Here is a 72,089-nt window from a genome sequence, read left to right on the forward strand (position 1 = left end):
TGCATTTTTATCCCTTTCAGCCCCAGAGATTTTCCCTTTTTCACTCCCTGCCTTTCTGGGGCCATAACATTTTATTCACATAGCCATATGAGGACTTGTTTTTTGTAGGACAAGTTTCACTTTCTAATTTTACCATTTAATATTCTATACAATATAGTGGGGAGCTGGAAAAAATTTCAAATGAGATGAAATTGGATAAAAATAACACAATTCCAAAACAGTTGTATGGGTTTTGTTTTTACAGCATTTCCTATATGGTAAAACTGACCAGTGACTTTCATTCTCCAGGTTAGTACAATTACGGTGATACCACATGTGTTTAGTTTTACTTGCCTTATTATACTGGGAAAAAATAAACTGGAAAAAAATATATTTATTTTCTTTTTTTTTGCCATATTCTGACCCGTATAACTTTTTTGTAGTGATGTGTGGATAGAGCTGTGTGAAGGCTAATTTTTTGCAGGGTGGTCTGTACTTTTCATTGATTTTATTTTGGGGTATGTATGACTTTTTGATCACTTTTTATAAAAAAAAAATTGTGAGAGGAGAAGCAACCAAAAAATGGGGAATCAGCCATTTTGACTTTTTTTCCCATTTCGCTGTTTTTTAGTGTGGGATAAGTATTCTTATATTTTAATAGTACAATTTTTTTTTGCAAGTGATAATGCCCATGATGTGTATTGTTTTATTTTTTCTGTTTTTTCATTTTCATTTTGAGAAAAGGGGGATGATTCGAATTTTTATATTTTTACATTTTTTTATTTAAAAAACAAGCATTTATATTTATCCACTTTTTTTATAGTTACTATATATAATATATATAATTATAAATAGCAATCATCAGATTGCTTCTTTCTTCGACTGTTTTCCTATGGAGCCCTGCTTTGCTGCAGACATTAGCTGCAAGTGTCTGCTGTATGAAACAGCAGGCACTCAGTGGCTACGGCGCCTGTCACACTGCCATTTTATAGTCCCGGCCAACATGTATGGGGCTGGTTCAGAAGGGGTTAAATAAATGCAGTCTATGGGAGAAGCAATCTAATGATGTTAAAGTCCCCTAGATAAACTTAAGAAAAAGTGAAAAAAAAGATTTTAAAAATATAAAAAAAGTTATATTATATTTGCACTGCTCCCAAAAAGCCCATACTATTAAAATATAAATGTCCTACGGTGAACATGGTAATAGAAAATAATCAAAATGGCAAGTTTGATGTTTTTTTCTGCGCGTCACCTTTAAAAAAAGTGATTAAAAAGTCAAATACACTCCAAAATGGTATCAATAAAAGTACAGTTACAAGGGGGCAAAATATGGTGATGTAATGAAAAAAATAATAATTTCCAAAGTTTTTTTTTTTTGTAGAAAAACTATATAAATGTTGTACCGTAATTGTAGTGACCCAGAGAATGAAGGTAATAGGTGACTTTAACTGCCTAGAGAACACTGTAAAAACAAAACCCATAAAACTGTGGCAGAATGTGTTTTTTTTTCCAATTCCACCCCTTTTGGAACTTTTTTACAGCTTCCCAATACATTGTATACAATAGTAAATGATGCTATTAGAAAGTACAACTTGGTCCCCCAAAAAATCAAGCCCTCATATGGTTATATGAATATAAAAATTAGTGAGGGCTCTGGCCAAGGCTGAAAGGTTTAAGTATCATATTTTTTCAATTTATAAGACACGTTTTTTCCCCCAAAAAGGGGAGGGTGAATGACAATGCTTCTAATAAAGTGAATACTAATGAGCGCTTTCATTATGAAAGCGCTCATTAGTATGCAGGAGGCACGGGGAGCGGTGAGGGTAGTGCTGCTAGTGCTACCTGTACTCACCGCTACCTGATCTTTTGCAGGCGCCGCAAGGGTTGTGTGCATGAGGCCTAATGTAAAGACTGTTTTAAATGAATTGATCAGACGACTTTGTGATTAATTATAACATTGAGATGGCAGTATGTTTAAAGCAGTTTTCCAGAATTAGAATATTGATGATCTATGCTCAGGATAGGTCATCTGTATCTGATGGGTGGGATCACCTGGCACTCCTGGCGATCAGCTGTTTGAAGCGCTTGTGTGAGTGCTGCGGCTGGTGACCTCACAGCATAAGGGTCAATTCACATGTCCGTAAGTGTTTTGCGGATCCGCAAATTGCGGATCCGCAAAACACGGACACCTGCAATGTGCGATCCGCAATTTGCGGATCCGCACATTACAGACACTATAATAGAAAATGCCTTTTCTGGTCCACAATTGCGGACAAGAATAGGACATGTTCTATTTTTTCCAGGAATGAAATTGCGGATCCCGAAAAAACGGATGCGGATCCCGAAAAAACGGATGCGGATCCAGGAAATGTGGATTTGCATCCGTTCCAGCACCATTGAAAGTGAATGGGTCCGCAAATTGCGGAACGAATGCGGACCCAAATTACGGACGTGTCAATGGACCCTAAGAAACACAGTGCAGTAGTACATTTATAGTAGCTATACTTGGTATTGCAGTCCAGGCTCATTCACTTGAATAAAGCTGCACATAGGCCAGGTTACCGCAGAATGGCCGTCACTGGCCTAGGAAGAGGCTGCACCGGAGCGTCCTCTTTAAACAGCTAATTGGGGAGGTTCCCGGGAGTCAGACTCCCGTCAATCAGATATTGGTAACTTATACTGAGGATAGACCATGAATATTCTGCTCCTGGAAAACTACTTTAAAATGGGCAACAAGGTATAAGTAAAAAAGGGCCACAAGGCCCCTCTCCCTCAAATATGGCATGCCCTGTAGGTGACCTAGAGCTTATCAATGCACTACAAATAAAGGAACACATAAAATCAATGTTTGGGAGAAACTGACAAAGCAATAGTTATTTCCCCTTAAGCATTCAGCTTTTTTATCATTAGAGGAAGTATAGGGATCATGAGGTCAAAGAGCAATAAAAAGAGAAATACCATATATTAAAATAAAAAGGACCACTACCAATGAATGCAATTTCCCACACCATAGTGTTATATAGTGTACATGGAAGGGGTTAATTACACCCCAGTTAATTGTCTAGTCCTGGTTTATTGCATTCTTAAGTACTCAACCCTGGGAAGTTGTTAGAACACAAAGAGAAATTCCCAAGGAGACATAATAGCCTCAAATTTACAGTACTTAAAGGCTGAATGGAGCAGCGGGGAGCTGAGGCATCCTCTTGTTGATAAGGTAAGAGGACAAGAAGGTAATCTACAAGATCTTAAAAAAAATCATTTATAAATAGGGTCAGACCTCCTGCGGTCTTTACAGCCTTATCTTAAGCTATTCAAACGCTAAAAGGAGGATGATGGGGATTGATGAGAGCGCGTCTTGAGGGCAGACTCAGGTCATCTGACAAAACTGCTCCAGGGGATATATTACTTTACTTTAACCAAAGGGTGGAAGCAAAGCATTAGAAAAACGAGACGTCTATTTTGATTAGAAATGGCATGTCTAAAAATGAATATGTCTAGTTTTCTAATTATTCTTCTATATACTCCAGGCTAACCTTGGCTTGTCACCAGAGTGAATGCCACATTGCAGATAAAGCACACGCTGTGTGCCAACACCTTTCTATAGTGCAAACATGTTCTGTAGAGCCCATCAGCCATAATATTAAACCCAAGTGAGGTGAATAATGTTGACACAATGGTGGACCGCACAATATATACAGTCGTGTGCACGAGGCCTACAAGAAACATTATCGCTTTGGCTATCACTATAACCTAGATGTCCTTTTTTACATTTTGTGTGGAAATCCTCTTTAGGCCCCAGAGGTTCCTGTAAATTCAAATGGATTCAAGATTTATACCTAGTAATAACTTATATCCATCAGTTGTGCAATCCATTTAGATGAGTAGAAATAAAATTAGATTAATTATACCAATATACCAACTGATGGTTTATGAACTTAAAGAGGACCTGTCACCATGATAATGCAGTACAATCTGCTGATAGCATGTTATAGAGCAGGAAGAGCTGAGAAGATTGATATAGTTTTGTGGGAAAAGATTCACTAAAACGTTTAATTTATACATTTATATCTCTGCTCTTTCTGACTTCATTTGTACATGAGGAGGTGTTATTACTTATTAGTGATTGATATCATTCTCTGTGTAAGTATACAGAGATAGTCACTGATAGCTGTATATGGGGGAGGTGTTATCAGTAATTGATAGCATTCTGTGTGTAAGTGTGTATACATAGTCACTGATAGCTGTACACAGGAATGGTGTTATTAGCTATTGATAGCATTCTGTGTGTAACTGTGTATACATAGTGACTGATAGCTGTACACAGGGGAGGTGTTATCAGTGATTGATAGCAATTTATGCGTAAGTGTGTATACATAGATAGCTGTCAGTCACTGATAGATGCACACGGGGAGGTGTTATCAGTGATTGATAGCATTCTCTGCAAAAGTATGTATACATAGTCAATGATAGCTGTACACGGGGGAGGTATTATCAGTGACTGATAGCATTCTCTGTGTAAGTATGTATACATATGTAACATCCCAGAGTTATGCTACTAAACTCTTTTTCCCCGCTACTATTTGTTGGTAACAGGTGCCTTGTCATCTAATGTTATTTTACATAATACTCCTCACAAATGTGCATTTTCTAAGCCTGTTACTTGTATTTGCTGTAATTTTCATGCACACCAGCAGGTGGCAGCAATGTTTAGCAGGACCTTAGTTCAGTTTAGCATATCTAAACTGGAATAGTTTATTCCAGTTAACTCCCCCCTCTTTGAACAAAGTGGGCTCGCCCATGTCCTGTCTCATGGGGAGGAAAGGAAGTTATAGTTAGTGTGCCAGCCACCCCGGCTAGGGGAAGGCTGTGCTGGTAGGAGCTCCCAGTTCTAGGGATCCCAAACCAGGATCTCGTCTCGGTTGAGACCAAAGATCACCCTTCCCAGTCTGAGCCCTTCAGCCTCAACTGGTGACCAGCAAGCAGCCATCTCCAGAACTTCAGGACGAACCATTCCCTGTGAGCATAATTGTGAGTAACATCCAGAGACCAGGAGAAGCCAAATTCCTCCTCAGCTAGTCAGTCCCCAACACAGCAGAAGATAGACAGAGCAGAAGATATAGATTCCTGCCATATTCTCCAGGCATATGATAGAAGCAGAAGAGATAGTAATCCCTGCCATATATTGCCAATACCTTCTGGGACCCAAGACTAGTGCTGTATCTCATGTGGATTGATGCTGCCTCCAGTAAAGACAAGTTGAATTATATTCCAAGTCTGGATCTTATTCACTGATACCAAGTTCCTCAATTACTCCTACTAGCAACACTCATTTTATTGCAAGTGAGCCAGGATCCAGGAGTCCAGCCGTACCAAGGTAGGAGACACTGTTGACACCATTACCACTACCATACAGAGACATTACACCACTCTGGCATTCCTAACCTGGTACGTTAGTTGCAACACCTTAAAGGGCCCTGAGACTGTACCCTGCGCACGCTGCAATTGGCGTCACGAACAAAAAACTATAGACTTATATACCCATATCGGGACCCACTGCATATTTTGGCGTCCGCCTAACCGTACCACAGTCCTGCTCATTGCATTTTTGGCGTCACGAACAGGATCGAGCTGTGTGCCAACAGAACCGGATCCAATTGTGTGCCAACGGAACCGGATCCAATTGTGCGCTACAACAGAACCGGATCCAATTGTGTGCTTAACTGGATCAAATTGCATGTTTCACACTGCAAGTTCTGAGAATTGTACAAAAACCCTGAAAATTGACTTTATTGCTTTGTTGCTGTGCCAGAAAGCGCTAAACGTGCGCACCAGCACTCAAAGGGTTAATTTGCCATATTCGCAAAATGGGTCTGCTTCTTCATGCCCAGAAGCGGGAAAACTCAGGAACGCCCTCTCAAGAGCGCAAAGATGCCGAATACGCCCCTCTAGAAGCAGGAAATCTAAAGCCTGCCCACCAAGAACTTTGCAATGCGAGCCAAGGGAGTGCAGACTCCTCCCTCTGGGCTCCACCCTTACCTCCTGCATGCACCATGACGGAAACCAACATGGCCGCTGGACTCAAGCCCACTTCTGCGGAGGCGACGACTCCGACTAACAAGGCTCCGGAGAGGACAACTATGCTTGAACCCTCACCGCCTGGCCCAGTGACCGAAGCATCGGCACCTGAAGCCAGCGATGACTACCAGGAGGCATCGGAACCGGCCGCCCGGCCGCGACAACAGGTAGGAGCAGACGTGCTCCCTGAGGCCCAGGCCCGATCCGTAGCTGCCCCTGCACCGCTCCCTGTGGGTCCCGATACCCCAAACAGGCCTAGGCCTGATCCGCCAAGGACACTTACTGGTGCGGCGGAGTGCCAGAGTGGGACGCTTGAACCCGGAGGTCCCCATGGTGATCCCTGAACTCCCTGCTGCCTCAACTCTACAAGTGGCGCAAATAAATAACTTAGTAATGACTTTCAGTCTCAGAGTACAGGGGCACGTCTTACCCAGAGAGGTCCGTAAGGTGTCCCTTATCACGCCGCTTGACACAGCGGAGGCGGCCAAAGCTCCCACTCCGCTGCCCAGAGAGAGCGCTCCTTCCCTGCCATCACCACCACTGGCGATACTGTTGCCAGAGCCACAACAGCCAGGAGTTCTGAGTCCTTCTGCCCCGGCAGGAGTTCCCGATGTACAGCAGCTCACCGCAGCTTTGACCAGCCTTGCTACCCAGACAATACCAGAAACCACCACAAGAGGTCAGTGGAGCTCCATCACAGCAGCCAGCCTGAGCTACAATGTAACGGTTGCGTACACACACACACAGGGGGGGAGGGAAGTGACCATTGCGCTCCACCCTTACCCCTGGCCCTGCCTACTTGCCTCGCGAGTCCTAATGACAGGGGACAACTGGACGGCAATCCCTAACTTGGAATAAGTGCAGGGATGACAGACAGACAAACAACAGGACGTGAACGGACCGAGTCAATACCAGGAAAGCTACAAAGTACAAAGGATTAAGCAAAGAATGGTCAGGAGAAGCCGGGGTCAAATACCAGGAGAGCAGAGAAGTACAAGAGGAGTCCTAAGAGAGTAGTCAGGTGGGAGCCGAGGTCACAATACCAGGACGGATGCGCAGTACAGGAGGATCAGGCAAAAGGATGGTCAAGGAACAGGATCAGGTAAGAATTTAGCAGTCCAACAAATAGCCAGGAACCTAGAAATTAACAGGCAACCTGTAGCCAGCAGGCTGCCTGTATTTATAGTGGGGAGTGAGGGTCATGTGACGTGGCCAGCGTCACATGACTGACAGACCAACCAGTCGAGCACCGAGTGATCAGTTCGGCGCTCAAGGCAGACTAGAAGCAGGGAGCCAACCAGCTAGTAAAGCCGCCCTGGGAATGAGGTCAAACACAGAACCTCATTCCAAAAGCTAAGCAACAGTTCTGCGGGCAATGGGGGACCGAGTGCACCTTCGGAACCCCGTGACAGTACCCCCCCTTTTACGAGGGGCCACCGGACCCAAGACTTCAGGCGATGGCTTTTCAGGGTGTTCTAAATGAAATTTACGAACAAGTCTAGGAGCATGAACCTCCCTGGCAGGTACCCAAGATCTCTCTTCAGGTCCATACCCCTTCCAGTGAATCAGGTACTGCAAGGAATTACGCACCTTCCGGACATCCACTATTTTAGACACCACATACTCGACAGCATCATTAACAAGAACCGGCGGAGGCGAGGCTTTTGATGGTACTACCGGTTCAAAATATTTTTTAAGCAGAGATTTATGGAACACATTATGAATGTGGAATGACTCGGGCAGCTCCAACCTAAAAGATACCGGGTTAATCACTTCCGTGATCTTATATGGTCCAATAAAACGAGGAGCAAATTTTTTAGAAGTTACCTTGAGAGATAGATTCTTGGAGGACAACCATACTTTATCCCCAACCTGAAAGTTTACCCCCCTTGAACGTCTCCTATCGGCCTTGAGTTTTTGAGAACATTGAGCCTTTTCTAGGTTCGATTGAACCCGGGCCCAAACTGTGCACAGTTCGGAGGAGAGTTTATCCGCTTCAGGGTTAGAGGAGGAAACGGACGACCCAGAATGAAAACGGGGATGAAAACCATGGTTACAAAAGAAAGGGGAGACCCCAGCGGAAGAATTGACACGGTTATTCAAAGCAAATTCAGCCAATGGAAGAAATTTCACCCATAATTGCTGGTCATCAGCAACATACGACCTCAAGAATTGTTCGACAGACTGATTAAGGCGTTCAGTCTGCCCATTACTCTCAGGGTGGTAGGCAGAGGAAAAAGACAATGAAATTTTACATTTTTGACAGAAGGCCCTCCAGAAAATGCCTCCACTCCTCAAATGCCCATTTAATGGCCAGCAGCTCCCTATTCCCTATGTCGTAGTTTCTCTCCGTGGGAGAGAATTTCCTGGAGAAGAAGGCACATGGTCTCAGATTAGTGAGGCTAGCAGGACCTTGTGAAAGGACTGCTCCTGCGCAGTCCTCGGACGCATCCACCTCCACAATAAAAGGTTTCTCCTGATCAGGCTGGATCAGAATGGGAGCGCTACTGAATGCCTTTTTTAATTTTTCAAATGAAGAAATGGCCTCAGTAGACCAATTCTCCAAATCCGCCCCTTTCTTAGTAAGGTCGGTCAACGGTTTAGCAATTACGGAAAAATTCATAATAAATTTACGATAGTAATTGGCGAAACCTAAGAACAGTTGTAAGGCCTTTAAGGATGAAGGTCTTACCCATTCCTTAATTGCTAGTACCTTACCAGGATCCATCTTGAAGGCGTGAGGAGTCAGAACATGCCCTAGAAACAGAATCTCCTGCACACCAAAGACACATTTCTCTTGTTTAGCGGATAGCTGATTCTCCCTCAACACCTCTAATACTTGTCTAACATGAGACACATGGGATTCGAAGTCAGGAGAGAATATCAAAATGTCGTCAAGATAGACAATAACAAATTTACCTAAGAACTCCCTAAGAATGTCATTCATGAAGTTTTGGAACACAGCTGGGGCATTGCTGAGTCCAAAAGGCATCACCTGATATTCAAAGTGTCCTACCGGAGTATTGAACGCCGTCTTCCATTCGTCTCCCTCCTTGATTCGGATTAGATTGTATGCCCCTTTCAGGTCAATTTTGGAAAACCAGGTTGCCCCCAGGACCTGGTTAAATAAATCCGGAATCAATGGGAGGGAGTATCTATTCTGGACAGTGATTTTATTTAATCTCCGGTAATCGATACATGGCCTAAGACCACCATCTTTTTTCTTAACGAAGAAAAACCCCGCCCCCATAGGAGAGACAGAAGGTCTAATATGCCCTTTACCAAGGCTCTCCTTAATATAATCTTCCATGGCCTTGCGTTCGGGCATAGAAAGATTATAAATTCGTCCTTTAGGAAACTTGGCCTCCTCTACTAGCTCTATGGTACAATCATAAGGTCTATGGGGGGGTAGAACCTCCGGGGTTGGTGATGAGAATACATCAGAATATTCTCTAACAACAGAGGGTAAAGTATCAGACTTTACTGAGACCCCAGCCTGTACCACGGACAGGCACGAGTCACACTTAGGCCCCCATCTCACCAACTCCCCATTGGACCAATCTATAGTGGGGTTATGTAGTCGGAGCCAAGGCAACCCTAGTACCACCTCAGCAGGTAGGTTCTCCAGGACTAGAAGCGAACATCTCTCTGAGTGGCACACACCCACGGTTAGAGAAATCTCCGAGGTACATAAGCTCACCGTACCACCAATAAGAGGAGTAGCATCAATAGCCATGACATGGATAGGAGTTGGTAAGGCAAACATAGGAATACCCAATCTTACAGCATACTCAGAGTCAATAAAGCTAGCCGCTGAGCCAGAATCAATAAAGGCCTTACCCGGCCATTTATCTACTCCCAGAGAAATCGTAATGGGTACCGAAAGCTTACATTTAGAAAATTCAGGGTGTACCTGGTCTTTAGGTTGCCTTGCCTTAGGAGACTTGACAGAGAGGACCTTCTTAGGACACTGGTTGATCCAATGGTCAGAATCTCCACAGTAAAAGCATTCTCCACGTCTGCGGCGAAGATTCCCTCGGGTCATGCCAACCTGCATGGGTTCCTCGGTGGAGACCTCAGCATTGTCTCTGGGATAGGCCTCTGGATGGACCACCATCTGGGAAGAGAACTGTTGTTCCTGTCGTCTCTCTCTAACCCGTCGGTCAAGTCGGACAACAAGGGTCATCATCTCCTCTAAGGTCTCTGGAAGTTGATAACTGACCAGAAGATCCTTTAATTTATCAGACAGACCTGACCTGAACTGACTCTTCAGGGCTGGTTCGTTCCATCCTGGGGGGACACACCACCTTCTGAATTGGGTGGAATAATCCTCCGCTGGTAAATAGCCCTGAACCAGTGCCTTTAGAGCCGTCTCGGCTACTAGAGCCCTGTCTGGTTCATCATTGAGGGTACCTAGGGCCTGAAAGAACCCCTCCACAGAATATAAACAACTGGCGCCAGCAGGTAAAGAGAACGCCCAGTCCTGGGGATCACCCTGTAATCGGGAAATGATAATGCCCATGCGTTGACTCTCGGGCCCAGAGGACACGGGGCGCAAACGGAAGTAAAGTTTGCAACTCTCCTTAAAAGAGAGAAACTTCTTCCGGTCTCCAGAAAAGGTTTCTGGGAGCTTAATCTGGGGCTCAAAATGCGGACTGGAGGCCTGAGGAGTGGAAGAGCCTTGCCCTAACTCAAAAGAGCTGAGTTTTTCCCCTAACTCCTGCACCATCTGCATCAGATTAGAGACATAGTCAGTCAGGGTCACCAGAGGATTCATAATACAGTGGTTATTGGGCCTGTTAATCTGTAACGGTCGCGTACACACACACACACAGGGGGGGAGGGAAGTGACCACTGCGCTCCACCCTTACCCCTGGCCCTGCCTACTTGCCTCGCGAGTCCTAATGACAGGGGACAACTGGACGGCAATCCCTAACTTGGAATAAGTGCAGGGATGACAGACAGACAAACAACAGGACGTGAACGGACCGAGTCAATACCAGGAAAGCTACAAAGTACAAAGGATTAAGCAAAGAATGGTCAGGAGAAGCCGGGGTCAAATACCAGGAGAACAGAGAAGTACAAGAGGAGTCCTAAGAGAGTAGTCAGGTGGGAGCCGAGGTCACAATACCAGGACGGATGCGCAGTACAGGAGGATCAGGCAAAAGGATGGTCAAGGAACAGGATCAGGTAAGTATTCAGCAGTCCAACAAATATCCAGGAACCTAGAAATTAACAGGCAACCTGTAGCCAGCAGGCTGCCTGTATTTATAGTGGGGAGTGAGGGTCATGTGACGTGGCCAGCGTCACATGACCGACAGACCAACCAGTCGAGCACCGAGTGATCAGCTCGGTGCTCAAGGCAGACTAGGAGCAGGGAGCCACCCAGCTAGTAAAGCCGCCCTGGGAATGAGGTCAAACACAGAACCTCATTCCAAAAGCTAAGCAACAGTTCTGCGGGCAATGGGGGACCGAGTGCACCTTCGGAACCCCGTGACATACAAAATGCAGGAGCGCCCTCTTGTGTTCCTCAACAGTTCCTGCAGTGATGAAGAGGTCACCTGGCAGGATGATCTGGCCCAATGGAAAGCCCGCAGGTGGAGTAAATTACAGGACTTTCTAAAAAGAACAGAAGAACAGAAAAAGATACAGAGGATGTTTAGTGATGAAGCCTCCAAGTCTTCTTCTCAGCTGCCTGCTGAAGACAACACACCTGATATGACCCTATCAGAACTAGCAACGAATCCAGAGATTTTTGCTATGAAAGACCAAGGGTCCGTCCTTTATTGCTGTCCAGAAAACCTGTCACCTACAAGGAAAAAGCCAAGGCTTACAGAGGATTTTCCAGAGAAAGGTGATCCTGCAATTCTAAGTTCTGCAACAGAATGCCACCAGGAGATTGCAGATGAAGTTTCTGCTAGAGTTACAGCTGCCGAGAGCACCCAGCTTAAAGAAGAACTTTTGCATCCTCAAATATGGGACCCAGGAGAATGTTTTCTAGACTTTCCTGTGAGGAAAACTACCCACTATAGCAATTACCCCCTACCTTGTGTGGATTACAAGTGACTTTTGTTTATTTCCTGTGGATTACAAGTGACTTATGGACTTATTGTTCCTGTCCACAGTCAAGCACTTCAAGGAAAAAGACTCAAGCCATATTTGAGCGTATTATTGCATTGATATTCGCATAATGTTTTTGCACTAACTTCATTACATGTTTACAGGTTGAGCAACGTTCAAGTACTTGTGCCATTGTATGGACTCTTTTACAGATGCCGCAATGTGAATTTATGCACTGTTTGTGAAACTGCACTAACTTTTGCCTTTAGCCAGAGCAGTAGCACCTTACTTTTGTGTGTCTTGCCTTACAGCTCTGTTCTCTTTACACGGACTGCCTATCTGGACGCTTAATTCTAATGGCCTACACCTGGTGTTATATATCCTAGGTATTCAGGGTAGGGCCAAGTGGTAAGTCCCAGGCAGGTCCAGCAAGGGTAACCCCGCTGCTTCGGGAATGGTTAGTAGTCATAGACCCCTCCTTCCCGTTTGTTATATGTGCCAGGATTGGTAATGGGACTACTAAACCCCCCATCCTGGTGTGTCTTCCAGGAGTTTCATGGGATTATCATACCCTCCTCCTGTGACATTGCCAGAAGAGCATGGAGAGGATAAATACCTCCCCTTCTGAGCCTTTGCCTAAGGTATGGCACCTCAAACCTTAGACCCATAATTTAGCTACCCCTTAGTCACATTAGTGATCGTGCTTTAGGGCAAATTTCTCAGGCTTTGGTGCAGGAAAAGGTACAGGATAAAGCCACCCTTTCATTTGCGGGCATTCCATTACACAATGGTGGGATTACGGAGTAAAGACACCCCATGCTTTCTTTGGTGTTTAAAGGATCCAGAACACTACAAAGTCAGTCAGTAATGTTTGCTTAGTGCAGTATTAGGTTCACTGGTTATACCAAGAGAAGGAAACTGTGTGTTGTACACCTTACTCTAGCGGGCAGGAACCTGGGGAAAGCGGTTCTATGTTTGTCTTTGTATGTTTTTATATGTAATTCATGCAGCACTTTGTACTAAATTGGGTACCTCAGAGCTGATTCCTCTACCTTCCAAGTACAAGCCGAGGACTGCTTGATTCAAAGTAAGGGGGAATGTAACATCCCAGAGTTATGCTACTAAACTCTTTTTCCCCGCTACTATTTGTTGGTAACAGGTGCCTTGTCATCTAATGTGATTTTACATAATACTCCTCACAAATGTGCATTTTCTAAGCCTGTTACTTGTATTTGCTGTAATTTTCATGTACACCAGCAGGTGGCAGCAATGTTTAGCAGGACCTTAGTTCAGTTTAGCATATCTAAACTGGAATAGTTTATTCCAGTTTAGCTCCCCTCTCTTTGAGCAGAGTGGGCTCGCCCATGTCCTGTCTCATGGGGAGGAAAGGAAGTTATAGTTAGTGTGCCAGCCATCCCGGCTAGGTCAAGGCTGTGCTGGTAGGAGCTCCCAGTTCTAGGGATCCCAAACCAGGATCTCGTCTCGGTTGAGACCAAAGATCACCCTTCCCAGTCTGAGCCCTTCAGCCTCAACTGGTGACCAGCAAGCAGCCATCTCCAGAACTTCAGGACGAACCATTCCCTGTGAGCATAACTATGAGTAACATCCAGAGACCAGGAGAAGCCAAATTCCTCCTCAGCTAGTCAGTCCCCAACACAGCAGAAGATAGACAGAGCAGAAGATATAGATTCCTGCCATATTCTCCAGGCATATGATAGAAGCAGAAGATATTGTAATCCCTGCCATATATTGCCAATAACTGCTGGGACCCAAGACTAGTGCTGTATCTCATGTGGATTGATGCTGCCTCCAGTAAAGACAAGACTTATATACCCATATCCGGACCCACTGCAAATTTTGGCGTCCGCCTAACCTTACCACGGTCCTGCTCATTGCACATAGTCCCTGATAGCTGTACATGAGGAGGTGTTAACAGTGATTGATAGTATTCTCTGTGTAAGTATATGAAGACATACAGAAAATGGAAGACATACAAGACCACTGATAATCTCCCTCGATCTGGGGCTCCACGCAAGATCTCACACCATGGGGTCAAAATGATCACAAGAACGGTGAGCAAAAATCCCAGAACCACATGGGGGGACCTAGTGAATGACCTGCAGAGAGCTGGGACCAAAGTAACAAAGGCTACCATCAGTAACACACTACGCCGCTAGGGACTCAAATTCTGCAGTGCCAGACGTGTCCCCCTGCTTCAGCCAGTACATGTCCAGGCATGTCTAAAGTTTGCTAGAAAGCATTTGGAAAGCATTTGGATGATCCGGAAGAGGATTGGGAGAATGTCATATGGTCAGATGAAACCAAAGTAGAACTTTTTGGTAAAAACTCAACTCGTCGTGTTTGGAGGAGAAAGAATGCATCCAAAGAACACCATACCTACTGTGAAGCATGGGGGTGGAAACATTATGCTCTGGGACTGTTTTTCTGCAAAGGGACCAGGACGACTGATCCATGTAAAGGAAAGAATAAATGGGTCCATGTATAGTGAGATTTTGAGTGAAAACCTCCTTCTATCAGCAAGGGCATTGAATATGAAACGTGGCTGGGTCTTTCAGCATGACAATGATCCCAAATACACCACCCGGGCAACGAATGAGTGGCTTCGTAAGAAGCATTTCAAGGTTCTGGAGTGGCCTAGCCTGTCTCCAGATCTCAACCCCATAGAAAACCTTTGGAGGGAGTTGAAAGTCCGTGTTGCCCAGCGATAGCCCCAAAACATCACTGCTCTAGAGGAGATCTGCATAGAGAAATAGGCCAAAATACCATCAACAGTGTGTGAAAACGTTGTGAAGACTTACAGAAAACGTTTGACCTCTGTCATTGCCAACAAAGGGTATATAACAAAGTATTGAGATGAACTTTTGTTATTGACCAAATTCTTATTTCCCACCATAATTTGCTAATAAATTCTTTAAAAATCAGACAATGTGATTTTCTGGATTTTTTTTTTCTCATTATATCTCTCATAGTTTAGGTATACCTATGATGAGAATTACAGGCCTCTCTCATATTTTTAATTGGGAGAACTTGCACAATTGGTGGCTGACTAAATACTTTTTTGCCCCACTGTAGCTGTACATGGGGGAGGTGTTATCAGTGATCGATCACATTTTCTGCGTAAGTGTGTATACATAGTCATTAATAGCTGTATATGGGGGGAGGTGTTATCAGTAGAGTTGAGCGAACCCGAACTGTAAAGTTCGGGATCGTACCGAACTTTAGGGTTTTCGGCACCCGGACCCGAACCCGAACATTTACGTAAAAGTTCGGGTTCGGTGTTTGGCAATTTTTATGGCGCTTTTTGAAAGGTTGCACTGCAGCCAATCAACAAGCGTCATACTACTTGCCCCAAAAGGCCATCACAGCCATGCCTACTATTGGCATGGCTGTGATTAGCCAACTGCAGCTATTTAAGCTGGAGTCACATATCAAGTAGCGCCGCCCGTCACTCTGCTCGGATTAGTGTAGGGAGAGGCTGCAGCTGCTGTAAGAGAGAGATCAGGGAGAAATCTTATCAAGAACTGGTTTATGTACTGAGCGATCTACAGAAAAAGTGTTTTGTGGGTGCAGTGCACAATGTTTTTAAGCCTGCACTGAGCCAACTACTGCTGAAAACGAACTTTTTTTTCTTCAGTTAGTCAATATCAATACATGATCGGCAGCCATTTTATGCAACGATAGTGCACCAGCACAGGCTATCTGCATGTCTGCAAGTCCAGAAATACAGCTTTTTGGTTAGGGTGAAAAAACCCTCTAATATATTGCATATCTGGGATTACACGTGCATAAGTGACTGTCACATTTAGGCCATAAATACGGCTTTGGCATACTGGGGTGAAAAAAGCCTCTCATATACTGCACATCTGGGATTAAACAAGCATTAGTGACTGGCACATTTAGGACAGAAATACCGCTTTTTGGTTAGGGTGAAAAAACCCTCTAATATACTGCACATCTGGGATTAGTCAAGCATAAGTGACTGTCACATTTAGGACAGAAATACAGCTTTTTGGTTAGGGTGAAAAAAGCCTCTAATATATTGCACATCTGGGATTACACGTGCATAAGTGACTGTTACATTTAGGCCATAAATACGGCTTTGGCATACTGGGGTGAAAAAACCCTCTAATATACTGCACATCTGGGATTAGACAAGCATAAGTGACTGTCACATTTAGGCCATAAATACGGCTTTTTTGCATACTGGGGGGAAAAAAGCCTCTGATATACTGCACATCTGGGATAAGACGTACATAAGTGAGTGTCACATTTAGGCCACAAATACCGCTGTCGTATAGAGTTTAAAATAAAAAAAATTGAGTGCAATACCCTACATCAGGGTTTTTATTGGCGGTTAATTATTTTTAACAGACTTAACCACTTTTTACTTTGCTTTGTAAACGCTAACTATGAGGAAAACATCTAATAAGGGACGCGGTCGTGGTGTTGGTGTTGGTGGAGCCTCTGTTGCAGGGAGAGGACATTGCCGTTCTGCCACAGCTACACGTCCTACTAAACCTACTACCTCAGGTCTCAGTAGCCGCCAGAATCTACAGCAATATTTGGTCGGGCCTAATGCCGTTCTAAGGATGGTAAGACCTGAGCAAGTACAGGCGCTAGTCAATTGGGTGGCCGACAGTGGATCCAGCACGTTCACATTATCTCCCACCCAGTCTTCTGCAGAAAGCGCACAGGTGGCGCCTGAAACCCATGCCCATCAGTCTGTCACATCACCCCCGTGCATATCGGGGAACCTGTCTGAGCCTCAAGTCATGCAGCAGTCTCTTATGCTGTGTGAAGACTCTGCTGGCAGGGTTTCCCAAGGGCATCCACCTAGCCCTTCCCCAGGGGTGGAAGACATAGAATGCACTGACGCACAACCACTTATGTTTCCTGATGAGGACATGGGAATAGCACCTCAGCACGTCTCTGATGATGACGAAACACAGTTGCCAACTGCGTCTTTCTGCAGTGTACAGACCGAAAAGTAGGTCATGGAGGAAGACTGGGTGGAAGACAATGCAGGGGACGATGAGGTCCTAGACCCCACATGGAATGTAGGTCGTGCCACTGACTTTCAGAGTTCGGAGGAAGAGGCAGTGGTGAGACCGAGCCAACAGCATAGCAAAAGCTGGAGCAGGGTGCAAAAGCAGAGCAGCCGTCGCCAAAACAGTTTGTCTGCTACTGGCCACCGTCACCAGGGACCGAGCACACCAAAGGCAGATTCAAGGAGTTCCCTGGCATGGCACTTCTTCACACAATGTGCTGACGACAAGACCCGAGTGGTTTGCACGCTGTGCCATCAGAGCCTGAAGCGAGGCATTAACGTTCTGAACCTTAGCACAACCTGCATGACCAGGCATCTACATGCGAGACACGGGCTGTAGTGGAGTAAGCACCTTCAAAACCAAGAAAGGGCTCAGACCCCTCCTGCTCCCTCTTCTGCTGCTGCTTCGGCCTCTTCCTCCGCCTCTGGAGGAACGTTGGCACCTACCGCCCAGCAAACAGAGGATGTGCCACGAACAACACCACCTCCGTCAGCAAGCATCTCCACCATGTCACACGGAAGCGTTCAGCTCTCCATCTCACAAACCTTTGAGAGAAAGCGTAAATTCCCACCTAGCCACCCTCGATCCCTGGCCCTGAATGCCAGCATTTCTAATACTGCTGGCCTTTGAAATGCTGTCATTCAGGCTGGTGGAGACGGACAGCTTCAAACAGTTCATGTCGCTTGCTGTCCCACAGTACGTCGTTCCCAGCCGCCACTACTTCTCCAGGAGAGCCGTGCCCTCCCTGCACAACCAAGTATCGGATAAAATCAAGTGTGCACTGCGCAACGCCATCTGTAGCAAGGTCCACCTAACCACAGATACATGGACCAGTAAGCATGGCCAGGGACGCTATATCTCCCTAACTGCACACTGGGTAAATGTAGTGGCGGCTGGGCCCCAGGTGGAGAGCTGTTTGGCGCACGTCCTTCCGCCGCCAAGGATCGCAGGGCATCATTCTTTGCCTCCTGTGTCCTCCTCTTCCTACTGTCACGGCTGAGGATGGGGGAAACCCTCTGCCGTGCAATGCCAGAAGATGGAAAGGTCGCTACTTGGCCAGAACCACAGAATTAGGGAGCAGGTCACCTCCTAGAGCTTCCCTAATCTCACCCTGACTTCTAGCTGCATGAGCTGCCCTTGAAGGTAGGAGGGCTCATGCTCAGGAACCTCGGATCCCTTGTGACCCTCCGCCGATCCCTGAACTAGGAGCTGGATAGGCAGCCCGTTCCTCCTGGACGTGGAGAAACAGGAGTCTAACGTGGCCAAGCTGCAAGTAAAGGGGAACATAAACAGCTAATGGCAATGGCAGGTAAATGTAACTAGTAACACCACCTACCTGCCACAGACACACAGCCTGGAACCCATGTACAAGTGCTGCTGTCCACAACAACACTAACGGACACAGCACACAACACACATCACATAGGAACCCAGGAAATCATAGCTGCAATAAACAGAAAGACCATATCCACATCATCTAACATCAGACATAAGGTTGGCTCTCACTGGCAGATGGTATAAACCAGGAGGATGACATCAGCTAACCATGGCTGAAGTACCCTCAGAGTCTGGCATCCAGCAGGAGCTAAATAGCCCCAAGTGGCCACACCCACACACAGACACACCCAGTGTTCACACACTAAGAAGGGAGTTAACCCTTCCAACACCAGGCAAGGGAAAAGCCACATAAAGGGGAGTGTACAATAAACAATTACACTGCAGCTGTTACCGCCGGCAACGACATGCGTGGCAACCATGTCCTGGGAGTCAGCCAGCCGGCCGAGACACTGCCACCACATGTACACAATACCAAACGTTGCCACGGGCAGCCACAGTGAAGGGAAGTGTCACAGTGCACACCTACATAAACCTCGTGCACACCAGACATACAAAGTGCATACATACACACACACCCAATCCAGGTGTAACCGCATGCACTTGACAGCAAGCTGCCTAGCAACAGCTCAGGCTGCTATACTGCCAAGTACCAATCATGTTGCCTGCAACCACACGTGAGGCAACATATTAACAGCACTCACCAGTGGTTGAACAATAAACCCAAACCGCAGGCAACTGCATGCGGATCCAGAGTCACGACCATGACAATGGTCGTGACACCTACTCGGCTTCCTCCTCCTCTTCTACCACCTCCTCATCCGGTCAGCGACAGATCTTCACCACCAACTTCAGCACAGCCAGGGGTAAACGTCAGCAGGCCATTCTGAAACTAATGTGTTTGTGGGACAGGCCCCACACCGTGCAGGAGTTGTGGCGGGGTATAGAACAACAGACCAACGAGTGGTTGCTGATAGCTGTACACAGGGAAGGTGTTATCAGAGATTGATAGCATTCTCTGTGTAAGTGTATATACAGAGATAGTCACTGGTAGCTGTACACGGGGGAGGTGTTATCAATGATTGACAGCATTCTCTGTGTAAGTGTGTATCATAATCACTAATAGCAGTACATGGGGGAGGTGCTATCAGTGATTGATAGCATTCTATTGGTAGGTTGACAAACAGTTTTTTGGAGAAGATTAGTGGATTTGAAAGTTAATTGTAAAAATAAAGGAAGAATTTATACTTCTCCTTTCTGCTGGATCCACTTCTGGCTTTGGCAGAAAAACCTACTGGAAAATCTGCATCAAAACCTCCTCCAGAAAACTCTAGGTGAACCTACCCTTTGTGTATGTGTGTATAAAGAGACAGTCACTGATAGCTGTACAAGGGGTGGTTTTAAATATAGAAATAGCAGAGATATAAATGTATAATCTACAAGTTTTACTGACTCTTTTCTCACAAAACTATAAATCAGCTCCTCCTGCTCCATAACATGCTGCCTGCAGATTGCACTGCATTTATGGTCAGAGGTCATTTTTAAATGTTATATATACTTTTGCATAAGTATATATATAAGCTATGATAAGAAAACAAAAAAATACCAGTTGTCACATAACCCATCTTTAAGAGTCGCAATTACTAATAATTGGATCAACTAGAAGAATCTAATTTGATTATCATTACATTATTATTAGACTGCACAGGTAGTAAAGGGAAAATCTTGAATCTTGGGAAATGGTGACTCCCTGACACCTTTCTTGTTGTGTTGAAGAGGATGAATATAAACATATTAATGTGTAGAGCTGTAATGAGATTGCGATGAAAGGAGGAGAATGTGTAGGAAGTCATAGATAGATGGCAATTTAGTAAATTGTAAATCATGGACGAGACAATTACCTCTTGATGCAGTTCATTGCCAACTTTATGGGTGTTATAAATAAAGGAGGATGGTATGCACAAATGGTAAAGAAAATGCCTGGATGCTGCACGGGTACCCATACATATAACAGGGAGTCACAATATTGAGGCTCTTGGTTGATAGTGGCCATTATATTAACGTTCCATGAAAATGTTGACTTTATAATTTGCACACATTTTTAGAACAATCTATGATTATCATATAATCTAATTTTGCATTGCTGTGATTCTAGTATCACTACATGTATTTGTATATTACTAAAATATTATGTAGTGTTATCCAGGAAATGCACACATACTATTTGCGCTTTTCTTAAAGGTGCTTACAATCTAATTGAAATACATACAGACAGGGCCGTCTTTAACACAGCTGCCCGTGGCCCAGTTGCTCCTGGGGGGCCCAAGGCAGCTCCGTGACGGTGTCGCCACATTTAAGACGGCCCTGTCCTTGCCTAGGCAGATGTAGCAGGTAATCGGGAGGGTAAGTGCCAGGGTAACGTTCTGCAAATTGTGTGCCATGCTCAGGACTCCTCCGTGCACGTCCTCACTAGGGCAGCTCACTTTCTGCCGTAGCCCCTGGTACTCAAAGCGCAGCTACAGGTCATGGCAGAGGCCAATCTCCAGAACGCGCTTCAGGGACTGGCGCTGGAATGAGTGTTTTGTGGGTTTCATTCACATGTAGATGGCGAGAGACTCGTGTGAGGGGCTGTGTGGCTAGTTCTCATGAGTAAAAGGTGTCTAGACTCATAGTACCTTACACTGGGATGGCTATGCTGCTGCAAATTATAACAGTCACATCTTAATCATACTGTATATGCATACTAGAATAAACAGTTGCAAGTAAAAGTATGTGAACCCTTGGGAATGATATGGATTTCTGCACAAATTGGTCATAAAATGTGATCTGATCTTCATCTAAGGCTACTTTCACACTTGCGTTAGGTGCGGATCCGTCTGGTATCTGCACAGACGGATCCGCACCTATAATGCAAACGCTTGTATCCGTTCAGAACGGATCAGTTTGCATTACCATGAACAAAAAAATAAATAAATGCTAACGGATCCGTTTTGACTTACATTGAAAGTCAATGGGAGGCGGATCCGTTTTCAATTGCACCATGTGTCAGTGAAAACGGATCCGTCCCCATTGACTTACATTGTAAGTCAGGACGGATCCGTTTGGCTCCGCATCGTCCGGCTGCAAGCAGCGTTTTGGTGTCCGCCTCCAGAGCGGAATGGAGGCTGAACGGAGGCAAACTGATGCATTCTGCACGGATCCTTATCCATTCAGAATGCATTTGGGCTAAACTGATCCGTTTTGGTCCGCTTGTGAGAGTCCTGAAACGGATCTCACAAACGGACCCAGAAACGCCAGTGTGAAAGTAGCCTAAGTCACAACAATAGACAATCACAGTCTGCTTAAACTAATAACACACAAAGAATTAAACGTTACCATGTTTTTATTGAACACACCATGTAAACATTCACAGTGCAGGTGGAAAAAGTATGTGAACCCTTGGATTTAATAACTGGTTGAACCTCTTTTGGCAGCAATAACTTCAAACGTTTCCTGTAGTTGCAGATCAGACGAGCACAACGGTCAGGAGTAATTCTTGACCATTCCTCTTTACAGAACTGTTTCAGTTCAGCAATATTCTTGGGATGTCTGGTGTGAATCGCTTTCTTGAGGTCATGCCACAGCATCTCAATCGGGTTGAGGTCAGGACTCTGACTGGGCCACTCCAGAAGGTGTATTTTCTTCTGTTTAAGCCATTCTGTTGTTGATTTACTTCTATGCTTTGGGTCGTTGTCCTGTTGCAACACCCATCTTCTGTTGAGCTTCAGCTGGTGGACAGATGGCCTTAAGTTCTCCTGCAAAATGTCTTGATAAACTTGGGAATTAATTTTTCCTTCGATGATAGCAATCCGTCCAGGCCCTGACGCAGCAAAGCAGCCCCAAACCATGATGTGCCCCCACCACCATACTTCACAGTTAGGATGAGGTTTTGATGTTGGTGTGCTGTGCCTCTTTTCTCCACACATAGTGTTGTGTGTTTCTTCCAAACAACTCAACTTTGGTTTCATTTGTCCACAGAATATTTTGCCAGTACTGCTGTGGAACATCCAGGTGTTCTTGTGCAAACTGTAAACGTGCAGCAATGTTTTTTTTTGGACAGCAGTGGCTTCCTCTGTGGTATCCTCCCATGAAATCCATTCTTGTTTAGTGTTTTACGTATCGTAGATTCGCTAACAGGGATGTTAGCATATGCCAGAGACTTTTGTAAGGCCCCTTTCACACGGGCAAGTATTCCGCGCGGATGCGATGCGTGAGGTGAACGCATTGCACCCGCACTGAATACCGACCCATTCATTTCTATGGGGCTGTTCAGATGAGCGGTGATTTTCACGCATCACTTATGCGTTGCGTGAAAATCGCAGCATGCTCTATATTCTGCGTTTTTCACGCAACGCAGGCCCCAAAGAAGTGAATGGGGTTGCGTGAAAATCGCAAGCATCCGCAAGCAAGTGCGGATGCTGTGCGATTTTCACGCACGGTTGCTAGAAGACGATCGGGATAGAGACCCGATCATTATTATTTTCCCTTATAACATGGTTATAAGGGAAAATAATAGCATTCTGAATACAGAATGCAAAGTAAAATAGGGCTGGAGGGGTTAAAAAAATAAAATAAAAATTAAACTCACCTTAGTCCATTGATCGCGTAGCCGGCATCTCCTTCTGTCTCCTTTGTTGAATAGGACCTGTGGTGAGCATTAAGTACAGTTACAGGACCTTTGATGACGTCACTTCGGTCATCACATGGTACGTCACATGATCTTTTACCATGGTGATGGATCATGTGATGACCGGAGTGACGTCATCAAAGGTCCTGTAACTTAATGCTCACCACAGGTCCTATTCAACAAAGGAGACAGAAGATGATGCCGGGCCGCGATCAAGTGGACTAAGGTGAGTTAAATTATTTTTAAAAAAAATTTAACCCCTCCAGCGCTATTTTACCTTGCATTCTGTATTCAGAATGCTATTATTTTCCCTTATAACCATGTTATAAGGGAAAATAATACAATCTACAGAACACCGATCCCAAGCCCGAACTTCTGTGAAGAAGTTCGGGTTTGGGTACCAAACATGCGCGATTTTTCTCACGCGCGTGCAAAACGCATTACAGTGTTTTGCACTCGCGTGGAAAAATTGCGGGTGTTCCCGCAACGCACCCGCACATTTTCCCGCAACGCCCGTGTGAAAACAACCTAAGTCTTTAGCTGACACTCTAGGATTCTTCTTCACCTCATTGAGCAGTCTGCGCTGTGCTCTTGCAGTCATCTTTACAGGACGGCCACTCCTAGGGAGAGTAGCAGCAGTGCTAAACTTTCTCCATTTATAGACAATTTGTCTTACCATGGACTGATGAACAGCAAGGCTTTTGGAGATACTTTTATAACCCTTTCCAGCTTTATGCAAGTCAACAATTCTTAATTGTAGGTCTTCTGCGAGCTCTTTTGTGCGAGGCATCATTCACATCAGGCAATGCTTCTTGTGAAAAGCAAACCCAGAACTGGTGTGTGTTTTTTAATAGGCAGGGCAGCTGTAACCAACACCTCCAATCTCATCTCATTGATTGGACTCCAGTTGGCTGACACCTCACTCCAATTATCTCTTGGAGATGTCATTAGTCTAGGGGTTCACATACTTTTTCCACCTGCACTGTGAATGTTTACATGGTGTGTTCAATAAAAACATGGTAACATTTAATTCTTTGTGTGTTATTAGTTTAAGTAGACTGTGATTGTCTATTGTTGTGACTTAGATGAAGATCAGATCACATTTTATGACCAATTTGTGCAGAAATCCATATCATTCCAAAGGGTTCACATACTTTTTCTTGCAACTGTACATTCCCCACTTATTTAACTGGTCATCAATCCATCGATCCATTTTTTTCTTATTTGTATCCTGTGTCAGTCAGTGTGTGACTGTACATTATAGTAAGGTCGCTAGCCATAGGTAAGAAGTGACTGGCGGAGGGCCATGTCCGTGTTTTGCTCTGCAAACAAAGGATCTACAAAATACGGATACCTTCTGTGTGAATTCCGCATTTTTCTGACTTCCAGCAATAGGAAGGGTATTCTCATCCGCTATACAGACAAGAATAGGACTCGTTTAAAAATTTGTGGAATGGCCACACGGATCCACATAAAATCCAGATGTGTGCATAGCCCCATAGAAATCAATGGGTCAGTGTGCTGGCCTCAAACAATGTGGGTTAGGGTCCATTCACACATCCGTAAGTGTTTTGCAGTCCGCAAACTGCGAATCGGACATGCTCTATCTTTTTTTGCCGGGAAGCGGAACGGAACACATGTGATGTCTGTATCTTTTGCAGTCCCATTGAAATTAACAGGTCCGCATCTCTTCCGCAAAATTGCAGAACGAATGTGGACCCATAACTACGGACATGTGAATGGACCCTAATGCACAAAAACTACAGTCATGTGCATGAGGCCTTACTGTGGACCGGCAGGTTGACTGACCGGTCAAGTCAGGAGTGCAGCTGCATCCTCTTACAAACAGGCAAGAAGTTGTCTCAGAAGCACTGGGGGTCATTTACAAAGACTGGCACTCATTACGCCATGGCATGGCTTGCATAGTGAAGGACTTACTTGCTTGTTCCTCCTCCCGACCTCCCGTGCCCTTTGCGTACGCTGCGCGCCGTGACGTCACGCGGAGGCACTGCAACACTAGGGTGAGCCAAGCCTCGGTCTCCTTCCTGAACTGCAGAGCGGAGCGGTGCCCACTTCCAGCCCTGAGCCCAGCCGCCCAGAGCACTGATCCTGAGCCTGCTGGAGTCTTCAGAACTGTATTTACAGTAATTCAATGTAAGCAATATTATATACAGTATATTACTTGTTTTATGTGAGTAAGGGTGTTGGGTGGTTGGAGAAGGGAGGAGGGGGTGCTGTGTGTTGTGGTGGAGGGCATGATTGTATGCTAGGGTGTGGGAAGGTGGGATCCAGGGGGCCCAAGTAAATTCTTGCCCAGGGTCCAATCAATATTAAAGATGCCCTGCATACTGAGCATGTTAGTGCAGTTATTACCAGGACACCAATTTATGGAATCTCAAAAATGCCTTAAAAAAACTATCTGTCTGGTACTTCTGCACCTTTTCTGTGTTATTTCTGTGCCTCGTGTGAACTGTAAGACTACACCCACATTTGCGCTGGTAACACCGACACAGGAACAGAACACCGAATTTGCCATATCCGGCATATGCTGGAGACCTCCGGTACCTGACAGATGCTATTAACTGCATACCCCCAACACAGAACAATGCTCCCCTGGGATCCCTGGGGCTCCTTTAGTGTCTCCAAAATTAAAACAGTGGTTGTTCAAGCTAAAATATTAATTGGTTTGGGGATGGCCATTGTAACTTGAGTCCATAACTCTATAGAAAACTAGCAATTGGTTCCAAAGCCCCAAAATGTCATCCTAAGATAAGAGAAAATGACAATTTAAGAAAAATAAGCAGATAACTAAGAATGATAAAGCAAGTTCTTACATAAAACAGTCAGAAATAGTTGCTAGAATCTTTAAATCATTTTCTATGATGAGAACGGGAGGTTGTTAAGTGTCCTGTAAGTACACAGTGAACCAGAAAAATAAAATGGTGCTGTCATCACCTGACATCCAAAGGAGCAGCTCACCCTGGCACAGACAGAGAGCAGTAAAGGAGATGTAGTACCACACTGTACTGAGCTATTGGACAACCAATACAGGTGTTTTACCAGTGAAATGGCCATGTCAATTGGCTGAATCTGAATCCCCGCAATTGTATATGTCTAGTTTCAATTTACGATGGCCCAGGAAAAAACCTTTTAATCTGAAAATATTGTATCCTGAGGCCATTGTATCTTGAGGGAGCACTGTACTTACCTAACCCGTGTTCACATAATAAACAGAGCGGATCTGCTTTGGTCTGCTTGGCAGCTAGATGCACTAGGCATGATGATGTCACTTCATCATGCCTGACAGCATCAAACCACTGGTCGCAGGGTGAATAGTGGAGCAGAGAGCAGAGAGTGAAAGTGGTGCCACTGCCAGGGGAAAGGAAGTGTAAGTGGCCTCTGGAGCCCAACACATTTGCGTGGTCTGTCTGGTGGCCAAATCCAATCATGGGGCTTCATACACAGCGTGATGCACACTGTATATACATAGATTAATGTTCACATGGCTTTATAGTAAGAGCAACGTGATACATGTCACCCATATGACAAAATGCTGTTCACTGTATGAGGTAAACTCAGCACTTTCCTCGTAATCTTGTAAGGAAAGTATCTAATCTATCTATATATCCTATGTGTGTTATGGATCATTGAGTGTAGACTCACTATGACAACTAAATGGTTTGGCTTTGGGATAAACCCCAAGGGCATTATTCTGGCTCTCCCCTGGTATTCACCCTTTAGTTCATGTACAGAGATCTGGACTTCGCAGCAGGGAAGCAACCAAACCACTACCTCCTGGGATAGTCCCAGTATAGTTGGCAGATGGGGTCAGGGACTCTAGTGCAGGCACAATGAGCTCTGAAAAACAAAAATATAGCAAGAATGCACCAAACCAGCAGATACAGTCTGAACTTTAACTTATATGTGTTTTTTGGCAGAACTTGATTATAAGAAACTAGGCTGGATGGCTGAGGTGCAGGGTAACGTGCACCACAATCGCAGAAGCAGAAAGAACAGTCTCTAGAACTGATTTGAAATTGCAGATATTAGGCAACACTTAACTGGAGACTAAGAGAGCTTGCAGTTAGGGTAGTGGGGGATGCAGAAACAAGGAAGGCAGGATCAAGACTGTAGTACAGACAGGGCAGACTAGTACAGACAGGGCAGACTAGGAGAACTTAAACATGGACTTTAACTGGAGGCTGAACTGTGAGGTCAGGATTACATAGGCAGGATAGGTACACGGCAGGAAGACAGACGGGAACACAGACTGGATAATGCAGGATATTGTAGGAGAATCGCTCAATCACTGAGTCTTCCAAGCACCTTTGCTGGTCACAGGGAGCCTTAAAGTTCAGGCACCCTCTGAATGAAGATGGTGCTTTAAATACCCAGGAACCTTCAACCATTGCCTACTGAAGCTTTGGTACACACGCATACTGGCCCATTAGGAGGCCAAATGGAAGCACGCATGCACCCTAAGAGGACACTAGGCAAGATGATGGAGGCAGCAACATGGAGAGGACACCAATGACGGATGGCATGGTGAAATGGCACTGCATCCATGCCCACAAGGGACAGCAGGAGACCTAGAACTGCAGACCTAACACCGTGGTGTTAACATAAAGAAACATATATATAACTAGCAGAAGGACTTGCATGAGTATATTTAATCTCTACAGTACCCCGCCCCTTTAACAGTGACCTCAACAGTGGCCGCCCCTTTATTAGTGACCTCCACAGTGCTCCATCTCCACAATACCCCGTCCCCTTAACAGTGGCCTCTACAGCAATCTGTCCCTTAACACTGACCTCCATAGTGGACCGTCCTCTTAACTGTGACCTCCACAGCAGCCTGCCCCTGAGGTGGCCAGGGGTCCGGTTTTAGGCCGGACAGTTCGGCTTTCAGACTCTCTGTCCTCTGTCCGGTGCTGGGCCTGGACGAACACAGGGATGTCCTTTTGAACAGCTCACTTTCAGACAGCAGCACTGTGCTGTCTTAGCGTGAGCTACAGGGAGAAAGTCACCCTCCTTCCCACCCCTGCAGCTGACAGAAGTGAATTTTTACCTTCATTTTTTCAATCCCTGTCGGCTGTGGAATGGGAGGGGGCGTGAAATAACCAAGTTGGGGCGTGGCTTAGAGGTATGTGGGGGAGGAGTTTTTAAGTCCATCTTTGGAGGGTGGCCTGAATGGCCACCCTACTTGCCCCCTGAACTGTGACCTCCACAGCACTCCACTCCCTTAACAGTGTCATCCACAGCGCCCTGCCCCTTTAAAGCTGACCTACAGCAGTGAATAAAAATGGCTAGGTTGTTATGGAAAACCTGGTCTAAAACTGTGTATGTGGAGCCTAAGGGCCTGATAGCTTCTATTGGCTAATAGCGGTCATGTGACCAGGCTTCTACTGGCTAATGCATTTTTTGGGAATATCTTAGGAATAGTAAGTGCTAGAGAGCTGAGACCCGGTCTAAAACCTTCCTGAAAACCTGATGTACCTGTATGCCAAATTTCGTGATTGTAAGTTCGACGGTGCGGATTCCTTTAGCGGACATACATATACACACACATGATAAGAAAATGGGTTTTAGCAGCTCTCACCTTTAGTCACCTGTGTGAAGCACGGAAAAGGAGTGGCTTGAACCTAGCCACACTTGATTAGTCCAAGAGCACAAGAAAAGATTGTTTCCAGCTTCAGCGTATAAAAGTTTTCTTTATTTCAGCTTGTAGTATAAAATCCGACACAAAATCACATGGAGAGACACGGACAGACCGTGTCTCTCCATGTGATTTTGTGTCGGATTTTATACTACAAGCTGAAATAAAGAAAACTTTTATACGCTGAAGCTGGAAACAATCTTTTCTTGTGCTCTTGGACATATACACACACATACATACACTCAGCTTTATACACTGAACAAAAATATAAACGCAACACTTTCAGTTTTGCTCCCATTTGCGGGCGAACCGTCATATGCCACACCTGTGAGGTGGGATGGATTATCTCGGCAAAGAAGAAGTGCTCACTAACACAGATTTAGACAGATTTGTGAACAATATTTGAGAGTAATGGGTCTTTTGTGTATGTAGAAAATGTTTCAGATCTTTGAGTTCAGCTCATGCAAAATCGGAGCAAAACTGAAAGTGTTGTGTTTATATTTTTGTTCAGTGTATATTAGATATTGTCCATACAGAACCAGGATGCAATTTGGGAAGAAGACAAGCTGAGTGGAGACAGTGTGACACTGACCAATATTCTGGTGGTAAACACAGGGTCCTGGCATTCATGTTACTTTGACATATATCACCTACCTAAACATTGCGGAAGACCAGGTATTAGAGCTGGCCTTGTGGTTTGCCCAGCAGTTGTTTCGCAGCGAACATGCAAACATGGCGATATTCGCACTCGCCATATTTTTTTGCATAGCGCCGAACTTTGACCTATGACACATCCATCAGGTGGGACAGGACAGCCAATTGAGATGTTTCAGCACATGGACACACCCACTACTCTATAAATTAACCCGATCTGGCAGCCATTTTACAATCAGTTTTTTGCTATTGTAGGGAGAGGTTGCTGTGTGGAGCAGGGACAGACTTTTAGGGAGACCAAACGCTAGCTAATAGGGCCACAAAAGTCCTTTTAAGGACTGGTATAGGTGTGCTATCGATAGGTGTGACATACTAAGGGGTGTGATATACTTATAGTATGCTTTCTAACATAGAAAGTATATTATAGTGCATTTGTATTGTGCAGCAGTTGTGTGCGGTTCTACTGCGATACTGCAGCTAGATAGAGGGACAAATGCTATTGGAATAACTAATTGCAACTGGTGTGATATACCCGTTGCCCCCCAAAAAAAACTGAATGAGGGGTGTGATATACCTGTAATATACCTTCTAACATAGAAAGTATATTATAGTGCATTTGTATTGTGCAGCAGTTGTGTGTGGTTCTGCTGAGATACCGCAGCTAGATAGAGGGACAAACGCTATTAGAAGTAACTAATTGCAACTGGTTTGATATACTTGTTGCCCCCCCAAAAAAAACAGATTGAGAGGTGTGATATACCTATAATATCCCTTCTAACATAGGAAGTACATTATAGTGCATTTTTATTGTGCAGCAGTTGTGTGCGGTTCTGCTGAGATACCGCAGCTAGATAGAGGGACCAACAGTATTGGAATAACTAATTGCAACTGGTGTGATATACCTGTTGCCCCCTCAAAAAAAAATGATTGAGGGGTGTGATATACTTATAATATACCTTCTAACATAGAAAGTATATTATAGTGCATTTGTATTGTGCAGCAGTTGTGTGCGGTTCTGCTGAGATACCGCAGCTAGATAGAGGGACAAACGCTATTTGAAGTAACTAATTGCAACTGGTGTGATATACCTGTTGCCCCCCCCAAAAAAACTGATTGAGGGGTGTGATATACTTATAATATACCTTCTAACATAGAAAGTATATTATAGTGCATTTGTATTGTGCAGCAGTTGTGTGCGGTTCTGCTGAGATACCGCAGCTAGATAGAGGGACAAACGGTATTGGAATAACTAATTGCAACTGGTGTGATATACCTGTTGCCCCCCCAAAAAATGATTAAGGGGTGCGATATACCTGCTTCCACAAAATACTGATTAATGGGTTTAATATACCTGCTTCCACAAAATTCTGATTGGGGGTGTGATACACCGGCTTCCACAAAATATTGATTGAGGGGTGTGATACACCGGCTTCCAAAAAATATTGATTGAGGCCTGCAATACACCGGCTTCCACCAAATATTGATGAAGGGGTTCTATATACCTTTTTCCACAAAATACTGATAGAGGGGATTGATATACCAGCTTCCACCAAATATTGATGAAGGGGTTCCATATACCTTTTTCCACAAAATAGTGATAGAGGGGATTGATATACCAGCTTCCACCAAATATTGATTGAGGCCCGCGATAAACCGGTTTCCACCAAATATTGAATAAGGGGTTTGATAAACCGCCTTCCAGCAAATACTCATTAAGGGGTTCTATATACCTGTTTACACAAAATACTGATAAAGGGGATTGATATACCGGCTTCCACCAAATATTGATTGAGGCCTGCGATAAACCAGCTTCCACCAAATATTGATAAAAGGGTTTGATATACTAGCTTCCAGCAAATACTCATTAAGTGGTTCTATATAGTGATGGACGAACATCAGCCGGGACGATTCGCGAACACGATCAAATGTTCACGAACCGCAAGCTCGCGGCAGGCCACATTCACTTTAATGGCAGGCGAAACTGAAAAACCTTCAGGTCATTATTGTAGCCACCAAATACTTACAAGAAGTGCACAAATCGTCCCACAACATCGACAGTGACATAGCAGAGGGGATCAATGGCAAAAATTCCCACAAAAAATATGTATTTTAATCAGGGGCCATTTTTATGCGTCTTAAATGGAAACTGTTAAAAATGTTGTCTGCTGGAGCCTAGAAAATTTTTATTTTCGGCTTCACGGGAGTACAGGCATTCACCGGACAGAAAACTGATTATGTGGCTGGAGGTACTGTATATTAGACGGTCATTGGATAAGAATTTTACTTCAGGCCAGAGGAGTACAGGCCCCAAAAATTATTATCAATTTTACTGCAGGCCAGTACAAATAAATGCCAAATATAAATAAATGCCATACAAAAACGAAATCCCCCCTCTTGAATAAACCCCAAATGATAACAGGTGAAATTCGATAACACGTGGTCGCCACAGGTGTTGAATTCCTCAGAGGCCCCAACAATTAGGCATTTACCGTACAGAAAAGATCAAGTGATTATGTGGCTGGAGGTATATTAGACGGTCAATGGATATCCATTTTACTGCAGGCCAGTGGACTACAGGCCCCAAAAATTATTAATTTACCGTACAGAAAAGAGCAATTGATAATGTGGCTGGAGGTACATTAGGCGGTTCCCATATAACAATTTTACTGTTGGCCAGTTAGATTACAGGCCCCAAAAATTATGTATTAACCGTACATAAAAGATCAAATGATTATGTGGCTGGACGTATAGTAGATGGTCAATGGATATCAATTTTACTGCAGACCAGGGGACTACAGGCCCCAGATATTATTAATTTACCATACAGAATAGAGCAATTGATAATGTGGCTGGAGGTATATTAGACGGTCATTGGATATTAATCTTACTGCAGGCCAGTAGACTACAGGCCACAAAAATTATGCCTTCACCCTACATAAAAGATTAAGTGATTATGTGGCTGGAGGTATATTAGATGGTCATTGGATATCAATTTTATTGCAGGCCAGTACAAATACATGTTAAATACATATGTTTAAAAGAACAAAAAATATAAAATTGGATTAAAAACATGGCTAACAAAATCCCCCTCTTGAAAAAACCCAAATGATAATAGTCGAAATTCGATAACACGTGGTCGTCACAGGTGTTGAATTCCTCCGAGGTCCCAAAAATGAGGCATTCACCGGACAGAAAAGGCCTTATTGCCTTTCTTATGCCGCTGTATTTACATAAGAAAGGGACCATTCTTTGTTCTGAGTGGTGGCGGATATGTGTGGGCTGTGTGGTAAGGTGCAGGGTACCGTAATGGATGGCAGATACGTGTCACCGAGGTTCCTGGCCTCGGTGAGGTAAAAGTCGGATTTTGTGTGTTAACAGCAGAAGCTGTTGACACCTTTAATACTTAGTATGGCTGCAAAGCCAATCCGGGCCGGCTTTTATTGGGAGTAGGTAAAGAGTTGGGCGGGTGCCTACTCCCCACGTTCCAGAACCAGGTAGCCCCACCAAAGTGGCCCTGCACAGGGGGGAACCCAGAGCCCTGGGAACCTGAGGCCGAAGGGCCCGCAGTGGGGGTATCCACCTCTGAGGAGGAGGAGACAACCCCACTAAATGTGATGGTGGGAGACGTGGAGGAGTTGCCACCAGGACCCGAGTTGGCAGACCTCAACGTCTCTGGTGAAAATTTTGGTACTGCACAGCACCGAGATCCCACCCTGATTCGGGCCTGGGAAAATGTGGTGATAGTAGAGGGTGAGCCGGTGGCGGAATCTATGTTTCCCCGGTTTGTCGTTCACCAAGAATTGCTATACCGGGAAAATCAGTTACGGGGGTAGCAAATTAAACAGTTGGTGGTGCCCAAGCCTTACCGTAAGCTCGTATTAGAATTAGCCCACCAACATGTTCTTGGGGGTCACCTGTTCCAGCAGAAAACACAGGACCGAGTTCTACAGTGGTTTTACTGGCCCAGTGTGTTTAAAGAGGTGGCACAGTATTGTGAGTCTTGCCCAACTTGCCAGATCACTAGCCCCCAGCCCCATTTCCGTAGTCCCTTGGTACCCCTCCTGATCATTGAGGTTCCGTTTGAGCGTATCTCGATGGACCTCATAGGCCTTGTCCCAAAGTCCGCTAGGGGTCACCAACACATCCTGGTAATCTTGGATTATGCCACACGGTACCCCAAAGCGGTGCCACTTCGTCATATACGTCGGCTAAGTTAATAGCCCAGGAGTTAATGGAGATGTTCTCCCGAGTGGGGCTCCCTAAAGAGGTATTGACTGACTAGGGCATCCCATTTATGTCCAAGGTCATGAGGGAGCTATGTAAATTGTTCCACATAAAACAGTTGCGGACGTCCGTGTACCACCCGCAGACAGACGGCCTCATAGAAAGGTTCAACCAGACTCTAAAAAATATGTTAAAACGGGTGGTATCTAAGGATGGGAAGGATTTGGATCTTCTGTTGCCCTATCTTATGTTTGCGGTGCGAGAAGTGCCCCAGGCGTCGACGGGGTTCTCGCCCTTCGAACTGTTGTATGGTCGGCATCCTCGAGGTCTGCTGGACATAGCCAAAGATGCGTGGGAACAACAACCTACTCCCCATAAGAGCCTGATTGAGTATGTCACCCAGATGCAGGAACGGATGCAGACAGTGCTGCCACTGGTAAGGAAACATATGGAAGCCGCCCAGCGAGCCCAAGGGGGGTATATAATCGCCAGGCTCGGGTGCGGAACTTTAACCCTGGAGACCGGGTTCTGGTACTGGTCCCTACAGTCGACAGTAAATTATTGGCTAGGTGGCAGGGTCCATACGAAATACTTGAGAAAATGGGAACGGTGACCTACAAGGTAGACCAGCCCGGACAGAGGAAGCCGGAGCAGGTGTACCATGTGAATTTATTAAAGCCCTGGCGAGATAGGGAGACCAGTCCGGACGGCCGTCCTCGGCCGGGGTTTTTAGGGTTAGAGTGTCCAGTTCCCCGGTCTAACTCGGGGGAAGCTGTTGCCACGATAAAAGTTGCTAACAATCTGTCTTCTAAACAGGCTCAAGAGGTCAAGGAGTTCGTTAGCAGGAACATGGATGTGTTCTCGGACCTTCGGGGACGTACCTCTGTCGTCCGCCATAACATTGTCACGGAACCTCGGGTCAGTGTCCGGTTGAGACCATATCGGGTACCTGAGACCCGCCGACGAGCCATTTCGGAAGAGGTGCAACGGATGTTACAATAAGATGTCATCGAGGAGTCGAAAAGCGAGTGGGCTAGTCCAATAGTACCCAAGCCGGACGGGACCCTACGCTTCCGTAACGACTTCCGCAGACTAAATGAAGTCTCCAAATTTGACGCGTACCCTATGCCCCGTGTGGATGAGATGATTGAGAGACTAGGACAAGACCGGTATTTTTCTGTGCTAGACCTCACCAAAGGGTACTGGTAGGTACCCTTAACGGAGTCTGCCAAAGAAAAAACGGCTTTTGTTACACCGCAAGGCCTGTATCAGTATAAGGTATTACCCTTTGGTCTGCATGGAGCCCCCGCCACTTTCCAAAGGTTAATGGATATTGTCCTGCGACCCCATCGTCAGTACGACTCGGCCTACTTGGGCGATATCCTCGTCCACAGTACCGACTGGGAGAGTCATTTACCTAAGGTGCAGGCTGTAGTGGACTCCCTTAGGAAGGCAGGCTTAACCGCAAATCCGAAAAAATGCGCCGTAGGGTTAGAGGAGGCCAAGTACCTGGGATATGTAATTGGACGCGGAGTTATAAAACCTCAGGTACACAAAATTGAGGCAATCAAAAATTGGCCCCGTCCCGTCACTAATCGGCAGGTAAAATCCTTCCTGGGAATTGTAGGATATTACATGAGGTTTGTGCCCCACTTTGCCACTGACAGGGTTATTAAAGGGGGCGTAAGTCAGGGACGGTCCGCTGGAATGAACAGACGGAAAAGGCTTTCTCCTCCTTGAAGTCGGCCCTGTGTGGGTCCCCAGTTTTGGTAACCCCCGATTTCAAGTAGGAGTTCATAGTTCAGACCGACTCCTCTGAGGTTGGCCTTGGGGCTGTACTGTCTCAGGAAGTCAACAGGGAGGAGCATCCCGTTGTCTTTCTTAGCCGTAAACTCACCCCAGCCGAGACCAGGTATAGTACAGTGGGAGAGTGCCTCGCCATCAAATGGGCACTCGAGGCTCTCCGTTACTATCTGTTGGGCAGAAGCTTCCTCCTGGTGACTGACCACTCCCCTCTTAAGTGGATGAGCCAGGCCAAAGAGAGGAATGCCCGAGTCACTAGGTGGTTTCTGTCTCTACAGAATTACAAATTTATAGTGAAGCACAAAGCTGGCCGATTACTGAGGAATGCGGACGCCCTCTCCCGGGTACACTGTTTTATGTGTGTCCACCCCCTCAGGGTTGAACAAAGGGGGGGGGTATGTGGTAAGGTGCAGGATACCGTAATGGATGGCAGATACGTGTCACCGAGGTTCCTGGTCTCGGTGAGGTAAAAGCCGGATTTTGTGTGTTAACAGCAGAAGCTGTTGACACCTTTAATACTTAGTATGGCTGCAAAGGCAATCCGGGACAGCTTTTATTGGGAGTGGGTAAAGAGTTGGTCGAGTGCCTACTCCCCACGTTCCAGAACCAGGTTTTGGAGCTGGTATTTAAATTCCCAGGCAGCAACCTCAGCTGGGAGGAGAAGGAAGGAAAACCACTGTGAGTCTGGGTGGTTTTTGCAGTGTGTAGAGCTGAGGCCTGGACCCCGACACAGGCGTACTGAGCGCCCAGCATCCTGTGAGGAAACTTTATGTGGTTGTGCGATCGGCCAGGACAGGACTCATTCCAGTAAAGGAGCCAGGTGAAGCTCTCTGTTATTTTGTGTGTGAACTAACACCAAGTGACTGTTCTGCTTTTTTTGTTTGAGCAAGTGTGAAATAAACGCTCTTTTGCTTTATTACCTGGACTCCATTTGCCTCTATACTGCACCCCAGCCTCTGTCTACCGGAGTAATTCCCCACAGCTGGCATGAGGAAATTCAATTAAACGTCGTCGTCACAGGTGTTGAATTCCTCAGAGATGCATGGCTCATTCATTTTTACAAATGTGAGGTAGTCCACACTGTCGTGAGCTATGCGAGTGCGCTTATCGGTCACGATCCCCCCAGCTTTGCTGAACATCCTTTCGGACAGGACACTTGACGAGGGGCAAGTCAAGGGTTCCATGGCAAATTGTGCCAGCTCTGGCCACAGGTCAAGCCTGCACACCCAGTAGTCCAGGAGTTCCTCGCTTCTCAGAGTGTCCATATCGGCCGTTAACCCGATGTAGTAGGACATCTGTCGGTCTAGGCGTTCCCTAAGGCTGGATCCGGAGAGCGGCTCTCGATGGGTTGGCTGCAAGAATGATCTCATATCCGAAGTGACCAACACATCTTCAAACCGCCCTCTTCTTGCAGGCGCGGTAGGATTGGTACCCGCACCTGTTTCGCTGTGGGTGGAAATTCCTCTGCCAGCGCCCGCAACAGCAGAATGCAGCATCTCTCGCAGCAAGGCCTGGAAATGCTGCATTCTGACAGCCCTCTGTGAAGCTGGTAACATGTCCGCCATTTTGTATTTGTACCGGGGGTCTAAGTACGTTGCCACCCAGTACTGGTCCTTGCCCTTTATGCTTTTGATACGGGGGTCCCTCTTCAAACACTGGAGCATGAAGGCCCCCATTTTCACTAAATTGGAAGCGGTAGAGTGCCCTGGCTCCTGCTCATTGCCCAGGAGAATGTCATCCTCGGTCTCCTCCCCCCAGCCACGGAGAACACCAGGGATCCCCGAAAAGTTTAAAGTCCCCCTCAAGGCCTGCTTTTCTTGGTCCTCCTCCTCCCCCCAGCCACCATCCTCCTCTGACTCCTCATCAGACTCCTGCTGACTTGTCTCAGATGGAGTAGCCCCCCTGTGAATTCATTCAGCATTGCGAACTCCTCATCTTCCAGCTTCTGCTCCTGCTCTGCTTGATCAATCAAATGACGCAATACGCGCTCCAGAAAGGAGGTGTAAAGTATGATGTCACTGATGGTACCCTGGCTGTGACTGACCAGTTTGGTGATCTCATCAAATGGCTGCAAAAGTCTGCATGAGTCTCGCATGAGCAGCCACTGGCGTGGTGAAAAGAAACCAAGCTCCCCAGATCCTGCCCTGATGAAGAGTTTGTACAGGTAGTCGTTAACAGCACGTTGCTGTTGGAGCAGTCTATCAAGCATATACAAGGTGGAGTTCCAGCGCGTCAGGCTGTCACAAATAAGACATCTGACGGGCAGATGATGTTGCCGCTGAACGTCAACAAGGCGAGCCATGGCCGTGTAAGATTTTCTAAAATGGCCAGAGATTTTCCTGGCCTGTCGCAAGACGTTCTGGACCCTGGGGAATTTGGCAACGAATCGCTGCACGACTAAGTTCAGGACGTGTGCCATGCACGGCACGTGTGTCATTTTGCCCTGTTTCAGCGCGCTGAGCAGATTGGCACCGTTGTCGCACACCACTTTACCAACTGTCAAATTGAGCGGGCTTAGCCAATGATCGGCCTGTGACCGCAAGGCTGAAAGCAGTGCAGGACCGGTGTGGCTCTTGGCTTCCAGTCACAACAGCTGCAGCACAGCAAGGCAATGTATCACCTGGGACGTAGAATTGGTTCTGGGGAGCTTGAGGGGTGCAGCGGAAGAGGTGGTAGCAGTGGAAAAGGAGGAGTCAGCTGAGGAGGAGACGGAGGATGGAGTAGGAGGAAAAGAAGAGGCAGGCCTGCATGCAATCCGTGGCAGTAACACCAAATATACACAGGTTCCACGGGTTACATGCTTGATGGCCGTCAGAAGGTTCACCCAGTGGGCAGTAAAAGTTATGTACCTTCCCTGCCCGTGTTTTCTAGACCACGTCTGTGGTCAGATGTATCTTGGCACCGACACTGTGTGCCAGAGATATATTCACTTGCCGCTGAACGTGACCATATAGCTCTTGGATTCCCTTCTGGGAGAAATATTTTCCTTTCAGGGACCTTCCATTGCGGTGTGCCAATGGCCACAAATTTTGTAAATGCCTTTGAGTCCACCAGTTTATATGGCAGTAGTTGGCGGGCTAGCAGTTCCGACAAGCCAGCGGTCAGCCGTTGGGCAAGAGGGTTATCCGGCGTCATCAACTTTTTACGCTCGAACGTTTGGGCCACGGAAGCATAGCCTCTGCCAGATGAACGTGACGACGGCACGGTGGAAGGTGGAGTGGAGGACAAATTGGATGAGAGAGGAGAAGAGAAGAGGCAGGACGTGGAGAACCGGGAGTGTGACTTTGTGGGTTCTGACGGCGTTGCTCCCACTGGGCTCGGTGATGGGAGGCCAGGTGCCTTCTTAAGGCGGTCGTCCCTAGGTGAGTGCTGGGCTTACCGCGACTTTTGCATTGACAGCACAGGCTGCAGATGGAAACACTATTGTCAGCAGCTGACACGTTAAAAAAAAAGCCCACACAAAGCCATGTGCCGGCTTTCTGGGAGCACCAGATGTGACCATGCATGGTGGATGCCTCGCTCCAGATACATTTGCAGCCTGCTTTTTGCCTCCTGTGCCCTGCGTGCTCTGCCTGCTTCTCCTCCTTCTCCTCGCTATCTGCTGCTCTGTCTCTCCCTCTGAACTCCCTTCCTTTTCCTCTCTTGTGGGCACCCACGTGACGTCCATCGACACGTCATCATCGTCACCTTCACCACCACTGACATTAGAGATCTCGGAGTAGGCAGCAACAGCGAGGTCCACCCTCTTTGGGCTGATCTTGGTACTGTCGTCAGACCGCTGGGTGGCGGCCGTTGCTACCTCCTCTTACTCATCCGATGCCAAGATTGGCTGCGCATCGGTAAGGTCTGGGAATGGATGGGAAAATAATTCCTCTGACTTGAGTGGAGGGGCTATGGTGGCCCCTACCACCCCTGCGGAACGGACTGCCTCTTCCTCTGCCTGTCATTTTCAAAATGACCCTGTGCTAAAGTCCCTAGAGAAGAGCAGTATTTGTGAAAGCAGGTATATCGCAGGCTTCAATCAGTATTTTGTGGATGCCGGTGTATCGCAGGCCTCAATCATTATTTGGTGGAAGCAGATATATCCCACCGCTCAATCAGTTTTTTGTGGAAACAGGTATATTGAACACCTGAATCAATATTTGGTGTAAGCAGGCATATCGCACCCCTCAATCAGTATTTTGTGGAAGCAGGAATATCAAACCCCTTAATCAATATTTTGTGGAAGCAGGTATATTGCACCCCTCAATCTGTATATTATGGAAGCAGGTATATCAAACCCCTTAATTAGTATTTTGTGGAAGCAGGTATATCGCATCACTCGATCTGTATTTTGTGGAAGCAGGTATATCAAACCCCTTAATCAGTATTTTGTGGAAGCAGGTATATCGCACCCCTCAATCAGTATTTTGTGGAAATAGGTATATCAAACCCCTTAATAAGTATTTTGTGGAAGCAGATATATCGCACCCCTCAATCAGTATTTTGTGGAAGCAGGTATATAGAACCCCTTAATAAGTATTTTGTAGAAGCAGGTATATCGTACCTCGGCCCTCAATCAGTATTTTGTGGAAACAGGTATATAGAACACCTGAATCAATATTTGGAGGAAGCAGGTATATCCCACCGCTCAATCAGTATTTTGTGGAAACAGGTATATAGAACACCTGAATCAATATTTGGTGGAAGCAGGTATATCCCACCGCTCAATCAGTATTTTGTGGAAGCAGGTATATAGCACCCATCAATCAGTATTTTGTGGAGACAGGTATATAGAACCCCTGAATCAATATTTGGTGGAAGCAGGTATATCACACCCCTCAGTTTTTTGTGGAAGTAGGTATATAGAACCCCTTAATCAGTATTTTGTAGAAGCAGGTATATCGCACCCCTCAATCAGTATTTTGTGGAAACAGATATATAGAACTCCTGAATCACACCTATCGATAACACACCTGAACACCTATAGCTATAAATACCATAATCATACTTGGTATTATGCTGAGAAAAACATGAACTATAAGAGAAACAACACATGGTCATATTCACAACTATGGTTGAGAAACTTCAGTCATATTAAACAGTGGTGAGGGAGGAGAAGAACTGTGAGGTACACCAAGCCTGTGTGAACTCACACAGCGCTTCTGTGCAAGAGAATAGTCCAGCCACGACAGGTATGTAACAAACATGTCTAGTGTTACACTACAGTGCTCCCCCCATAACTGGAACTGTGTAATGGGTTATGGGTAAATAGGGCATTGGGGCAAAATCAGTGGTGTGAGAATATGTGAAAGGTAAAACGTGAAAATAAGAGCTATGAGATCGAAAAAAGGAGCAAATAATTCACAACTCAGGTGACATCCGAGTGGAGAGTGGGGAGTTAATCCATTAAAACTCCATTCTGAACAAGTGAAACCCCACTCAAAGCCCCGATATGTGGTATAACATCATATAAGGACCAAGAACGTGTGCCAACTAATAGAAGTACAGGGAAGGGGAACTATATATAGAAATTAAAGTGGGTAATGAAATTGTTACTAGAGTCCTGGTAGAACAGGTACACATAAATGAGAAATATACGGAGTAGGTTCTTTATTGGTGAAGTGTTACCAGACCCCTAGGCCTAGGGGTGTCTTAGGTCAAAGTGGTGTGGACAGGACTTCCACCTTCAAGTGTGTGTCCTTTAGTTCCGCATGACCACTCTTGGCTTGAGGTGTCTTGAATTTCTTGACCACCTGCCAGTCCTCCTGAGGTGGTAAAGTTGGTAGCTTGAGATCTCCAGAGAAAGGCAACCAGGAAGGTATGTCCAGCGGGTCGGTTTGTAAAAGGTTCCACACCTTAGATAGATCATCAGGATGTCGCACTGAAGTTTGCTTGCCGCTAATGGAAATGCTCAGACAGAAGGGATAAAGCCAGAGAAATGGGTGTTTTTAAGCCTTTAGGAGGTCTGTCAGCGGCTTTAAAATCTTTCGCTCCGCTAAGGTACTCACCGCTAAATCTTGAAACAGTTGAATCTTGCTGTTTTCAAAAGAGATATCACTTTTATCCCTGGCTTCTGCAAGTATGGCAGCCGTATCTAGTTGTTAAGAAGACCACAAATGATGTCTCTCTGCGGTGCTTCTGGGTCAGGTTAGGTTTATCTTGTCCTATGATGGACGTGAAAATCTGTCTGACTGTGGTAAGTATGGCCTCCATCTGGATGATTTCTGGGACTCCTCTGATACGTATGTTCTTCCTCCGGTTTCTATTTTCTTGGTCCTCCAGGTGCAGGAAGGCTGCATTCATCTGTTCCCAGGACTCCTCCATGTGAGTCTGCATGGCGCCACTGTGTTTAATCACTAGAGCTCGCGCTTCTTCTAGGGCTGTTACTCTGTGCCCAGTTTGTTTAATGTCTGTTTTTATGGCAAGCAGTTCTTTCATTACCGGCTCAAATGCGATAGTCAGAGATTCCTTCAGGAACGCTCTGATGATAGGGGTTGAGTCTCAGTCACTGTGTGCTTCTGACATAGCGCACCAGCTACCGGCATCTTAGTCTTCCATAAAAGCTTGTGCTTCAGCGGCATCCTGCGCCATCTTGGATTGGTCTCCTTGGGTAGACATCTTCTTCCTAAGGAATTTATCCATATCGGATTGCCCTTTATGGTGTCGGGGAGTACCCTGTAACTCCCTTGTAACATCCTGAAGTATGTCACTAAAACTTCTGTATCCCTGCTACAAGAATCTCAAGTGTTAATGTGTTTCCATCTGATGTAATCTAACTGTGCATTGCCATTGCTATGACTGTTTAATATGTATTTGCTGTAATTTCCATGTACACCAGCAGGTGGCAGCAATATGTAGTCAGAACATGGTTAGAGTTAGACCTAGCTGGAACAGACCATTCCAGGCTAGCTTCCCCCTATCTGAGGAGGAGTGGATTGTTCCCAGATCCTACTTCAGGAGGAGGACAGAAAGTTATAGGCAGTGTACCAGCCACCCCCTGTTGGGGTAGGCTGTGTGAATAGGAGCTCCCAGAAACAGGGACCCCAACAAGGGATCCAAGCCTCTGCTGAGGCCCAAGATCAACCTTCCCAGCCTGAGTCCCTTACCTCAGCTGGTAGACCAAGGAAGCAGCCAACTTCAGAACTATCAGATCTCCAGGACGCCACCACCATTCCCTGCGAGCAGTCCTGTAAGTACAGATTCCAAATACAAGGAGAAGATAAGTACCTCCACAGCTAGTCAGGCCCATATCAAGCAGACCTCAGACAGAGCAGAAGATAGATACCTGCCAGATTCTTAAAGGCGTATGTACCAGATGCAGAATAGATATAAATTCCTGCCACATATTGTCAATACCTGCTGGGATCCTAGACTATTGCTGTATATTGTATGGATCTAAAGCTGCATATAATAACATCAAGTAAAGACAAGTTGGACCCTATTTTCTGTGTGGAAATCCCATCATTCCTCAGCTACTCCTATTTACAGCACTCATTTTGTTGCATGTGAGCCAGGATACAGGAGTCCAGCCGTACTACAGGTAGGAGACACCGTTGACACTATACAGAGACAATCTCCCCCTCTGGCATTCCTAACCTAGTACGTGTGCTCATACCATCTTATAGGGCCCTTCTACAGTACCTGCGCAAGCTGCAACTGGCGTCACGAACTCATACATATAATCTGACCCACTGCATAGCAGCCCCAACTGACCCAGTGTCCTGCTCATTGCACCCCGAGTCTGTCTTCATTCAGTTTGCCCATCTTTAGACAAGCAAGGAACCCGAAAAGTAGCTTTAATGAGCGCTGTGGTCAGGAGCTCTCGGGTCAAGCAGCCATCTCCTGTGAGGCTAGCTCCGCCCCCCCCCCCCCCCTTTCCCTACACTTCTAATGATCTTTCCCTGAACTTCTATTGAGCAACATATAAGTTTTCAAGTCTTTTCCCTAGTGCCTGCTGACGTCTCTCCCTGCACTAAGTACACTGGAAAATGGCTAAATCCAAGATGGCTGAGGCTATTTATAGGGCTGTGACATCACAGAGCTGTGTGGCTGCTGCTTGGCTGCATGCTTGGCATTGTGGGTGATCTTTGTTCCATGTCCTAACATGTGCAGCAGCCATTTAAGAAAAAATGTGATTCGTTACCACGAAGCGCCAGGAAATTCAGATTCGGTGCAAATCGAATTTTCCCTGAAATTCGGATCGAATTCCACTTCATCAACTTTGATTCACTCATCCCTAGTGCTGTGTAAACACGATCTGCTGCCCGGAAACATTGAGACAGTATGGAGAAGAGTGATGGCATTAGCGATCACTCCTCCAAATACTCTGGAGGAGCTGGAAGAGATCACTGCATGTAAATGCAGCAGTCTCCATTGTAAGGAAGAAACACTGCTAGATTCTTCTCCCGTGTAAAGGGACCTTTAGTAGTTGCCACAACCATGACCCCAGAATTTCAAAAAATCCTTAGTTGCCCAACCCTTGTCTCAGCCAATGTTGCCAGGCAGCTCCAGCTTAAAACTAGTAATGCCACTTCCATTACTATAGCTTAGTTTATTGTTAACAAAGTTGAGGGGAGCATTTTGAACTTTCGTATTGAGTCATATAATTTGTAGTAGCAACCTAATAACGAGACCAATTGGAAGGCTTTTCGACTCAGCCAGTGGAAAGGCAAGGCCACATTCCCTTGGATACCAGACCTCAACTTTGCTTCAATTGCCTGAAGCATCCTCTGAGTGAGGAAACTGGGTGGATTTGGAACACTATGGGGAGATTTATCAAAAGTGGAGTAAAGGAAAATTGGCTAAGTTGCCCATAGCATCTAATCAGATTTAACTTTTAGAAGCTCTGAAAAAATGAAAGATAGAATCTGATTGGTTGCTATGAAGAAGTAAGCCAGCTTTCCTTTACACCATTCTTGATAAATCTCCCTATGGATCAGATTTATGAAAACTGTCTAAAAGACAAATCAACCAATTACAGCACAGCTTTCATTTTGACAGTAGTATAGGAAATGAAAGTTGTGTTGTAATTAGGTGCTGTGAGCAATAAAGACAGATTTATTTTAAACAATTTTAATAAATGTGTCCCAATATGCGGTAAGTAAAACTAGCAATGACATTAGATGGCTGCAAGATGGCTGCAAGAATTTAGCCAACAGCTATCTCTCCTGACCCTTCACATGCCTGCATGTTCAGCTTGGCCAAGAACGCATGTGTCCTGAATAGGAGAAGGGGGAAAAGGCTGCCAGACGCCTCTGACAGCAGCTTATCTCTACTAGAAATCTAGCTGCCCAATCCTTATTTTCTCCGACATCTGTCAAGAGTTTGGAGGACACTATACACATTTTTCTAATGTGCATGGCCAGATTAAGTTGCAGGAACATCTCTATTATAAAGCTGGAGGTAGATAGCAGAGGCTGCACCATTGACAACAGACTCACCTCCTCCCCCTCCCTGCACAGTGACCTCCCTCTTCAATAGAAGTCAATGACTCATCTTCTGACTGAGGTTTCTTATTGCCTTATTCCTGGTGCTGTTCACAGTAGAGGCTCAGGCAAGATGGTTGTCCCCATAATCATTTGCAGAAAACAGAATAAAAAAATCTACAACCAGAAAATAAAAACAGAGTAGATCGAAAGGGATTTGTTAAAAATCTGGTTTTAGTCTGTAAAAAATAAGGTTATATCCTTCAACAACAGCAAGCAAATCTGTCGTTCAAGTTTTCCTGATGTCATATACAGGATATATCAGACACTGTCTATATGCTCAGCCAACCATACAATTTAATTTTTGTTCAAGGGACATAGAGAGACAAATGGCTTATCCAAGGTCACGATAAGGGTCTCCATCAAGTCTCATGGTGTTCTTTTTTTATAGCACGCAAAACCTCTGAGTCATCTCTTTCCATCTTATAACATGGTAAGTGATTTATAGATTGACAAAGAAAAACAATTAAAGGTCAGTAGTACATTAAACAACAATTGGAAAAGTGAGACATAGTTATTAGCTCTTGCCACCTGCACTCATCTAAGTATAGTACAGCAGCAGCCATTTTGTAGGCTGACCTAGTATTCAAAAGTTTACACCCATTCATCATCCATTACCTCTGAAGCTAATGAGAAAAGCAAGTTAACGCGGAAATCTTACAATCAGAGTCTGTCTGGGGGGTAAGTTATTTTTTCAGGTCAGCAAAAGGAGGAATTAACATCAAATCTAAAACTGCAAATTTTTTCCACTGCATGTGAATAGAGTTTTTAAACCCGTATTCTCAAGCAATAATCCTACTTGCCAACTCTTCCAGAGCATCAGCTCCTAGGACCTCCCATGGTTTGCAGCACTTCACAAACATTACTTTTGTGCAGAATTAGGATGCAAAAAAGAAACAATGCACTACACTCTCAGTTATCTTGAACACCAGTTTCTAATAGTTAGACAGTATGATTTGTAGAGATCTGTGGGTGAATAGGGCTGGCGATAACAGACGTCTCTGGACAGTCCAAACTCAGTCTATTTTGTATCCAGCACAAAACAGACATCCAAGTTATACAAGCACTTGGGATGAAAACACAACACCAAAATAACATATAAACATTAAACCAAAGTCCTGGCTTATCTGGGCAATAACTCAGCAGAGATTTCTACCTCACCTAGGTACAAGTACCATGCATATCACACTTTTCACAGGAGACGGGCTCTGATCCAGACTGAGGCACTCTGTTTATTCCCTAGTTACAATCCCAGTGACTACACCTGGGAACACATCAGGCTATGGGAAATGGTTGTACTGGAGTGGGGTGGAATGGTATGTCCCTCTACCAATTCTACCCATAAACAAAGTCTGAATGAACCAGCTCCAGTTCAATCTGGAGGGGCCAGTACTTCACTGCATATCATGGTATCATGGAAGCAAAGCTGCAAAGTTATAGACCACGTTCGTTTCACTTATGTGAAACTACAGAGGGTGTTATACTGCTGCAATGAGACACATTTTTCCAATTTTATCTTGGCCTTGCATGGTACTATGGTAGCATCAATTATACTACCTTATTCACGGTCATACTGTATATGATGCATGTTTCCCAAGAGATGAACTTCTATTCTTGGTACATGAGTATGTATGAGCATGTGTATTTGACACAGTCCTGACCTCAGTATCTGAGGAAAGGGATTTAGGAGTAATTATTTCAGAAGACTTAAAGGTGGGAAGACAATGTAATAGAGCAGCACGAAATGCCAGCAGAATGCTTGGATGTATAGGGAGAGGTATAAGCAGTAGAAAGATTGAAGTGCTTATGCCGCTGTACAGAACACTGGTGAGACCTCACTTGGAGTATTGTGCGCAGTACTGGAGGCCATATCTCCAGAAGGATATAGATACTCTAGAGAGAGTTCAGAGAAGAGCTACTAAACTAGTACATGGATTGCAGGATAAAACTTACCAGGAAAGGTTAAAGGACCTTAACATGTATAGCTTGGAAGAAAGAAGAGACAGAGGGGATATGATAGAAACTTTTAAATACATAAAGGGAATCAACTCGGTAAAGGAGGAGAGCATATTTAAAAGAAGAAAAACTACCACAAGAGGACACAGTTTTAAATTAGAGGGGCAAAGGTTTAAAAGTAATATAAGGAAGTATTACTTTACTGAGAGAGTAGTGGATGCATGGAATAGCCTTCCTGCAGAAGTGGTAGCTGCAAATACAGTGAAGGGGTCTAAGCATGCATGGGATAGGCATAAGGCTATCCTTCATATAAGATAGGGCCAGGGACTATTAATAGGATTCAGATATATTGGGCAGACTAGATGGGCCAAATGGTTCTTATCTGCCGACACATTCTATGTTTCTATGTTTCTATGTGGGTGAAGGTCAGATCCCCACTGATCAGACTTTTATGACATATTCTATATGTCTCTAGTGGGAAAACCCCTTTAATGCCACACCCCTGATAATTGCTGACATCGTCCTCCCTTGCAGCTACCAGCATGGCCGATTTAATGTGTTATATCTGCTCTGAGACATGGAGTCGATAACCCTGCCAGAAGTTAAAACTCCAAACAGCAGTTGTGCTATCACCATAATGTGCAAGAAAATCTTGACTTCCATAGGACAATTGCCACTTTTGCCATTGCCAGACGCCTCCTGCCAGCAACAATTACTTTCGCTGACTATAGCCTACGTCTTTAGCAAATACAATACTTCCTATTGACTCTGCTGGCTGTAAGAATTTCATTAAGGGATTTGTTCTAAAGAGGTAATGCATTGGCTCTTGCTAATCCACAAAAAAAACCTGAAAAGCAAATAAATCTTCTAGAGCAATACATATGACTTCAGTTTGTAAATAGTATAATAACTCAATTAAACATTCATCTCGGCCATGACCCAGAAAATGTATTACCATTTTTAACTGGAGCAAAGCAAAATCTAACACTCACCATGGGAGACTCAACTCCCTTTAGGTATAGTTAAAACATTCAATTAATCAAATGCAATAAAACTCTTTGTGGGAGTCGATTCCATGTATATCAAAATCAGCACATCATAAACCAGCATGTGAGAATTAATGAGTATAAGGATAGCGGCCTATTTACTAAGTAGTTGTGTGCCAAAAAAACTTGGGTAGTTGGGTTCTGTCACCTAAAATGATGGGCTGGTGGTGTCTTAAAGGGCAACTGTCAGCAGATTTGTACTTATGTAAGGCTACTTTCACACTTGCGTTCGGGGTTCCGCTTGTGAGTTCCGTTTGAAGGCTCTCACAAGCGGCCCCGAACGCATCCGTCCAGCTACCAATGCATTCTGAGTGGATAAGGATCCGCTCAGAATGCATCAGGATGGCTACGTTCCGCCTCCATTCCGCTCAGGAGGCGGACACCCGAAAGCAGCTTGCAGCGTTCGGGTGTCCGTCTGGCCGTGCAGAGCCAAACGGATCCGTCCAGACTTACAATGTAAGTCAATGGTGACGGATCCGTTTGACGTTGACACAATATGGTGCAATTTCAAACGGATCCGTCCCCCATTGACTCAATGCAAAGTCAGGACGGATCCGTCTGACTAACAATTAGACTTAGATTTAATATAATGCAGACGGATCCGCCCCGAACGCAAGTGTGAAAGTAGCCTTACTGGCTGACCTGTTGCATGTGCACTTGGCATACAGTCCCATGTAAATAATATCACCCTCCCTCTCTTCGCCGCCTGCTTTCAGCCCCTCCAGCATACAGTCCCATGTAAAATACATCACTCCCCCTGCCTTCAGCCCCTCCAGCATACAGTCCCATGTAAGATAAATCACTCCCCTGCCTTGAGCCCCTCCAGCATACAGTCCCATGTAAGATAAATCACTCACCTGCCTTCAGCCCCTCCAGCATACAGTCCGATGTAAAATACATCAGTCCCCCTTCAGCTCCTCCAGCATACAGTCCCATGTAAGATACATCACTCTCTTGCCTTCAGCCCCTCCAGCATATAGTCCCATGTAAGATACAACCCCCAGAGGATGCCATCTGCCCATCTCTGCTGTCCATATACCAGGCCTACCAGTATTACCCCTTCATATACTGCCTGCCTGGTCACCCCACACCTAACACTCAGGGAGACAAGTGACTCAGACTGAGTGTTAGGTGTGGGGTGACCAGGCATCAGGCAGTATATGAAGGGGTAATACTGGTAGGCCTGGTATATGGACTGCAAAGATGGGCAGATGGCATCCTCTGGGCAGTACTGTCTCTCTGGTCATCCTTCACCAACACCCTGACTGCCACCTGCTTGGCCTTGCTCTCATGGCACTTCACTGCCTGGTGCTTGGCTATCAGTGAGTGACAGTCAGTGTCACAGTGTGACTGAGTCACTTCTTGAGTGTTAGGTGTGTGTTGAGTCACCCCACACTTAACACTCAGGGAGTGACTCAGTCACACTGTGACACTGACTGTCACTCACTGATAGCCAAGCACCAGGCAGTGAAGTGCCATGAGAGCCAGGCCAAGCAGGTGGCAGTCAGGGTGTTGGTGAAGGATGACCAGAGAGACAGTACTGCCCAGAGGATGCCATCTGCCCATCTCTGCTGTCCATATACCAGGCCAGACCTACCAGTATTACCCCTTGATATACCGACTGCCCGCCTGGTCATCCCACCTAACACTCAGGGAGTGACTCAGTCACACTGTGACACGGACTGTCACTCACTGTCAGTGTCACTCATTCAGGCTGCCTGTGGAGTCTGTCCTGAAGGGGCACTGAGGCAACCATCTTCTTTTTCTTACTCCGGCTCCGCAGTGTCTTTCACGTCTGGAGGGTGGGCGGAGCCCATCAGTGAAATGCCGTACTGCCGTGCGCGCCCTGGTGATTCATCAGGCGCGCGCTCCTTTTGCTCAAACCGCTCCTCATTCTGCAGCGCTGCGCAGTGCAGCAGAGGCAGAGCAGAGCGAAAAACTCAGTTCACTGATTTTTTTTGCATCAGCGGCCAGCACCCCCCTGCAGTCTGGCGCCCAGGGCAACGGCTCGCCCGCTCCCCCTCCCCACACGCTAAACCACTCAGTGGAAAAATGGCCCAAGGGTCATTGAAAGGGGTTTAGGCAGAAACCCTTCTGTCCTGTGTGTGGTGTCCTGGTATAATACTTGCTATGGGGCCCTTACTTCTCTATATATGCCACTGGGCAGATGCATATTGGTTACATACAGTATTGGGCCATAGAGCTTGACAGTTAAACATACATGTGAAGTAAAAGGTCTGGTGGTTTTCAGTAGCAACAAAACAGTGTCCACGGTGGCATGTAAACATTTAGGCACCCCTGGTCAAAATTACTTTTACTGTGAACAGTTAAGCAAGCTGAAGATGAATGATCTCCAAAAGGCATATACAGTTAAAGATGAAACACACTTTTTAATATTTTAAGCAATATCAGTGTATTATTTTAGTTTTTTGAGTGGAAAAAATGAAAGGAGTACCTTGCAAGAGTATGGGAACCCAAGGAGATTTAAGCACTCAGATAACTTTTACTGAGGTCTGACACCTTAAATAGCCTGTAAGGGTTAAGAATTGTTCATAATCATCCATAGGAAAGGCCAGGTGATGGAAATTTCAAAGCTTTATAAATACCCAGACTCCTCTAACCTTATCACAAAAAACAGCAGCCATGGGTTCTTTTAAGCAGTTTCCTAAAACTCTGAAAATGAAAATGGTTGAGGCCCACAAAGCAGGAGAAGGCTATATGAAGATAGCAAAGCATTTTCAACATTTTCTTAGTTTAAAATACACTGCACGTCCAAAAATTTTTCACCAAGATCTTGCATTGATGATGGTAGAGTCTGACTGCTGCGCAAAGCCTTCTCCAGCACATCCCAAAGATTCTCAATGGGGTTAAGGTCTGGACTCTGTGGTGGCCAATCTATATGTGAAAATGATGTCTCATGCTCCCTGAACCACTCTTTCACAATTTGAGCCCGATGAATCCTAGCATTGTCATCTTGGAATATGCCTGTGCCATCAGGGAAGAAAAAATGAATTGATGGAATCACCTGGTCATTCAGTATGTTCAGGTAGTCAGCTGACCTCATTCTTGAAGCACATACAGTTGCTAAACCTAGACCTGACCAACTGCAGCAACCCCCAGATCATAGCACTGCCCACACAGGCTTGTAGAGTAGGCACTAGGCATGATGGGTGCATCACTTCATCTGCCTCTCTTCTTACCCTGATGCGCCCATCACTCTGGAACAGGGTAAATCTTGACTCATCAGACCACATGATCTTCTTCCATTGCTCCAGAGTCCAATCTTTATGCTCCCTAGCAAATTGAAGCCTTTTTTTCTGGTTTGCCTCACTGATTAATTGTTTTCTTACAGCTACACAGCTGTTCAGTCCCAATCCCTTGAGTTCCGTTCGCATTGTGCGTGTGGAAATGCTCTTACTTTCACTATTAAACGTAGCCCTTAATTCTACTTTTGTTTTTCTTCGATTTGATTTGACCAAACGTTTAAGTGATCGCCGATCACGATCAGTCAGGATTTTTTTCCCGACCCATTTCCTCCTCGAATACGGTGGGTCCCCACTATCCTTCCAGTTTTTAATAATGTGTTGGACAGTTCTTAACCCAATTTTAGTAGTTACTGCAATCTCCTTAGATGTTTTCTCTGCTTGATGCATGCCAATGATTTGACCCTTCTCAAACAGACTAACATATTTTCCACAACCACGAGATGTGTCTTTCGAAATGGTTGTTTAAGAAATGAGAAGCAACTCATAGCACCAGTTGGGGTTAAAAAACTTGTTGCCAGCTGAAAGATAATCTCCCATGCAGTAATTATCCAATAGGAGGCTCATAACTATTTGCTTAGTTAAATCCAGGTGGCAACTTTTTTTTTTGGGACAGGCAGTGTATAATGGCAGGAAGAGAGGAGGTCAAGAGAAGGTCTGGAAATACAAGAGAATTTTAAGAGACAGCAACTCATAGGATTGCTAGAAAGACAAATCATAACCTCTGCTTGACTGCCAAAGACCTTCAGGAAGATTTAGCACACTCTGCAGTTGTGGTACATTGTTCTATTGTTCAGCAACACTTGCAAAAATATGGCCTTCAGGGAAGAGTCATCAGAACAAAACCTCTCCTGCATCCTCAACACAAAATGCAGTGTCAGAAGTTTGCAAAAGAACATCTAAACAAGCACGATGCATTTTGGAAACAAGTCATGTGGACTGATGAGGTTAATATATAACTCTTTGGCCATAACGAGCAAAGGTCTGTTTGCAGAAAAAAGGGCACAGCATGGGGGTGGATCAATAATACTTTGGGGTTGTGTTGCAGCCAATGGCATGGGGAACATTTCATGGGTAGAGGAAAGAATGGATTCAATGAAATTCTAGAAAATTCTGGAAGCAAACCAATGGTAAAAACACCTCAAAATCCACAATGAAATAGCTCAAAAGTCGCAAGCTGAAGGTTTTACCATGGTCCTTCCAGTCCCCTGATCTGAATATTATTAAAAATCTGTGGCTAGACCTTATAAGAGCAGTGCATGCAAGACAGTCAAGGAATCTCGCAGAACTAGAAGACGTTTGCAAAGAAAATGGATGACAATCCCTCAAACAAGAATTGAAAGTCTCTTGGCTGGCTTCAAATTGCATTTGCCATCTCTGATACTTGCCAAAGGGGGTGTTACTGTGTACTAACCATGCAAAGTTTTGCTTTAAGTCCTTTTTCCTTTTTTGTTATTTTGCAAATGTAAAAGATGAAAATAAAAATATTTTAAATCTTAAAATAGAAAGGGAATGCCATCTTTTACTTTATGCTTTTTGGAGATCATTTCATCTTTAACTTGCTCAACTGTTCACAGTAACAATAATTGGGTACCCAAACTTTTGCATGCCACTGTATGTGTTGTTTGTGAAATAACTCCATTGGTCAACAGTAGCAGTGCAGTCTATACTGCCCAAGTGGTTGTCGCTGGTAGTAGGACAGTTTTTCACAGTGTACTCATATTAGGCAGCTGCCCCAAGCGACAGGGAGGTCTTTCTGCATGCACAGTGTACTAACAACAAGTTTATCAGACATTCACCACCAGCCACAGGACAGTCTCTTTACTCAGGCCACTGTGTGTTTTAGCTACACGTTGACAGGACCAATATTCACAAACCACAGTACACACTCAGTGACAGTTGCAGGGCATAGCAGGCTGACAGGGTCATAATCTCTGGTCACTAATAACCACAGGATTCCAGGTTCAGATATTCTAGGTCAACAGTGGTCTACAAACCACTTGCGTTACTCGGGACAGTCTCCCCATGGGAGGTGAATGCTTGCTGAAGAATCCCAATCAGCAACAGCATTCCTGACCTCAGAGTCTCCCAGGGTGTTTACCTCTCTCAGCAGGCCCAACTCTGACCACGGATCCTTCTCACTGGCAGGTGCAACTTGGCTCAACTGCACTCAGTCATACACGCTAACTGACCATGTGATGCACTAGCTTCCCTTTTTTATGACCTGGCCCCACCAAATACATAGTACAATGCTACAGTATCCTCATGTGTGACCCCTGAACTCAGCCAAATCACATGACAACCACTACAGTCTTAAGGATACAGTACTTCCACTTAATGAAGAGTATGCCAGACTTCACATACAATTCCCCTGTCCAGTAAAACGTTCACAAAATTAAATATTACAATATAAAAAAGTGATGTTAACTGTAACTTAATTTTGTTGGCATATTCTATCAATAACTGGGTGACCATCTTTTACCATCAGTTTCTGTGGATAATTCAAGGTTTACACTCTTACATGGTTCCTCACAATGTAGAGCTTGACACTCATAAAAGGTTCCACAAGGTGGTGAGGGTGAAACTCATACATGGTTCCTAACAATTGAACAGGTTGGAGTTGAGCTGCTCTACACTGATGCCAGAAACCAAAAGAAAGTCAGATTTTGCTTGGCCTACACATCCGCTTGGCTTGTGTCAGCATGGATGTGCTGATCTGGAGTTTCAAGAATTTTGAAAATAACATAATTGGGCCTTGCTCTGTAGAGATGGTGAAGTGCAGGAGAGACAGGGGCTGAGAGTTTTCAACACTAATCTATGAAAAGAATTTCTAGAACAACACAAATATTTTATCTCCTGAAAATGTAATATAAAAAGAGCAGGGACGTAGCTATAGCGGGTGCAGAGGTAGCAGTCGCTACCGGGCCCAGGAGCCTGAGGGGCCCAAAGACCCTTGTGGCACATAAGAAGACACCAGTATTATAGAAAGACACCAGTATTATAGAAAGTGCATGCTGGTCAAGTTATAGCTCTGGCTGGAGGGAAAGGGTTAGGTCAGGAATTTGGCATTTGGGGGGTCTACTGTCTAAATTTTTTGCCGCAGGCAGCATGAAGGCTATGTGCTTCCCTAGCCACAAAACACTGAGGGAAGGGGGAGCCCAAGCTGAACCCTTGGACCAGGGCCCATGAGCTTTTAGCTACGCCCCTGAAAAAGAGTCAAATATCTAGGCATTGAAAAGAAGTAAAAAAAAGATAACTCAGATGCATACAAAATGTCCACTTCTCAACGTCATCCATTCCACCAATGGGTCAATGCTGCAAACATTGTAAACACTGAAGAGTCTGCAGAGCTCATCCCTTCAAACAACTGATTGGTGATATGCTAAGAGTTGCATCACAACCAATCTGATTTTGATGGCCTATGCAAAGGATAGATCAACAATATTGTGATCTTGAACAACCCCTTGACAGTGGAATGGAGAGGTGGGGGAGTAGTTGAGTGTGTGTCTTTTTTTTAGGTACAGGACTGTCCTGGCCAAATTTAAAGTGGGGTATAAAGATGGAAAACCCCTTTAAGGAGAATCTCTTCATAATGCAGCAATCAATACATGAGAATAAAAACCAATGGGACACATTTCCTAAGGCTGTTGCACCTATTTTCTGGCATTACTGACACCAAAACAATGGTGCAAAGTTTTTTTAAATATTCAGAAGTGGTCATAGCTTACATATCTTAGTGGAGATGTGATAATCTAAAGTAAGAAAACCAAGAGTCTAACTTCAATCGATGTGCCAAATCTACCAGTCAACACAACAAATTTGCTGCATCTTGTGACTCCCACATGTAAGTTTACGCTGTGTGTTACAATTCACTAGTAAATGTGGACCAATATGTGTGGACCAATATGTGTAAAACTGGACATAGAGATAGAGTATGGACGCGCAGAATTCTTTGAGCACCATATTATGGATGATGCTACACACAGAGCTGTAAAACCTAGAGGTGCTCCTAAAATTCCAGTTATAGGGGTTTACCACAACAAGACCCTTTATAATTTTATAAGGTGTAAATCAGAAAAGATATAAAAATAAATGACCCTGGAACCCCCACCTTTGTTTTAGTTTCCATTCTCAGCTAGATAGCAGAAGGAAACATGCACTGTTCCTTCAGTTATTCAGCATTTGTAAGATCCCTCTTGCTGTCTGTGAATGGAAAAATCATGTTTACATACAGTTGCAAGAAAAAGTATGTGAACCCTTTGGAATGATATGGATTTCTGCACAAATTGGTCATAAAATGTGATCTGATCTTCATCTAAGTCACAACAATAGACAATCACAGTCTCCTTAAGGCTACTTTCACACCTGCGCTAGGTGCGGATCCGTCTGGTATCTGCACAGACGGATCCGCACCTATAAATGCAAACGATGGTATCCGTTCAGTGCGGATCCGTCTGCATAACAGCTTTTTCAGATCTGAGTTTTCACAATCGTATTCTAACACAGAGGCGTTACCATGGTGATGGGGACGCTTCAAGTTAGAATATACTAAGAACTGTGTACATAACTGCCCCCTGCTGCCTGACAGCACCCGATCTCTTAGGGGGCTGTGATCCGCACAATTAACCCCTCAGGTGCCGCACCTGAGGGGTTAAATGTGCGGATCTCAGCCCCCTGATCGGGTTCTGACAGGCAGCAGGGGCCAGACCCCCCTCCCTCCCCAGTATTAAAAGCATTGGTGGCCAGTGCGGCCCCCCCCCTCCCTCCCCAGTATTAAAAGCATTGGTGGCCAGTGCGGCCCCCCCTCCCTCCCTCCCTCCCCAGTATTAAAAGCATTGGTGGCCAGTGCGACCCCCCCTCCCTCCCCAGTATTAAAAGCATTGGTGGCAGTGGCCACAGGCTAACAACCCCCTTTCCCCTCCATCATTGGTGGCAGCGGAGCGGCATTTCCGATCGGAGTCCCAGTTTAATCGCTGGGGCTCCAATCGGTTACCATGGCAGCCAGGACGCTACTGCAGTCCTGGCTGCCATGGTTACTTAGCTTATACTTACATGCGCTATCTGTGGCCGGCCGGCGCTCCTCCTACTGGTAAGTGACAGGTCTGTGCGATGCGCCGGGGTAGAGGAAGTGGCCGCTGTGCGGGCATCGGGAGCAATGTGGGTGCCGGGGAATGAGGTAAGTACGGTGCCCGGGCATTTTGGGGGGCATTATAGGGGTTAGATAGCACAGTGTGCACATAGCCACTAATCATATCCCCCCCCTGCAAGGTGACTGATATGCTGGGGAGGGGGGCCCTATAGGCTCATAGAGGACTCAGGAGGACAGTGTGCTCCCCCCGGGGGAAGGGGGAGGATTAGGAGGAAACCACACTGTCCTCCTGAGTCCTCTATAAGCCTACAGGCCGCCGCCCCCCCCCCCCCGAAAAAAAATAATAATAATTAAATACTGCTTGCTGCTGCCCTCCCCCCATCAAGAATACCCATCCAACCATATATGAACTTTAACTTTTTATTAAGTCTGACTGCTGTCCTCTTACTGTGGCAGGCACACTACGGAGCGGTCCTTCAGTCTGGGCCGGGGCCCGGGGGGGCTGCACTCATTGGCTGATGGGCAGATGGCGGGTAGCACGTAAGCGCAGAGCGGAGGACAACTACAACGCCGAGTGCACTCTGTGTGTGATTGTTGAGCCTGCTCCTGCTGTGATACACTGGCCAATCAGCAGCAGGATCTTTGCACTGCTAAATGGTGATTGGACAGTCTGAAATTCAGCAGACGCAGTGACGGGAGCCCGCAGCTGGAGCCTGTAGCCAAGTCAGATAGGGAGCGGGCGCGTGAACCAAGGAGGGGCGGGAATAACACAAGTGGGCAGGCCACGCCTGAGTGACTCAATTAACTATGAATAAAAACTGTCTTGTGCAGAGTAGAAGTAGGAGGCGGGGCCTTCCATGCGCTCTGGGCCCCCCTGTGCCGCGGACCCCATAGCAACGCCATGGTCTGACTATATTGGCAGTACGCCACTGGTCTTTACGTTAATTTTAAGAATAAATATGCAAATTAGCTCCCTTTCCAAAAAGAAAAGGAAACTGAGCCTCTACTGCCACCAAACATAAGGTAGGTATCCTTTAAGATCTTATAACAACTTGAATAAGAGCTAATTTGCATATTTGTTTTCCAAAAAACACAGAGGAGCATCACAATCACCCTGAAACAGGCCTGTTTAAAAGATCAAGTATTGACTTATAGTCACCTTACATCTGGTTTTCTTTTTGGAAACAGAGCTAATTTGAATATTTTTTCCAGAAACCCAGAGGAGTGTTGTCTGACCTAGAGGACTCCTTATGCCTACTAGCCGCTTTCCATAAGGAAAAATAGTGCCCCCCCCTCCCCCCATCCCCCTTTTTTTATTTTTAGAATTTTTGCTTTGCAGGAAATGTAAAAAAAAAAAAAGGGGAGGGAAAACTGTCTTTTTTTTTTTACTTTTTTTTTCTACTTTAATAGGACATAATCAACAAAAATACTTTGTTACTTGTGTCCTCTTTCCATTACAGTCATTTTTGCATGGAGGCTATATAGTTTACAATCACTCGGGGTGGGGCTGCTGGCGGCATTCTTTTTTTATTTCATTTATTTCATTTATTTCATTTATTTCATTTATTTCATTTATTTCTATTATTTATTTATTTATGTTGAACATTATGCCCCCATAAGTTCATACAAAGCTTTGGGGGGAATTTTAACAATAAGGCCTCTTGCATACAACGTGGTTTGGTTCCGCATCCGAGCCTCATTTTTTGTGGCTCGGGTGCGGACAAAAGATGCAGACAGCACTCCGTGCCCCGCAAAAATTATAGATCATGTCCTATTCTTGTCCATTTTGTGGACAAGAATAGGCATTTCTATAATGGGCCGTCTGTTCAGTTCCGCAAATTGCGGAAGGCACGCGGACGGCATCCGCGTTTTGCGGATCCGCAATTTGTGGACCCCAAAACACGGCACGTTCGTGTGCAAAAGGCCTAACACAACTGGTTAACTTTTCAATATACAATAAATACATTTGATTTTGATAAAACTTGAAATGACCCATCCACTGCTGTTGGCAGATCCTATAAAAATAATGAATGCTTCATGTTACTGAGCCATACTCTGCATTACATGCTCTGGACAAAAGGGAGGAATTAGATTTTTTTTTTCATAACGATCAAGGTATTTTCAACACTCTTTATCCCTATGCCAGCATGTCACTGATTTACTAAACAGGATTAGTAATTTGTAATTATGGTGTTTACTAAGGAGCAATTACACAGTACTTTCAAGGCACTCAAGCTGCCGCCTATTCAGGTTACATTAGGAATATGAGTGACATGAGTAAAATTTCAAAAGAGAAATGTGTCAGCTGTAGGCAAAGTGCTGTGTATTGTGAGTTACGCTAAATAAAGCTTGCTTTTTTTCAAATAGAAATAAAGAAGTTCTATGGATTACAGAGGAGTGCAAGAATATTATGCCAGAAGGGGGTTTTCATTGTAATTCATACAAAGTAGAAACCAATACCATATTTAAGAGAAATATAATACATAGATTGTGTTCAACTACGTTTGTCAATGCAGTTGTAAAAAAAAACATTTTCCTGACAAATATATTGCAAAAAGACATTATTTGTCATGCATTTAGCTTTCAAAGTATAAAGGCACATTGACATACAGCATATGTTGGAATTACTTTCAGATGTATACCCACGGCTGGTGCAAGGATTTTTGCCACCCTAGGCAAAAGCTAATTTTGACGCCCATTGACTCCACCCTTGACCCGCCCCTTTTTTTTGGCCACCCATGCAACATTTTACTTGACCAGCTAATTTTAGATATTCTACAGCAGTCCCGTTACAATCCCCCCTCCCCCCAATCAGTCTTTCGACCAAATAATATAAATAGTAAAATAGAACATTTAATTAAAACATTTTAATTGTAAACATTTTCTCATATGCAAAACATAAAATAGCAGTATTGCAGATATACAGCAGCATGTACATCTCACATCCAGGGCCTCCAGGTGACGTCTCCTCCAATGTAGATACTTTTCTCAGCCACCTCATCTCTGCAGAGTGTGACACACAGACATCTTAGTGTCCTCACTTTTCTATCATCATCCCCCAACCTGGAGTCCCCACAGTGTTATCATGCTGCTCGCTGTGCCCTGGCCCAATACCACAAATACTATCCTGAAGAAATAATAGTGCCCCCACAGTAATAGTGCTCCTCATAGTCCCACCAATAGTAATTCCCTTCTAGAATGCCCTCATTAGTAATACTGCCCCCTACACTGCCCCACATTAAGTAATATGCCCCCCACACTGCCCTACGTGATGTAATTTTCCCCCACAATAAGTAATTTGCCCCCCACACTGCCTCATATTTGCCCCCCACACTGCCCCACATTATGTGATTTGCCCCCCACACTGCCCCACATTAAGTAATTCACCCCCCACACTGCCTCACATTTGCCCCCCACACTGCCCCACATTGTGTGATTCGCCCCCCACACTAAGTAATTCACCCCCCACACTGCCCCACATTAAGTAATTTGCCCCCCACACTGCCTCACATTATGTAATTTGCCCCCACACTGCCTCACATTATGTAATTTGCCCCCCACACTGCCTCACATTATGTAATTTGCCCCCCACACTGCCTCACATTATGTAATTTGATAGCAGTATAAATAGCAGTATTGCAGATATACAGCAGCACGTACATCTCACATCCAGGTGACGTCTCCTCCAATGTAGATACTTCTCTCAGCCACCTCGTCTCTGCAGAGTGTGACACACAGACATCTTAGTGTCCTCACTTTTCTATCATCATCCCCCAACCTGGAGTCCCCACAGTGTTATCATGCTGCTCGCTGTGCCCTGGCCCCAATACCACAAATACTATCCTGAAGAAATAATAGTGCCCCCACAGTAATAGTGCTCCTCATAGTCCCACCAATAGTAATTCCCTTCTAGAATGCCCTCATTAGTAATACTGCCCCCTACACTGCCCCCACATTAAGTAATATGCCCCTCACACTGCCCCACATTAAGTAATATGCCCCCCACACTGCCCTACATGATGTAATTTGCCCCCCACACTGCCTCACATTATGTAATTTGCCCCCACAATGCCTCACATTATGTAATTTGCCCCCACACTTCCTTACATTAAGTAATTTGCCCCCAACACTGCCTCACATTATGTAATTTGACCCCACACTGCCCCACATTAAGTAATATGCACCTCACACTGCCCCACATTATGTAATTTGCCACCCACACTGCCCCACATTATGTAATTTGCCCCCCACACTGCCTCACATAAATTTTCCCTCCACACTGCCCCATATTATGTTGTTTGCCCCCACACTGCCCTCCATTATGTAATTTTCCCCCACACTGCCCTCTATTATGTAATTTGCCCCCCACTAAGTAATTTTGCCCCCACACAAGTTAATTTTGCCCCCAGACTGCCCTCCATTATGTAGCTTGCCCAACCCCCACGTACTTGTGTCGCTAATCTCGTACAGTCTGTACTTGCCGGCTGCGCAAGCATGAGTTCAGTTAAGTTCAGTGTCTTCTGCGAGCAATCCCGTCCTGCGGCGCGTGATCCGGCGAGACCCACCTCCGGAGGTCACTGGTCTCGCGGGATTGCGTGCCGAAGTGACTGAACTCATGCCCGTGCAGCTGGCAAGTACAGGATCAGATCAGCGATTAGGACTGGTGCAAGAATTTTTGCCACCCTAGGCAAAAGCTAATTTTGCCGCCCCCTTGACTCCGCCCATTGACCCGCGCCTTTTTTGTTGGCCACCTATTTAATGATTGTTGCATGCAACATTTTACTTGACCAGCTAATTTTAGATATTCTACAGCAGTCCCGTTACAATCCCCCCTCCCCCCCAATCAGTCTTTCAACCAAATAATATAAATAGTAAAATAGAACATTTAATTAAAGCATTTTAATTGTAAACATTTTCTCATATGCAAAACATAAAATAGCAGTATTGTAGATATACAGCAGCATGTACATCTCACATCCAGGGCGTCCAGGTGACGTCTCCACCAATGTAGATACTTTTCTCAGCCACCTCGTCTCTGCAGAGTGTGACACACAGACATCTTAGTGTCCTCACTTTTCTATCATCCCCAATACCACAAATACTATCCTGAAGAAATAATAATGCCCCCACAGTAATAGTGCTCCTCATAGTCCCACCAATAGTAATTCCCTTCTAGAATGCCCTCATTAGTAATACTGCCCCCTACACTGCCCCACATTAAGTAATTTGCCCCCCACACTGCCTCACATTTGCCCCCCACACTGCCCCACATTATGTGATTTGCCCCCCACACTGCCCCACATTAAGTAATTTTCCCCCCACACTGCCTCACATTATGTAATTTGCCCCCCACACTGCCTCACATTATGTAATTTGCCCCCACACTTCCTTACATTAAGTAATTTGCCCCCAACACTGCCTCACATTATGTAATTTGCCCCCACACTGCCCCACATTAAGTAATTTGCACCCCACACTGCCTCACATTATGTAATTTGCCCCCCAAACTGCCCCACATTATGTAATTTACCCCCCACACTGCCTCACATAAATTTTCCCTCCACACTGCCCCATATTATGTTGTTTGCCCCCACACTGCCCTCCATTATGTAATTTGCCCCCACACTGCCCTCCATTATGTAATTTGCCCCCCACTAAGTAATTTTAACCCACACAAGTTAATTTTGCCCCCAGACTGCCCTCCATTATGTAGTTTGCCCGACCCACACGTACTTGTGTCGCTAATCTCGTACAGCATGAGTTCAGTTAAATTCAGTGTCTTCTGCGAGCAATCTCGTCCTGCGGCGCGTGATCCCGCGAGACCCACCTCCGGAGGTCACGGGTCTCGCGGGATTGCGCGCCGAAGTGACTGAACTCATGCCCGCGCAGCTGGCAAGTACAGGATCAAATCAGCGACACAAGTACAAGGGGCGGGTGCTAGTGGTGTTGGGAACTTGGGTCCGGCGGGTGACACCCCATCAGACTGGTGGCACCCACCTCGCAACTCCACTAGCGGCCAGACTCCAGAGCGCTGGCGCCCCCAGCAAGAGTGCGCTCTACGCGGTGGCCTACTCTGCTTATGGGTGGCGCCGGCCCTGTGTATACCCCATATACAGAACTAGAACATTCTGCACAGAGCATAAAACCTTAAAGGGGTTCAGCTCTGAACCCGGACATACCTCCATTTTCACCCCGGCAGCCCCCCTTACTTGAGCATCGAAGCAGTTCATGCTCCGATGCTCTCCCTTGCCCTGCGCTAAATTGCGCAGGGCAAATGCATTTTTTAAAAATCCTGTGACGTACTGGGGCTTTCCATGGGGCTGCCAGGAACCCCGGTGGCACTGATGGGCGGGATTTAGCACTGCCCTAGCCAGTAAAACAGCTAGGGCAGCACTAAAGTCCGCCCATCAGAGCCGGTGAGGCTTCCATCCAGCCGTGTGTTGAAAACAAACGAGGCCTTGCCCTGCGCGATTTAGCGCAGGGCAAGGGAGCGCATCGGAGCATGAGATTCTCCGATTCTAGCCTCAGGGGGGCTGCCTTGGTGAAAATAAGGGTATGTCCGGGTTTAGCTCTGAACCCCTTTAACCACCTCCGGACCGCCTAACGCAGGATCGCGTTCCGGAGGTGGCAGCCCTGCGCAGAGTCACGCATATATGCGTCATCTCGCGATGGGCGAGATTTCCTGTGAACGCGCGCACACAGGCGCGCGCGCTCACAGGAACGGAAGGTAAGAGAGTTGATCTCCAGCCTGCCAGCGGCGATCGTTCGCTGGCAGGCTGGAGATGTGTTTTTTTTAACCCCTAACAGGTATATTAGACGCTGTTTTGATAACAGCGTCTAATATACCTGCTACCTGGTCCTCTGGTGGTCCCCTTTGTTTGGATCGACCACCAGAGGACACAGGTAGCTCAGTAAAGTCCCACCAAGCACCACTACACTACACTACACCCCCCCCCGTCACTTATTAACCCCTTATTAGCCCCTGATCACCCCTGATCACCCCATATAGACTCCCTGATCACCCCCCTGTCATTGATCACCCCCCTGTCATTGATTACCCCCCTGTAAAGCTCCATTCAGATGTCCGCATGATTTTTACGGATCCACTGATAGATGGATCAGATCCGCAAAACGCATCCGGACGTCTGAATGAAGCCTTACAGGGGCGTGATCAATGACTGTGGTTATCACCCCATATAGACTCCCTGATCACCCCCCCTGTCATTGATTACACCCCTGTCATTGATCAACCCCCTGTAAAGCTCCATTCAGACGTCCGCATGATTTTTACGGATGCACTGATAGATGGATCCGATCCTCAAAACGCATCCGGACGTCTGAATGAAGCCTTACAGGGGCATGATCAATGACTGTGGTGATCACCCCATATAGACTCCCTGATCACCCCCCTGTAAAGCTCCATTCAGATGTCCGCATGATTTTTACGGATGCACTGATAGATGGATCCGATCCTCAAAACGCATCCGGACGTCTGAATGAAGCCTTACAGGGGCATGATCAATGACTGTGGTGATCACCCCATATAGACTCCCTGATCACCCCCCTGTAAAGCTCCATTCAGATGTCCGCATGATTTTTACGGATGCACTGATAGATGGATCCGATCCGCAAAACGCATCCGGACGTCTGAATGAAGCCTTACAGGGGCATGATCAATGACTGTGGTGATCACCCCATATAGACTCCCTGATCACCCCCCTGTAAAGCTCCATTCAGATGTCCGCATGATTTTTACGGATGCACTGATAGATGGATCCGATCCTCAAAACGCATCCGGACGTCTGAATGAAGCCTTACAGGGGCATGATCAATGACTGTGGTGATCACCCCATATAGACTCCCTGATCACCCCCCTGTAAAGCTCCATTCAGATGTCCGCATGATTTTTACGGATGCACTGATAGATGGATCCGATCCGCAAAACGCATCCGGACGTCTGAATGAAGCCTTACAGGGGCATGATCAATGACTGTGGTGATCACCCCATATAGACTCCCTGATCACCCCCCTGTCATTGATCACCCCCCTGTAAAGCTCCATTCAGATGTCCGCATGATTTTTACGGATGCACTGATAGATGGATCCGATCCGCAAAACGCATCCGGACGTCTGAATGAAGCCTTACAGGGGCATGATCAATGACTGTGGTGATCACCCCATATAGACTCCCTGATCACCCCCCTGTCATTGATCACCCCCCTGTAAAGCTCCATTCAGATGTCCGCATGATTTTTACGGATGCACTGATAGATGGATCCGATCCGCAAAACGCATCCGGACGTCTGAATGAAGCCTTACAGGGGCATGATCAATGACTGTGGTGATCACCCCATATAGACTCCCTGATCACCCCCCTGTCATTGATTACCCCCCTGTAAAGCTCCATTCAGATGTCCGCATGATTTTTACGGATGCACTGATAGATGGATCGGATCCGCAAAACGCATCCGGACGTCTGAATGAAGCCTTACAGGGGCATGATCAATGACTGTGGTGATCACCCCATATAGACTCCCTGATCACCCCCCTGTCATTGATCACCCCCCCTGTCATTGATCACCCCCCTGTCATTGATCCCCCCCTCTGTAAGGCTCCATTCAGATATTTTTTTGGCCCAAGTTAGCAGAATTTTTTTTTTTTTTTCTTACAAAGTCTCATATTCCACTAACTTGTGTCAAAAAATAAAATCTCACATGAACTCACCATACCCCTCACGGAATCCAAATGCGTAAAATTTTTTAGACATTTATATTTCAGACTTCTTCTCACGCTTTAGGGCCCCTAGAATGCCAGGGCAGTATAAATACCCCACATGTGACCCCATTTCGGAAAGAAGACACCCCCAGGTATTCCGTGAGGGGCATATTGAGTCCATGAAAGATTGAATTTTTTGTCCCAAGTTAGCGGAACGGGAGACTTTGTGAGAAAAAAATTAAAAATATCAATTTCCGCTAACTTGTGCCAAAAAAAAAAAATTTCTATGAACTCGCCATGCCCCTCATTGAATACCTTGGGGTGTCTTCTTTCCAAAATGGGGTCACATGTGGGGTATTTATACTGCTCTGGCATTCTAGGGGCCCCAAAGCGTGAGAAGAAGTCTGGTATCCAAATGTCTAAAAATGCCCTCCTAAAAGGAATTTGGGCACCTTTGCGCATCTAGGCTGCAAAAAAGTGTCACACATCTGGTATCGCCGTACTCAGGAGAAGTTGGGGAATGTGTTTTGGGGTGTCATTTTACATATACCCATGCTGGGTGAGAGAAATATCTTGGTCAAATGCCAACTTTGTATAAAAAAATGGGAAAAGTTGTCTTTTGCCAAGATATTTCTCTCACCCAGCATGGGTATATGTAAAATGACACCCCAAAACACATTCCCCAACTTCTCCTGAATACGGCGATACCACATGTGTGACACTTTTTTGCAGCCTAGGTGGGCAAAGGGGCCCATATTCCAAAGAGCACCTTTAGGATTTCACAGGTCATTTACCTACTTACCACACATTAGGGCCCCTGGAAAATGCCAGGGCAGTATAACTACCCCACAAGTGACCCCATTTTGGAAAGAAGACACCCCAAGGTATTCCGTGAGGGGCATGGCGAGTTCCTAGAATTTTTTATTTTTTGTCACAAGTTAGTGGAAAATGCTTATTTTTTTTTTTATTTTTTTTTTCATACAAAGTCTCATATTCCACTAACTTGTGACAAAAAATAAAAAGTTCCATGAACTCACTATGCCCATCAGCGAATACCTTGGGGTCTCTTCTTTCCAAAATGGGGTCACTTGTGGGGTAGTTATACTGCCCTGGCATTCTAGGGGCCCAAATGTGTGGTAAGGAGTTTGAAATCAAATTCTGTAAAAAATGACCTGTGAAATCCGAAAGGTGCTCTTTTGAATATGGGCCCCTTTGCCCACCTAGGCTGCAAAAAAGTGTCACACATCTGGTATCTCCGTAATCGGGAGAAGTTGGGGAATGTGTTTTGGGGTGTCATTTTACATATACCCATGCTGGGTGAGAGAAATATCTTGGCAAAAGACAACTTTTCCCATTTTTTTTATACAAAGTTGGCATTTGACCAAGATATTTATCTCACCCAGCATGGGTATATGTAAAAAGACACCCCAAAACACATTCCTCAACTTCTCCTGAATACAGAGATACCAGATGTGTGACACTTTTTTGCAGCCTAGGTGGGCAAAGGGGCCCACATTCCAAAGAGCACCTTTCGGATTTCACAGGTCATTTACCTACTTACCATACATTTGGGCCCCTAGAATGCCAGGGCAGTATAACTACCCCACAAGTGACCCCATTTTGGAAAGAAGAGACCCCAAGGTATTCGCTGATGGGCATAGTGAGTTCATGGAAGTTTTTATTTTTTGTCACAAGTTTGTGGAATATGAGACTTTGTATGAAAAAAAAAATTAAAAAACAAATCATCATTTTCCACTAACTTGTGACAAAAAATAAAAAATTCTAGGAACTCGCCATGCCCCTCACGGAATACCTTGGGGTGTCTTCTTTCCAAAATGGGGTCACTTGTGGGGTAGTTATACTGCCCTGGTATTCTAGGGGCCCAAATGTGTGGTAAGGAGTTTGAAATCAAATTCAGGAAAAAATGAGGAGTGAAATCCGAAAGGTGCTCTTTGGAATATGGGCCCCTTTGCCCACCTAGGCTGCAAAAAAGTGTCACACATCTGGTATCCCCGTACTCAGGAGAAGTTGAGGAATGTGTTTTGGGGTGTCTTTTTACATATACCCATGCTGGGTGAGATAAATATCTTGGTCAAATGACAACTTTGTATAAAAAAATGGGAAAAGTTGTCTTTTGCCAAGATATTTCTCTCACCCAGCATGGGTATATATAAAATGACACCCCAAAACACATTCCCCACCTTCTCCTGAGTACGGAGATACCAGATGTGTGACACTTTTTTGCAGCCTAGGTGGGCAAAGGGGCCCATATTCCAAAGAGCACCTTTCGGATTTCACAGGTCATTTTTTACAGAATTTGATTTCAAACTCCTTACCACACATTTGGGCCCCTAGAATGCCAGGGCAGTATAACTACCCCACAAGTGACCCCATTTTGGAAAGAAGAGACCCCAAGGTATTCGCTGATGGGCATAGTGAGTTCATAAAACTTTTTATTTTTTGTCACAAGTTAGTGGAATATGAGACTTTGTAAGAAAAAAAAAAAAAAAAAAAAAATCATAATTTTCCGCTAACTTGTGACAAAAAATAAAAAGTTCTATGAACTCACTATGCCCATCAGCGAATACCTTAGGGTGTGTACTTTCAGAAATGGGGTCATTTGTGGGGTGTTTGTACTGTCTGGGCATTGTAGAACCTCAGGAAACATGACAGGTGCTCAGAAAGTCAGAGCTGCTTCAAAAAGCGGAAATTCACATTTTTGTACCATAGTTTGTAAACGCTATAACTTTTACCCAAACCATTTTTTTTTTACCCAAACATTTTTTTTTTATCAAAGACATGTAGAACTATAAATTTAGAGCAAAATTTCTATATGGATGTCGTTTTTTTTTGCAAAATTTTACTACTGAAAGTGAAAAATGTCATTTTTTTGCAAAAAAATCGTTAAATTTCGATTAATAACAAAAAAAGTAAAAATGTCAGCAGCAATGAAATACCACCAAATGAAAGCTCTATTAGTGAGAAGAAAAGGAGGTAAAATTCATTTGGGTGGTAAGTTGCATGACCGAGCAATAAACGGTGAAAGTAGTGTAGGTCAGAAGTGTAAAAAGTGGCCTGGTCTTTCAGGGTGTTTAAGCACTGGGGGCTGAGGTGGTTAAAGGGGTTGCACAGGCCATATATATCGATGACCTATTGTCAGGGGTCGGCAGGGGTCTGATACCCATCCTCCCCCTGATAAGCTGTTTGAAGAGGAGGAGGCACTCCATTCGATCGCTGCTTCTTCTTCATTACATGTTGTGTCATCTCCTCTGTAGCGGTAGTGTAGTGTAATTACAATTACTTGTAGCATTCAAGTAAATGGAGCGAGTATTTGTCATTACACTGTACGGACAAAACTTCAGAGACGGAGGGCAGTGTAATGAACAGGAAGCAGCGCCCACATGGAGTGCCGCCTCCTCTTCAGCTGATGGGCAGAGGTGCTGGGTGTCGGACCCCCACCATTCAGATATTGATGACCTATACTGAGGATAGGTCATCAATATATGACCTGTACAACCCCTTTAAGCTCTTTTCACATTCTAGAGCCCTACATTTGGTGTATACTGTATATGCTGAAGAAAGAGCCAATCATATCCATAGGGCTCCCTTCACTTGTCAGAGTGCCCTTTTGACTTCTGTTGGGCGGGTATACATTGATTTGCTATACTTTTTTTGGCAGAATGGAATAGCATAGTAGTATACATTTAAAAAAATATACTGCACAATATATGCTTGTGTACAATAGTAGCCTACCTTTTAAGCTTGAGAGATAAAAACTTAGTTTAGAATATGTGCTCCGTACTGCAATAAAGTGTATTGGCTCCGCTGAGGCCCTGTATTTCTTGCCACAATTAACACGAGACTTGCTTAGTTCAAAACGGATCTGGTTGTATTATTTGGAAAATGAACAAACCGGATGTCTGAAAAAATAGATCTGGCACCATTGACTTACATGGTTTTTAGGGCCGGATCCGTCATGTTCAGTATCCCATGACGCACACAAAAACCCTATTTGCAGCGGTTTTGTGTCCGGCATTGGAACGCAATGCATTCTGGTGCACTCCTGTAATGCAAGGCACCAACAAACAGACCAGTGATGAAAGCAAAAAGGTGTTTATTCACCAGAAACATAAACGTCCAGGACACTTGCTGGTAACAAGGAATAATAACAAAAACCAGGCAAGGAGATTCCAGGAATAGTCCCAACCTGTGCTGAATGATGCTGTGCACTTGGCAGTCGAGTCACTCCAGATCTTGGGTCCGTTGCAAAGGACAAAGTTCCTGGCAGTCTTCAGTCACTAGCAGTTGTGACCTATACCTGGTTGAGGGAAAATAACAGTGGGCACTGATCACCCTGAGAGACCTCCTTTTAAATGCCTGCTGACCAATCCCAGGGTGCCAAGTGTCCACTACCATAGGTGAACAAATTGCCCTGCAGCTGAGTACATGGCCTAAGGCAATCACAAGTTGATTAACCCATGGCTGGCTCCCTAATCCACTTTGCTCTTGTGAGTCAGTATATTATGCGCCACTGGTCGACGAAGCGCATAAGAAGCGCGTACTCGCGACCGTGTATCCCTTTGCGAACCTGCCCTCGTGCGTACGCACGGACGCATGATTGACTCAGCGCGAGTATGCGAGCGCGTGGACCCAGATGCGGAAACGGAAGTCGCAGGAGACACCGGAGACAACCCTGGCCGCGGCGTCTTGTCACTCGCCTGGCCACTCTGTCCCCGGGACTCCGACGGTCCTCCCCTCCGATGTCCACGCGAACGCATCCCCGCACTGGTTCGCAAAGGGGTCAGCGCTGGTGCATCAGAGACACGCATAACCTGTCCCGCAACTCCACGAGGACCCCTCTTGGTTCCCCTGGAGTGCAAAGCAGGTGAGGATCTTACAACTCCATTCCGGTTTGTTCAGTGTTGTCCCAATTGAAAATCAAAGGGGACAAAACTAAAGCACTGTCCTCCGGGTTTGAGATCCTCTGCCACATCTCAAAACCAGAAAGGAAAAATGCAGATGTGAAAGTAGCCTAAGACAGATAAAACAAGTTGTTACATATTACAGTAAGGAATAGCTGCTAACTAGTAGTGATAAGCGGCAGGGGCTATATACGAATTCGCGATATTTCACGAATATTTGGACGAATATTCGTCATATATTCGCAAATTCGCTATATTTGCTTTTTTTCAATAAGAAAATCGCAATGTAAAATTTGCATAATGCGCATGCGTAAAAGGGGCGTGGCCCAGTTTTCAAACTTCCCGACGTTTTAGGAGATTGGAAAACATGGCTGGCAGCAGTTTTCGCGACAGTGAGGAAGAACTCCTGATCACTGTAAGTAATTTGACATTACAACACTGTATTTGATTGCATGTCACATGCATGTCAGAAGAATCGCTTTATATGCAGATAGAGTGTTATCAAATATTCGCGATTGCAAAAATCGCCACTTATGATGAGAATGTTTTTTCGCGGTACATACAACTTCACATTTTATCAGGTCTAAGTAGAAATTACTGATCGGTGCACTAAGTATTGTTGTGACATCACAGCACTTTGTCTGTAGTATGTACAGTGAGGAACAGAAGTATTTGAACACCCTGCGATTTTGCAAGTTCTCCCACTTAGAAATCATGGAGGGGTCTGAAATTCACATTGTAGGTGCATTCCCACTCTGAGAGACAAAATGTAAAAAAAAAAAATCAGGAAATCACATTGTACGATTTTTTAATAATTTATTTGACTTGCACTGCTGAACATAAGTATTTGAACACCTGAGAAACAGCAAGAATTCTGGCTCTCAAAGACCTGTTACTGTGCCTTTAAAAAGTCCACCTCTACTCCACTCATTAATCTAAATTAGTAGCATCTGTCTAAGCTCTTTAAAGACACCTGTCCACCCCACAGTCAGTCAGATGCCAACTACTACCATGGGCAACACCAAAGAGCTGTCAAAAGACACCAGAGACAAAATTTTGGACTTCCACAAGGCTGGAAAGGGCTACGGGGCAATTGCCAAGCAACTTGGTGAAAGTAGATCAACTGTTGGAGCAATTGTTAGAAAATGGAAGAGGCTAAAGACTAGTGATGGATGAACATCTGCCGGGACGGTTCGCGAATGCGATCAAATGTTCGCGAACCACAAGTTCGCAGCGGGTCCCTTTCATTTTAATAGCGGGCGAACCTGAAAAATCTTCAGCTCATATTTGCAGCCAAGAAATAATTTCTAGAAGTGCACAAATCGTCCCACAACATGGACAGTGACATACCAGATGTATTATTCGAATTTGCGAAATCCATTTATTATTATTTTCAATGCGAAATATCGGCAATATATTTTTCGCATATGCGCATGCACAAATGCACTATACAGTACCCAAATGCACTATAAAGAAAGTATATTTGTATATAACACCCCGCTTCAATCAGTTTTTTTAGTGTTGAATCTCTTTTTATTGCATAGAAAAACAAAGCAATTAAACAGAGCAGCAATGACAATGTAGGCAGTAGATATCACCAATTCCAGATCCGGATAAAACATCAAGTACCAGTGCAAAGACGGACATAGAGAACGACATATCTCCCTGGGCCGCACACAATGCGGCCTAAAGGAATCAGGTACCACATAGTACATATATATCAAGTGGCTCAGCAATGGGGGAAACAAAAAGTGTAACTCATAGAGCCATGCATGCTGGAAGGAAAGGAAATAAGAACTCAGGTCAAATTCCTAGATTACTCAATAATAGCAAGTTAAACAAAGGGCTACTAATATGTAGCTCATGGTGAAACAAACAAAAGCGGTGAACTAGCATATCAATCAGTTTTTTTAGGGGGCAACTGGTATATCACACCAGTTAAAATTGTTTGTTCCAATAACGCTTGTCCCTCTATATACCTGCAGTATCACAGCAGAACCGCACACAACTGCCGCACAATACAAATGCACTATAATATACAGTCGTGGCCAAAAGTTTTGAGAATTACATAAATATTGGAAATTGGAAAAGTTGCTGCTTAAGTTTTTAT

This window comes from Bufo bufo, chromosome 5 (genome assembly GCF_905171765.1).
Source record: "Bufo bufo chromosome 5, aBufBuf1.1, whole genome shotgun sequence".
NCBI lineage: Eukaryota > Metazoa > Chordata > Amphibia > Anura > Bufonidae > Bufo > Bufo bufo.